This window comes from Marmota monax, unplaced genomic scaffold, assembly GCF_021218885.2.
Source record: "Marmota monax isolate L192 unplaced genomic scaffold, Marmota_monax_Labrador192_F-V1.1 WCK01_AAM20220418_F8-fsc00454, whole genome shotgun sequence".
Lineage (NCBI taxonomy): Eukaryota > Metazoa > Chordata > Mammalia > Rodentia > Sciuridae > Marmota > Marmota monax.
Window position 1 is genome coordinate 254,868 of NW_026694720.1, and position 71,296 is coordinate 326,163.

At 51.0% G+C, this 71,296-nt stretch overlaps 1 long non-coding RNA gene across 1 annotated transcript; it reads left to right on the forward strand.

Moving 5' to 3' along the window:
* The first annotated feature begins 4,120 nt into the window (after positions 1-4,120).
* LOC124078882 (uncharacterized) lies at positions 4,121-58,052 on the forward strand. Its single transcript, XR_006847089.2, has 5 exons — positions 4,121-4,221; positions 12,250-12,381; positions 51,666-54,917; positions 56,178-56,298; positions 57,854-58,052. It is a non-coding gene; the product is annotated as an uncharacterized LOC124078882 (long non-coding RNA).
* The last annotated feature ends 13,244 nt before the right edge of the window (positions 58,053-71,296 follow it).

The following is a 71,296-nucleotide window of genomic DNA, read 5'->3' on the forward strand; positions in this document are numbered from 1 at the left end:
AAGACCCCAACCATTGCTCTGGGTGGCTATTTTCATTGCTGTGACCAAAAGACCTGAGGAGAACAGTGCAGAGGAGGAAGAGAGCTCATTTTGGGTCATAGCCGCAGAGGGTCAGTCCATGCTGGGCAGACTTCATAGCAATGGGCCCAAGATGCAGCCCGGGGAAGAGCATCCTGGGGGAAAGGCATGGTGGAGGAAAGCAGCTCAGGACCCGCAGCCAGGAAGCACGAGGAGCTCTGCTCATCAGGGATGAAATATGAACCCCTAAGACGTGCCCCCAGTGACCCACTCCTCCAGCCACCCGCTACCTGCCTGCTGTTACTGCCCAGGTAATCCCTACCCGGGGATTAATGCACTGATCAGGTCGGGGCCCTCATAGCCCAATCATTTCACCTCTAAACGCCCTTGCAGCGTCCCACACATGAGCTTTCAGGGAACACCTCACGTCTAAACCAGAACTTTCTGTTCTGTGGTCCCTAATGTGAGCTCTGGGACCCCGACAAATGGGTTCCACTCTGTGTGGGGCATTCGCCTACCTCTTCTTCCCTCGCCTGTGGTGGGCTTGGAGCTCTCCTTTGTCCCTGCCTCTGCCCATGCCGAGTCCCCTCCTCAGCCTCTGTGTTCCTCCTTCCTGCTCCAGTTGCATTCTGTCCCTTGCGAGCGTCACATGCTGTGCACCTCCCTTCCCCTCTGACCATGAAGCACTGGATGATGGCTATGATTCCTGGTCTCATTGTGACCTTAAGGACTCCATGAGTGACGTCTCATTTGTCTGAAGGTCGATGCCATTTTGTCACTTCCTGGTTAAATTCAATTGTGAAAACTGGACTGAGGCGTCCTGGTGTCCTGGCCTTTCAAGGACGGCCACCCCTTCATTCTTCCACTGACTTGGAAAAGATTCCTCAGTTGCTGAGTCTCTTCCTGCTTTGTGCTCAGAGCTGGGTGTGAATTTGTTTGCCAGGGCTGCTCTGGCAGAGGCCCACAGATAGCAGACTGGGTGGCTTAGGGGACAGACCTTGGCGGACTCAGAGCTCCGGGAGCCTGAGGCTGAGATCTAGGAGCTGCTGACTTGGTTCCTTCTGAGGGCTCTGGGGAGGGAAGGACCCGCTCCAGGTTTCCCCTTGAGTTGTAGGAGGTCGTCTTCCCACCGTGAGGATGTCAGCGTCTCCGAGGGGCATGCGCACTCCGGAAGGCACCATCCAGGAAGTCCCCAGTGCTGTCAGCACCAAGGTCAGCAGAGAACTGATTACACTGACCCTCCCCTGCCCTCGAGCTCCTTCATCCCTGCTTGAGACGAATGGTGTCGTCCTCCCACCCACATACCAACTTGCATGCTTATTGAGAAATGCTTCTTCAGGGATTTCACTGTTGTGTAAACATCACAGAGTGAGCTTAAGCCTAGATGGTTCAGCCTCCTTCACACCTAGGTCACTGTGGCATAGCGGCTGTTGCACAAGCAGGCTGTCATTGACCAGAATGTCATTGACCTTCTGATCCCTGGTACCTTATTTGGTGTCATGATCTTCTTAGATATAATCAAAGTAAGATGCGGTCATTAGGGCTAATCCAATATGATTGGTGTACAGATTTTGGATTTGCCAGTCTCTGTGATCACATGAGTATATTTCTTCAAATAAATCTTTCTCTGTGCGTACATATCCCGCTTTTTCTGCAAAACCCCTATACACCCAGGAAGACTTAGTCCTTCCCTTGAGTCCCACACCCCTCTGCACGATGGCACTGGGGGCTGGTGGAAACCATCCGTGGGCTTGTCATAGGTCCTCAAGGGTGGGGTCATGCTGTGTCTGTCTTCAAGCCGCAGCGCCTGAGATGGTGTTTGGAATCTCGTGGACACATACTAAATCCTTGCCCAGCGGATAGTTGACCTTCAGCAGCAGGAGTGGGTTCTGCTCCAGGAACACCCATGCTGCCATCACTGTCCTCCTCTGTGACCCAGGACAGAAGAGGAGGCTCCAACGTCACTGTCAGGGCCAAGACCTGAGATGGTGCAGGAAGAGGGACACGGGGAGGAGCACCGAGCTGGTGGGTGGGGAGCCCTTCCAGCAGGTGGAACCGAGGGGTTCCACGTGTTCATCTTCATGAGGCCAGGCCCAGGGTGGGACAGCCACTCCTGTACTTACGGACCATTCCTGCTATGCTGTGTCCTAGCAGAGAACCAAACAGACCCCGTTCCTGGCTTAAGGCTGGTAGAGCGGTGTATGTTGATAAATAAGCATACCAACCCATAGGTACTGGTGAATTGCAGAAGACGAAGGAGAGGAGCTGTAAGAATGAATGCAGGGAGGGTTGATTTAGAGCCATCGGTTGCTCTGAGGAGGTGGCAGTTAAGAAAAGACCGTGTGTTAGCTTTTCATGACTGTGACAAAATGCTTGACTAAAACCAACTTAAAAAAGGAAAGATTTATTTTGGTTCAGGCCTCAGAGGTTTCAGTCCTGCCAGCTGGCTCCATTGCCTTGGGCCTCAGGTGCAGCAGAACATCATGCCAGGGGCCTGTGGTGGGCGAGGCTGCTCATTTCATGGTGGCCAGGAAGCAGAGAGGGAGAGAAAGGGGTGGGGACAAGACATAGTCCCCCAGGGCACACTGTGAAGGACTGGCTCCCTTCAACTAGGCCCCACCTCCTTCAGCTCCCGCCACTTCCTCCAGCCCCTGCCACCCCAGAAGTCCATTCATCTGTGGATCCATCCATAGATTCACCCACTGAGGAAGGGGAACCCTCAGGATCCAGTCGCTTCCCCAGGTCCCCACCTCTGTGTATTGCTGCACCCCGGACCAAGCCTTCAACACAGGAACCTTTGGGGCACCTTCCAGACCAAACCACAGCTGATGGAAGGGACCATGATGGAGAGGGCATTGCCAGAGAGCTAGCAGGTCATCCCTGAGCCTAAGACTCCACCCAGAGCTTCCAGGCTAAGGCACCCCCGGTCCTTGGGTCTCTACCTCCCCACAACATCCAAGACCCTGGACATGTCCTCAGCCTGCCCAGAGACTCCTGACCAAGGGGAGATGCCTGTTGGAGGGATCCTTGCAAACTGAGTTTGACCACAGTGTGATGCTTTTCATCACAGTGAGTGGACTCTCGGGCCAACAAGAGGCAACACGGGCCCATCTTTTCCTGGATGTTCTATTCCTCATTCCTCCAGTCTTGTTTCCAGATCTCTGGCTGCTGGAGTCAAACTCCAGTCTTTGGAGGGGTCTTGGTCTCCTCTGTGTCTTTTTCTTCTGTTAGAGGTGAGGAAGGGTGGGAGCCACTTGGATAGGAGAAGGGGTGTGTGTGGAGGGGACTCCTGTGTCCCAGGCCTTCTGTGTCAGCCCCTGGCAGCTCCACTTCCCCTTAGATCTTCAGAGAAGAGAGGCGGTGGCCCAAGAGGAGATTCACTCCCAGCCTCCCCAGGGCTTAACCCAGCCTCCCCACAGCACCCGCTGAAGTTTCTGGCAGATCTTGAAACAAAAGGACTAAATGAAGAGTCAGGAAGGAGGAGGGGGCCAGTAGAGCCCCGAGGAAAAGAACTTCAAGAAGAGGGGTGCACGCACATTATTAATGGTTCTCTCTGGGCCTCGTGGCCTCTGGCTTGTTTTGTTTGGATGCTGCGAGATGAGCTGCAAACTCCTTTGCCACAGAGAGGAAAGCCTCCCCAGGGAGGTGCAGGCGCTGCTCCTGGACCTCCCCTGGCGAACCTGGGGCACATCACCTTGGCGAAGACAGGATACAAGAGAACCAGGTGGCTTTCCCTGCTGCTTCCTCCCCCCCCCCCCACCTCTACCATGACCTCCCTCCAGGAGAAGAAAGCTGGGCACTTGTGACAGCAGCTCAGACCCATTCAGAGTCCTGCAGCAGAGGAGAGAGACTTCGGTGTCACCCCCTTCTGCCCACATGGAAGGGACTTCTCAGAGCTGCGAGGTGCCAAAAGGCGAGGAGGGGAAGGGCCTCGGGGTGCTGGTGGGTGTGATAGGCCGCTGAGTTGGCTAACTGGTGTTTACCTGGAGGGGAAATGCTGCTGAACCGGTTCTTTTTGCCCTTGGTGCAGTCTGCCAACCACCCAAACAGGGAGTCTTGCAAAAAGGAATGTTTACTCATGAGGCACCAATTTCCTGGAGATGGGAGGCAACCTCAAATCCGCCTCCCTGGGGACAAACAGGGACTTAGAGAGGCTGCCTTCACTGCCAGCCATGACTCTTCACTGGGGCCTGCGGCTGCCAGGTGGGTAAGGAACAGGGAGAGAAGCCTGGCCTCTCCTCGGGGGTCTGTCTCCTCTTCTACCTCAAACCTAGGGTCAGGCTCCTTCTGAGCTTGACACGTAGGCTTGCTAATGCGAAATTCATCAACCCTGGATTTACCTAACCTGTCTTGTCCTCTTTTAAGATGAGGACACCGAGGTAGAGTAATTAAGATTTGCAGGGACATTGACCTGTCAGCTTTTACAATATCCTGCCCCAGAGTCCTGGAGGGGTACCTAGAAGTCTAGTCATTGCCCTGCACCTTCTAGGGACTGCACAGCTGAGTTATGGGCCTTCTAAGGTCATGGTCTGATGGACAGACATCCTGAGCAGCCAAGGAAGATCGCCCCTGCAGTGGTGGGGACCTCTCTGGTCCCTAGAACTGCAGAACCAGAACTGAGATGATGATCAACCAGACACAGTTTGACCAAGAAACTGCTTTATTGTGTAGACCTCCTGATACGGCCCCAGTTCTTCCTCTAGTTGAACCCAAAGCTCAATACCCTGAAGACAGGATGGAGACTCTTGATCTCGCTGGCTTCCCAGTTTGGCCATCTTGATTAAAGTTCCTCTCCTGCTTTTCGCCCTTTCTTTTTTCCCTTTTGGTTTCTGGGGTGAGTGTCCAGAGCTGGTTTGTTGGGACCCCCAGAGTTGGGGATCTGGCCTTGAACCCAGTGAGAGGGATAGAGTTTAGAGGTCTTTGGGGTTAAGGAGGCTGGGTGGTCTAAGGCATGAGGAAAGTGATTGGAGTAATGAATAGGGGAGTCTCTGGTGGTCCGACATGTGTAGTCAAATGGCCTTAGCTGTTCCCAGGACACATGTTCAGCCAATGACATCTTTAGCATTATTTGTGTGGAGCTTTTGACTATCCCCATGGACGTGTCAGTGGCTTCAGCTGGTTTGAGCTGGACAAGGCTTCCTCCAAACTGCCGAGAAACAGCGTTCACAATTGTGACCGTAGTGACCGGAGCTGTTGTCGGCCGTAAGCTAGTGAGGGGTTTGCTCATCATTTAGCTAAACAACATCTCAACTCAGCAATAAGAGAATTAACCAGAACAAGGGAAGATGAGATCCTGTTCAAGTTTTCTCTTGTTGTCAGAAACAAGTGTCTCAGGTTGTCTGTGAGAGGAGAGATCTCTGGAAAAGGGTTCTAAGGAGACGGGTGGGGGGCTTGGCTCAGGACCAGAGGGGTCCTCACTTGATGGAAAGGAACTTCAGCCCATGTCAGGAGAGGCACAGGTAGAGACTTAGTTGGAAAAGCAAGGCACACACCTTCAGGGGAGAGCATGCCCTCTGAAGAGTGAGACATGCTTTTGGGATTCTCTTAAAGAAACTTGGTGAAGGGTGGTCATGGGAAGGTGTGTGAGGTGACATCAGTCTGTCATTCTCAGGATCCTTAGGCTGATGAGGTCCCCATTATCTGATCCAGTAGATCACCTTGGAAAGTCCTCTGATTTCTAGATTCCTTAAAATACCATATCTCTCTTCACTTCATCTATTTATTGGTGGATTAACTAATCGTGCACAAAGCAATTTTTACAATTGGGTAATTTAAAGTGACTTTAAGATTTACAGATTTCCCAGAAATTTGGGATAACAGGCCTGGGAGAGAGACCGACTTGGGGAGTGACAGGCCTGGAAATATACACAGAACTTCAGAGTAACATTGTAAAATTCCTTGTCCTTCCTTTATGTCTCCTTTCTACCTATTTTAAAAAATTTCTTCCATCCTACCTCAGCATCTTTAGGACAAGAGATAGCTTTGCATTTGGAGCAAGGTGTCAGGGAGTTAGGTTCTTAGCCTCTCACAGGATCTGGGACACAGAAATACTGTCTCCTTAGATGGTTCCCAGGCTCTTGAGGAGGCACCTTTGCATTGTAGGAGGTTGACACCTTAGAGGGATGGAGAAAGAATCTATAATTTCAAATTTTCTAAAGCAAATGCTCTGAGGAAAGGTAGGCCAGGGCCTGCAGTCTGAATCTGGCTGGAGCAGATGGCGTCTGTTGGCGCTGGTTCTCAGCTTTGCATTGCTAGGACCAGAAGACCCTATGAGAACAACACAGGGGAGGAAAAGGTCATCAGGGGCACACAGTTTCAGAGATCTCAGTGCATAAATAGTTGAGCCCATAGCTGTGGACCCAAAGTGAGGTAGAACATCATGGTGGAGGTTGAGGCAGAGGAGAGCAGTTCAGGATAGGGCAATCAGGAAGCAGAGAGCTCCGCTCACCACCGACAAAATATAAACCCCCAAGGGACATCCCCAGTGACCCACCTCCTCCAGCCACCCCACCTGCCTGCGGTTACCACCCAGTTAATCCATATTACAACTCCATAATATCACCAACTCACTCTGAATCCTCTTGCATTGCCTCACATGAACTTTCTGGGGACACCTCGCATCTACACCATGACACATGGGTCTTTCTCAGGCAGGTGCTGAAGGGACTGGGTCATCCCAGGAAGATGCCGTGAGTTGCTAGGATCCCTGTTACTGTTTATTCAGTCCTCTGTGCAGGTTTGTGGGTGGTTGTGGTGTTAAACCAAAAATCTCTCGAGAGCAGGGAGCGCTCTCCTAAATAAGTCTGACTGTGCTTGGACTGGCATGGGCTGAAAATCTTTTCTGTCAGGAAAGCCAAGGGCCCCACATGTTCTGAATTGAGGGCCCCCTCTCCAGGAATTCCTCCAGTGACAAAGCCTCAGTTGAGGGTCCCTAGAGAAGAGAAGCCAGGTCAAGGAGAGATTGGTCAAGGCGAGGCTGTCCCTGTCCATCATGCTCCACCTACAGTTGTGCTCCTGTATCTAGAATGCAAACACGGGCCATGCCATTTATCCTGAACTAGAGAGAAGAAGCAAACCAGATGAGTCTCTCATCTGGAGTCAGAGTAGGGAGAGCTACTGACCAGAGGCCAGACCAGAACATCCTGGAAACATGGTCACATGTCCATATGGATGAGTTCATCTCACTTTGTCCTTATTGGTGACGTGATTGCTGAGGAAGCCTGAGCACAGGTAGATGTGTGCATGTTTCCCAGGGGTAACTCGCAGACGTCCATGCATGCGTGTTAAATACCTTTATTAGAGGGTATGTTAGCAGTGCACAGAACAGCTTTCATAAGAGGGTGAGTTTCTGGAAGAAGAGGCGCTAAGAGCTGTGGAAGGCTGGTCTTCAGCCATAGCCTGGTGAGGCAGGGCATGGCCTGGCGGAGGGCCTCTTGCTGGCTTGCTGTCCTCGTGTCAAGTTCTCACGTGGTGGAGGGAGAAGAGGGGCCAGCTCTCGGTACCTCTTCTCATGAGGGCCTCCCTCTCATGACCTCATCGAGACCTAATTACCTCCCAAAGGGCCCCGTCTCCGAACACCATTGGACTGGGGTCAGAGTTTCAATCTATGAATGTGGAGGACACAATTCAGTCCATAGGATTCTTCCTCAAAATTCATGTCCTTGCATGCAAAATACATGTATTCCACGCCAACAGTCCCCAAAGTCTCCACTCAAGCCAGCATCAACTCCAAAGTAAAGTCCAAAGTCTTCTAGGTCATCTCAATCAAATGCGGGTGGAGATGGGCTTGGTTCACCTTGAGGTGGGATTCCTCCACTTAGGAGCCTGGGAAGCTAGACAGTTACCTGCCTCCAACGCCCTGTGGGGCAGGCAGAGGAGAGGCACTCCAGTTCCTATGGGGAAGAAATGGGGCAGGAGCCGGAGGGGGTTGGATCCAGCGTGTCCAAAGCCCTAGCATGAATTCTGCTAAATGTTATTAAAGTTGGATGATAATTTCCTTTGGTTTGATTGTTCCCCAGGGCACTGGGTGGTGTGGCAGGTCTGGAGTCCCCACAGGGATCCTGTCCCATAGCTCTGTCCAGCACCCCATCCGAGGCTCTTCGGGGTCGTCTTGCTCTCTGAAGCTCTGGCAGAAGCTTTCTGGCTGTTGGAACCCAGGCTGTGGCCCTGGTGGCCTCTGATTTGCCTTTCGGTTGCTTTTCTCCCCCTTAGAGGATGGCCCACCCATGTCTGTAACTGAGCAGGTCCCTAGCATTCCCCTGTCTGTCCTGACGAGCCAGGTAGCTGGTCTGCAGCTTGCCTTCAGTACAAATGGGCAGGGCTTCTTCCTCCACACCCCATAAGCTCTTTGTGGGGCGACGGGCTGGCCGCCCTGGTGTTGTCAGCTTTGTGATTTGTGTAGGCTGAGAATTTTTCAAATCTTCAACTTCTGGTTTCTCTGTGCTTCACAACCCCCCTTTCAGCTCATCTCTCTCCTTTCACAGTTTACTCTAAGCCTCAGGAGGAAGCAAGCCAGTCCTCAGCACTTGGTTTAGAAATCTTCCAGCTAGATACCCAATGGCATCCCTCTCCCTCTCCCTCTCCCCCCCTCCCCCTCCCTTTCCCACAGGCCCTCCCCGCATAGAACACTGCGATAAATTTCAGTCAAGTTCTTTGCCACCTTAAAATGAGGACTGCTCTTCCCCTGTTTCCAATAACATGCTTTTAATTTTTGTCTGAGGATCGCCCTTAGCATTGATATGTCTAGTCTGCACTTTTAAGCCTTCACCTGTGACCCAGTTTCACAGTTGTGTTCACATTTTTAGGTATTTATCACAGCGGCCTTCCACTTCTCTGTTGCCAAAATCAATTTCTGTCTGCTCAGATGCTCATGACAAAATATTAAAGCTTCAACTATGGAAATTTATATGCTCCCTGTTCTGGAAGCTGGAATTCCCAAATCAAGACGTCAACATGGTTGTTTTCAACCATGGCTGGTGAGGCCCTTTTGGGGGGTGGTAGAAAACCACCCTCTCACCGTCTCCACATGACCAGCCAGGTCTCCCATGTCTCGGGAAGGCTGCACCCTCATGACAGCAGCTAAATCTAACCTTCTCCCCCCAACCCTGCCTCCAACACCATCAGGTCATGAGAGGTTGGATCTTCAACATATGAATTTTGGGGGTGCTCTGTTCAGTCCATAGCACCTGGGTAAGGCTGCTTGGGCCCCGAGCTTATGGAACCCTCTGGAAATCCCTCTGAAATGTGATTGCTTCTTGAATAATGAGATGGAAATCAACATTTATTGACATTCTTTTATATGCAAAAATCATCTTTGGGTTCTTTGCCTGTGTCACCCTGTTGACTGACTGAAGTTCTATATAATGGTACTTGATAATGACAAATGCTAGTGTCTCTCACAGACAGACATACAGCAAGCTCCACTCACCCTCCTAGCTGAAGGCCCATGGCTGCCTCATGGGATGAGGTCTGGGGAGGTCCCTAGAAGGTTCTCGAGGTACACCACAGACACGAATTTCAGGACATGTCCAAAGGCACAGGTCAAGATTCATTTAGGAAGCCAGACTTAGTCAGGAAGGCGAATAGGGAGTGTGTGTGCTCAGGGAGGGTCACAGTCTCTCACCAGTGAGACCCACCTCGGGGTCTTCCTCTTCTCCATGGTGAGCACAACAGGCACCAGGGCGGTGTCCACGGATGGGCTGGGTCCCTTTGACTGCGGAGCACAGAGCAGGGCACGGTGGCCTGGCTCCTTTTGACATCCCCAGGTTGACGCTGTCTAGTTAATGTGTACCACCTGGCCTGTCCCCGTCCCGGGGTCTTTCACAATCTCCGCCTCTGCTTTCCATCACTCTAAACGTACATTGGTGAATATTGCACAGTTGCATTCCTTTCCCTCCCTGCCCGCTGCGGCCTGCCGTCCTGTGTCCCCGTCCTGCCTCAGCCTGGCCTCCTGCCCGTGCCTGCTGGTCTGCAGCTCCTCACAGCTGCTCCTCCTCAGGCTCGAGCCAGAGCTGCTTTCCTGCTCTGAGGACCATCAGGAAATCTCCCCAAACCAGAAGGCTCTCTGGTGGTCCCCAGGCCTCTTTCAGGGAGGGGAGAAGCCCCCTGTTAGCCTTGGGTGCTTCAGAGGCTGGAGGGCGGCCCGCTGCCGAGGCCTGGGCTCTTCATGGGTGCTCTGTGAACACCTGCTTCCCACCACTCGGGGAAGAGGGTAGGGTCGTGGCCCCTCTGTGCTAACTGGAGTCTGTCCTCGGGATCTTATCACCACGCACACCCTGGGTGACCTCTCAGACGTGGTGGCATGGCATTTTGGAAGGAGTAACTGTCCTTCCCCTAAGTCACCTTTCCCTGGGCTCCTTGCTCCTTTCCTGTCTGTTCTGCAACATCTGGAGACACAGGACCTGCCTTCCCCTCCAGCTTTGGGCAGGACAATGATCCACGTAGGAGGGACAGAGAAGGGAGTCTGATTTGGGGGGTTGTTTTAGGGAAATAGAGTGTCTGGGACCCCAAAGGGAAGGACAGCTGGGCAGGAAGAGGCTCTACTGGCAGATGTCTGGGTGCTGGTGGGCTCTGGGGATGGGGAGAGGACAGTTGGTGCTGGGGAGGCCCGTGTTCCGCTTATTTCCCAGAGCAAAGGCTGTGGCACCCTCACCCTGCAGAGGTCCCCTTCCCATCGCTCTGGCTTGTGGTAGGAGATTGTCCCAGCTCTGGGCTGTCACCCCACCGTGGGAGAACCCCTCGTGCAGGAGTGAGGTGAGACACACCTGGGAGGTGTCCGGTTGAACAGTAGAGCGAGGTGGAGTTGGCTTTCCTTATGGGTGACTTGGTGTGACCTGGGGTGACCCTCTGGGAAGGAGACTCTGTGGAAATGGTGGCGAGGAACTGGGAGGACCTGACAGCTTTTCTGGCCACAGCCCAGCTCCTGGCAGGGGGAGAACGGGCCCTGGGAGTCTCATGGGGTCTTCATAATCACTCCCGAGAACTCACTGATCTCCCCCCGGGCTCCCTCCAGGACCAGGACGCTTTCTCTTTACTCGGGTGCTTTTTGTGTCCGCCTCAGAGGCACCTCTGGGCTCAGAGATCCGCAGCAGTTGCCTATCATGAGCAGATGCCGCTTGTTCTGTTTTGTTCGTTTGCTGCTGTTTGTGGCTCTGGGGGAGTGAGCCAAGGTGCTTCCCACAGAACGCCATCCCCAGCCCTTAAAATTAAAAAAAAAAATATATATATATGTATATATATATTTATTTAGACAGGGTCTCTCTAAGTTGCTTACGGCCTTGCTAAGTTGCCGAGGCTGGCTTTGAACTTGTAATCTTCCTGCCTCAGCCTCGGGATCTCTGGGATGACAGGCGTGAGCCACGGTGCCCAGCTTCACTTGGGCTGTAAAGAGCACCGGGCTGCTGGGATCCTCAACTCCACAAATGATAGCTGTCACACACTATTTTAAATACACTGATTTCCTCCTCAGGAAAATGTGGGGTTTGGGGTTCACCTGACTGAGACCTGGGGTTTGAGTGGAGAAGGAGGGGGCATATAACTTACGAAATGTTGAAAACCACTGAAGAATTTTCAGTGACTCTCTCTCACTGCCTGAGAACACTGCAGGGCTCTGGGGCTGGGATCAGATCCCATCTCTGTCACTCCACGGCTGGCTCCTGGCAGGGGCACAACTCAAGATGCTTAAGTGACGGGACTGAGTCCCCAACTCCAGGCTGGAGCCATGTTTTGGGCAAACCCAGAGAATAGCCTGAAAGCCATCTCCAAGGGGCTGGCAGCCCAAGGCTTGGGTAGACGTGACTGGCAGGCCATGCCTGAGCACCCAGCACCCTGGCCTTGTGCTGGGGGACCCGTGGGTGGCTCCTCCCTTCTGAACCTCAGAGCCCATTCCTTCCCTCGCTAGTAACTCTTCTCCAAATGCCTGCCTTGGCATATCAGGCTGAGGTCCAGTCTGCCCCTGTCTGGGTCCATCCCAGGGCTTCCTGACTCCCATATCTTGGGGGCCTATTTTGAGTTTGGGGTCCTATTGTTGTGTGTGAAAGTGGCTCAGGAGGATTTTCCCCCAGGAGAGCAGGCAGCAGGTATCAGCAAACTGACAGGGAGCAGAGAAAGGCACAGGTACGTGGAGGAGCAGGTAAGTGTAACTACGGAGAGGCCATTTCATAAAAATACTGCCTTCCTTATTTTTTTTTTAAAGTCACCTATTCTAAAGGTATTAACCTGGGTTTTTTTTAGGCACTGGATATTGAGCCCTAAGCGTGCACTTTGCCACTGCGTCACATATACAGCTTTACCCCGGACGTTCTTGACAGCTTCTTTGCCGGCTTCATGGTCCAATTGAAGAGATCAACTAGGCCAGGGCCAAAGGTATGTTCTTAGCTGGTGTCTGGTGCTATGGCTGGAATGTGGTTTGTGCCCTCCAGAATTTATGTTGAAATAATTTGATTTCTAGCTGACAGTGTTGCGGGGGGACCTTTAAGAAATGTGTTTGGGCCCTCAGTGCCGCTCTTGGAGGACTGGGCTAGTTCTGGAGGGGCCAGGTACGTTCTCGCCCTCGTGGGACTGGATTAGAGACTGCAGGGTGGGTGGGTTATAAAGTGAGCTGTCCCTCCTGTTCTGCCTCTTCTAACCTCTCCGCCATGATTTGACACAGCACATGGCCCTCACCAGAAGCAGCACAGATGCTTTATCCCCCGGCCTCCAGAACTGTGAGCTAAGTCAATCAATGTCTTCCCCTCTGTGTACCCAGTCTCAGGGGGTCAGTGGGTCTTTGTCCTTCTGGCGTTTGCAGCTGTTCCCGGCTGGGAAGCTGCACACTTAACAAGAGCCAATTATGCTTCCCCAAACCTGTTCCTGCAAATATATTTCCTGTGGTAATTACAGAATTAGGTAAATACTTCAGCACTGATGGAAAGTGAGCCCGAAAGTAATGGAGTTGCCATTTCTATGAAAATTAAGTCAAATGCTTGGGAGAGACTTAATAAAGGCAAATTGCTTAACAACTGCTGTCAAATTGAGTGCAGGCAAAGCAACGGTGAAATTTGGGGAATGATTATATAAATCTGGAAGGATTCTGGGCTCGGTTGCTTTTCAGTGTCTTTAAGTCCTTACTGCACTTGGAGTAAATAAAACAGATTTACTCCAAGTAGTAAGCAAGTGCCAAGGGACGGTCAAGTATTTATTCATATTTAAGCTAAAATATGGTGTGGCCAGCCGTGTCTTTATCATCTTTCTTTTTTTATTGTTTTTTTAGTTGTAGTTGGACACAATATCTTTATTCATTTGTTTTTATGTGGTGCTGAGGATTGAACCCAGGGCCTCACAGGTGCGAGGCAAGTGCTCTGCCACTGAACTACAGCCCCAGCCCCCTTTATCATCCTTTTATGGCCTGACACCGTCACCCTCTTTACCCTAATGTGGGCCATTGAATCTCAATCTTGTGGACTGAGGGGCTACTGTAGCTGGTGTTGCTCGATCATCTCAGGCATTTATTACTTTGGCCCCAAGTCCAGCCCTATAGTCTGAGCTCCGCCAGCCCGAGTTCTACTTGTTAACTACGCAGTGCATTTTGAGGCCAGCCATACTAGTCAGGGCTGGATGGACAGACAGACCAATAGGTTGTGTGCGTGTGGGTGGGTGGGGATGGATGTTGTCTATCATCTCTCTATCTAGTTATCTATCTAGATTTGCATGTTAATTTCATCTGAAAACTGCCTACACAGCTACATGTAGACTAGTGCTTATTCAACAGCTGTCTGCATGGCCTCTCGAAGTTGGCCCATAATGGTGACCGACATATGGCCGCTCAGCCTTGCCCACTCCTCTTCCCTTCCTTGCCGGCTCCTTCTCCTGCACACCACCCCCCGCCCGTGCCCTTGCTCTTGTGGCTTCCTTCTGCACGGACCTCCTGCCCCGTGCTCCCTGCTGGCCAGCAGCATCCCGCCCACTCTTCCCAGCCACCTGGGCCTTGTTTCCTTCATAAAACTTACCTGGCCCCAGAATGCTGGCTGGCCTTCTCAGATGACCTTATCTGTGTTTTACTAAAGAGACAGGTGATTTCCTAAGGAAAACTCGTGATTTAGATAATAGAATTGGGGATCCGAGGAAATCTTGCTATTCACCACGCTAATTTTACAAATGAGAAAACAGGGGTGTGAAGACTGGCTCGAGGTGACACAGTGACACAGATGCCCCCAGCTTACGGGCAGCAAACAGAGGCTGAGAATGCAGCTAATGCCCCCGACCTGCAGAACACAGCAGGTTGCCTGATCGCCTTAAATAGGACGGAAACGCACATGGTAGGGCAAAGCCATATGGTAAGACCTCCTTTGTGCCAGAGTGTTGAAGATGTCATGTAATTTGTTGAAGACTGCGCTGAAAGTGAGAAACCAATCAGTCATCAGGTACATTTCACACCATCATGAAGTAAAAAAAATCACAAGCTGAGCCACCTTTGGTCACAAGGGTCTGTCTGCGCAGGGTTCTTTTCTCTGCACAGTGCACAGAACAGGTGAGCACCCCTAGTTTTTTTTTGAAGATCAGATTTACTTTATTAAAAGGCCAAGGCTCTCTTTATCAAATATGTCCAGATTATCAAGAAATATATATGTGTGTGTGTATATATATAATATATATGTATTATATATATGTATATAAATTGGATAATAAATATATTAATTGGAGAGGATTTGGAAAAAACAGGACAGAATAAGAAGAAAATACATCAACATTTGTCTTGCAATTCAGAGGTAAGGATTTCCAGCATTTAGAATCATTTCCTTTAGATTGGGTTTAAGGAAGAAGGTGTGCAAGAGATCAGTACCAGGCGTAGAAAAGGTGCCTGGAGGAGGAGTGTTTCCTGACTGAGTGGAAATGAAGCATCCCACATGGGGTCTCAGACTCCCATCCCACCACCTCTCCACCTGAGAAATGCGAGGCTGGTGGGCAGAGCCTGGGCTTGAGCCCAGGGCCACAGAAAGGAAGTGCACATGGCAGGTCACGTGCCCAACACTGCAGAGACCAGCAGAGCAGGCAGAAACGTGGACAGAGCATCACAATGAGGTTGGAGGCAGCATGTAATTACACGCAACATTACGTGACATGGGTTTTATGGCTGCGATGGTGTATCATTTCTGTTATCAAATCAAAGCCACACAACAATGACCAGGGAAACGTTCTTTAAAGGTGATTGTTCATAAAGGGGGAATAATTGGAATTTCACAAACCGGTAATTACAAAAGCAGGAAAGGTTACTATGCTGGGTTTTATAACTGTAATCAAAAAACTACAGGGGGACTTTTAAAATGGGCCTCTAATTAACTCCATTAAAGGTGACTATCTGAGAGGAGAGAGAGATCAGCCAGAAAGCACACCTCGTGAGAAGCCAAAGGGACCTGAAGGCGGGTGTTGGCAAGTCGGGGCACTCTGGCACCCCAGTGCTTCTTTTCTCTGTCCTGCACTTATAGTGTGTGATTTGAGGACAGCATTCCATTGTTACTGTAATGATCATCTGCTCTGGCCTCTTATGACTATCGTGGTATTTTGCATCATTGGGCTACTCTGACGTAGCCACAAGACCCTGGCAGTCATTCCACTGTCTTATTTTTACTTCAGCCTGTCGGACCCATTTTTCCTGAACTTGATGGCTTCTACCATAGGGAATGGCTGCCTGTTGTCAGAGGGAGGCAGTCAGTTGATTGAAGGGAGAGGGGCCCTGGACCTGTGCTTGGGGTCTCCCCAGATGGCAGGGAACTTCAAATGCCCACCAGCTTCTGGGGACGGTAGAGAATAATTGGTCTTGTGGTGATCCCTGGGGCATCAGGTGTACGTTTTGGTGTCAGCGAGGGAGGCCTGGAGTGGCTCCTCATGTGGAGGACAGCAATGGCTTGTTCTTGGAGAAGTGCAGCAAGATGGCGGCCGTTGAACCATGTTGCCTGGGCCTTATGGTGGGAAAGTCACTCCCCTATTCTGGGTCTCAGTTTCCTCAACTGTAAAATGGCAGCATTGGATGAGATGACATCTCTGGCTCTTTCCTACTCTAAAATCTTGAGAAATATCCTCTGGTGTGGACGTGTCTTGGAAAGGGTGTGTGTGTGATTTGAGGACAGCATTCAGAGACAGAGACCACCACGGGGTCTGAGCCCCTCTCCTCGCGCTCCACACCAGGAGTGGGTGCCATTCACTTTCTGTCCCCGTTGTCCACGTGAGTCGATCCTCTTGCCCTGTCTTCTGGTCCTCCATGCTGCTTTCCCTTCAGGCTGCACCCTCCACTCCAGGTGTGGCTTCTGGCCTCTCTGCAGACAAGGCCTCATCCATCCGCTCCTGATTTGTTTCCCTCTTCCCCAAAGTGCAGAGGAGAACACTTTCCCAACCTCCCACCTTGCTGATAGATCCAGGTGCCTGAGTCCTGGCTGAATAGGATTGGGAAAGAAGGAAAGTGTTCCCTTTTTTAGTTCTAACTTATAAAAGTCAATGTCACCTTCCTGCTTTCTCTGCCCCTGCTGTGGGGAACTTGAAGCCACTTACTGCTGGGCAGGATCTGGCACTTCACCACACAGAGGCAGAAATATTAGTGAAAAACCCAAGAGGTCCTCTAAAAAAAATCCAGGGTAAGTCTTGGTTTGCTCTCCAAGCTCTGGGCGCTGCCCTTGAACCTGCACACAGGAGGGGATCCTGTGGAATGGCTTGAGCAGGAAAGAACCTACGTATAAATGATCCAGGACAACAGCGTGGCACTCCCCCAATAAGCCAAACACGGAATTCCCGTAAGATCCAGCAATTTCAATCCAAAGAAATGAAAACATTTCTCAAAAATGGATGTCCATTGGGACACTCTTCACAATATCCAAAAGGAGGGACAACCCAAATACTTATCAACAAATAAACAGATGAGCAAAACACCTGTGGCCATACAACAGAACACGATTCATCCAAAGAAAGGGATGAAGTCTTAATACCTGCTGCATCCTGAAGAACCAAGAAGACATACTAAGTTAAAGGAGCTGGACACCAGAGGCTTCACATGTGTAATTTCCTTACTATGAAATATGAAAACAGAAACGCAAGCACACTGATGTCTGCAGGGGTTGGAGGAGGGAACGTGGGGAGCAGTGGGGGCAGGGTTTCTATGTGGGCTGAGGGGCTAGATAGTGCGGGTGGGCACATGGGCCCTCAGATGTGCTTTTGCCATCGACCTGGACACTTTCCGTTGTCGGAGATGGTAAAAGTTATGTGTGTTTTACTGCAATAAAAATGAAGTAAAAATTAATCCACAAACATTTTGAGTCCAGGAGGAGAGAAAAATACCCAATAAAACTATAGACAAGGTAAGAAGGTTTCAAGGTCCAGGTGAAGAGAAGAGTAGCTCATTATGGGAGAATGAGGAAGATGGAGGCCAGGACCTGGGTGTGCAAGGGGCTGCCACGAGGTGGTCACCCTAGTAGGGAGAGCAGCTGGTTGTGCTCAGATGCTGGGGGGACAGGGAGAGAGTTTCTGAGATCACAGGAGTGCTCTGAGGTCACAGCTGAGGTCAAGGTTTCTGAATCCCCCAAGAACAGAAAGTGAGTGAGACGTGTTCTCTTTGCTGTCTCTGTTTTGATAAAGCCTTATAAGGATTCTCCAAAGGACCCAGGACTGTACCTGTGCCTTGCTATGGAACCTGGTCCGTCCCTCCATCTCCCAGTCCTTCCTCCTCCTCTTCCACCCCACCGTCTGGGTGGGTGCCCTCTCTCTGTCGAGGAACATGCCCAGCCAGTGCCAGCTTTGCTAAACTCAGGGGACCTGGGAGACGACTCCCAGGTCCCCTGAAGCCATGTTGTCTCAGCCAGAGTCGGAGGAGGAGCACAGCTTCTTCAGCTGGTGGAGAGGGGAAAGGCCCTTCCAGGGGCAACTGGAAAGGGTACCGGGGAGTTCCCTGGGCAGCACCTCCTCCAGAGGACCCAGGTGGAAGCCTGGTACCCACCTTCCCTGGCCTCATCCTTGAACACAGGATTGGCTGGACTCCGTGGCTTCTGTTCTGGGGATGAGAGTGATGATGCTTCCCATTGTGGTCCTCTGAATTTCAGCCCCGCTCGCCCCAGGCCACCACACACACGACACCACGGAGGACCAGCACCCTGGTTTCCGGCCACCTTCTCCTCTCCACTGGGCTTTCTCAGTCTCTCAGACCTGAAGAAGCTCACTCAGGATCTTTACCAAACAAAAGCGTTTGATAGCCTCTGATGGGGCCGCTGGACCTTCAAACAGGAAGGCCTGTTGGCACTCAGTGGCTTGGGGAAGAGGGTACATCCAGAGGACAGCTCATCTCTTTGATGTTTTAAACCCAAAACTTTTTCTTCCTTTCTTATTGGACAATAGCACTTGATTGGCTGTCCCCAGGGGGGTCTGATACAGCAGAGGCCTGCGACCTGCTTCATGCAGGGATGAGGCAGGCTCCCGAGGGCAGCCGAGGGGCTGCTCCCTGCTACTCCTGTGACTGAAGCAGAGATAAAAGCGCAGTTTACCTTGCAGCAGGAATCCCGCCATCCCAAGGAGTTTCAAGTTTATCCTGTAAAAAAAAATAGGAAACCATTGAAGACTTTAAATGACCCAAGTGATGTGACCAGAATTGGACAAGGGAAGTGATTCCAGTGGTCACCTAGAGCAATGGTCAGTGGTCAGTAAACACTTTCTGTAGATGACCTCAGCTTTCCAGGCATAGAGATCGACATACGCACAACTGCTCTCTGCTGCATGGCACGAAACCAGTGCTGGACAGTGTGGAGCGTGTTCCCTGGGGAGTCAGGAATGCAGGCGGTGGCTGGGCTTGACCTGAAGGCCCTCCTTCGAAAGCCCTGGTAGGAAGCATTCGAGAAGGCTCAGGGACAGGTGGAAAGCCACGCAGAGACAGGGGAAGACACTGTCCTGTTTTGTCATGGTGGTTTGCACTGTTATGCAGATGGCTCGCTCTCCCCCAGGTGGACTGTGCGCTGTCCTGTTATAGGACCAGTGCAGCTGACTCCCTGTGGACATCCTGGGCTCCCAAACACTCAGGATGCCAACAGAGGGCCCCTACACCCTGCATGGACAGAGAGGGCTCCATGTCACCCTTACATGGGATTATTGGAAATATGGCCTCAACTTCCAGTTGCAGATTTGGGGGATCTAAACGTATCCATGGGCATGGAAGAAGTCACCCAGGAGAGGACGTATTACAGATCTTGAATACATGAACGTGGAGACTGAATCTGAAGGTAATCGGTTTACCCCCCACAGATTGATCTCTGCAAGGCCATGTCAAATAAGTGTTGAAGCACATCCAGCCAGCGTCTGCATTATACAAGTTAGAGAGGGTCTCCTGCCCCTGGTCAACAAAGGGTGCGAGGAAGAGGGAGAAGAGTGAGCCTTCACCAGGTCACCCACGATGCTTTCCCGGATCCTCCCTCCCTCCAGCGGGTACCAATAGGTCTCCAACTGCACCATAAAAACTTCAGTGTGTTGCTCAAAGGGCTTCTAGGAATTTGGTCACGTGATTACCAGGAGAGTAGGGTGGTTCTTTATAGCGCTCTGTTTTCTGGCGTCCTCTCGATTACCTTTGATTACCCTGCAGTGTCATGATGGGGAACAGCAAGGTGCCGTGGGTCGGCAAGACCTTTCAGATGTGGCATTCTGTGCTGGCTTCCTGTTGATGTTCTTTCCTTTTTGGAGGGTGGGGTGATGTGTTTTCACTATCCCATGAGGCCCTGACATCTCTCTTGATTCAGCTCCTCGGAGGGAGCAAGTGAACTTCCAGCAAACCTGGATCTTATTTAGGGTTCGCCTCGGGCCTTTGGCTTTTCTTCCTGCAAACCAAGGGCTGTAGCTTGGAGGGGCTGCTGGGCTCAGAGGCTCCAGGGGGGCACTGGGGCAGCGATGGCTGCACCCAGGGGCTACTTCCTTCTGACTTCCTGTGTGCTGCTCCCGCAACTCCCAGCCCAGTGGTGAGGGAGAAGACCCCGTCCAGGGGCTCCCGGGCTGTGGGCTCAGGAGACCAGCCGGGTGGGAGGTGCTGCATGGCCAACAGCTTAGGCAGCCCCTCCTGCTGCTCCGGGCCTGGGGTGTGGTTGTCTCCTTTTAGCCCCTTGGGTACTCCCACCAAATGTCCTTACCTGTCCAGACCTGAGCTGGGAAGTCTAGGTTACCCAAACAGTGGCCTGCTGCCACCATAGCCTTAGTTCTTGTCTCCTCTAGGCCCCACGTGTCACTGACATCTGTGGGGCTTGCTGAGTCCCCGACCTCGGGTCCCTGTTCACATACCTGCTGTGGGGCTTGGGGGCCTCACTACCTAGAGCTTCTACCATGTCAAAGGTGCTCCCTGGAGACTTGAGGCGCAGATGACCTGGCCAACAGGATGATTTTCGCAAAATCACATCAAGACCTCACGGGGGCTCCCCAGGGTCTGCAGGACTCAGGACCCTCAGCTTGTCACAGGAAGCCTTCTGCTCTGTCCCAAATTCTTTGCAGTTTCTTGGTACTGAGGGCTCTGAAGTCCTTCCCGTGCTCTGTGACTTGGTCTCCTTCCCTCAAGACCAGGGCTCCCCCCTCTTCCCTTTACCATGCCCTGCACCTTCTCCCAAGGCCCGTGCCCCGACTGTCTCTAAACCACGGGTCCCAAGCCATGTGACGGCCACATGTTTACCAGCCATTTTCACTGGACTGTGACGGCCTCGTGGGAGGAATTGGAGACTTGCCGTCACTCCTCCTGTGTCCTGGCACAGCAGCGGCTGGAGTCTGTGCACAGAACAGCTGCAGGCCTCCAGGACCCATGGACGGAAAGGCATCCCAGAGCTGGGCGCAGGGGCGTGAACAGGGCACTGGGGGCAATTTCCTGTGCCTTCCAGAGCTAAAAGAAACCTCAGCTCCAATGCCCCAGCCCTGAAGAACCCGAGGTTCAGAGAGAAAGTCACCCACTTGAGGTCACGTTGAGAACTGGTGGCACAGTGGGACAATCAGAACACCCAGGTTCCCTGATTTCCAGTGCAAGTTTTTTTTTTTTTTTTAAGAAAAACTCATTAAGCTGGAACTAACAGGCATTTTGATGTTTTCCCGTAAATAATTTAGGGGGAGGGGGAATAAAACAAAACAGAATTTTTCTGCTAAATATTGACGCGGGAGCTGCTACTTAGAGAAGATTGCTTGTGATGGTTTCAATTAGATTCTCTTTATCTGCCTTTAGAAGTCGGGTTTTTAAAAAGCACGGATTGTCGTGTGTTATTAGCACTGACAGCTCCAGTGTGCACGTTGTGCTTATGAAGGCGTCAGGGGGGAAGACCCATCTATCAATATCATCCTCGCGCCTTGAGCTGGGCTGGTCCAGGGCGGGCCGTGGGCATGGCTGTGGGCAGCTGGCAAAGCCTGCCCCTGTGCTCTCAAGTGGGGGTCAGGCCATTGTGCTTCCTGGGCCTGTGCGCCTTTCAATGCATGGTGCAATGGGGTCGGAGTGGGCAAAGGTCACTGCGATTGGAGGTGGCTTGTCCCCTAGAAGTTCACGGACCAGAAGCCTGGTTTTCAGCATGGTGGTGTTGGGGTGGTGGAACCTCATGGAAGGTAACTAGGTCACGTAGGCTCCATCCTCAGGAAGTGATTAATCCCCTAGCTAGTGAGTTGTTGAAAAGCAAGTCCGCCCCACAAGCTCGGCCCCTCCTTCATACAGTCAGTTGCCTTTCCAGCCTCTTGGCCATGTTCTGAGGCAGCCAGTGAGGCTCTCTGTAAACATAGGTACCATGCTGTTTGTACTTTCCAGTTTCCAGAATCATGATCCAAATAAAGCTTTTTTTCTTTATAAGTTACTCGACATCAGGTATTCTGTTGTAGAACAGACTAAGACAGAGTTGGATTTTAGCTGGATGGGTCCAGCAGAATCTTCTTGAAAGTAATTCCAGGCATTAGGAAATCTTGGACTCCCTGGGCTGCAAACCCAACACACCAAGTGCTTACTATGCGGTGGGCCCCAGGCCTTACCACAGTCGGCTCCCCTGCCATGCCATGTCCACTCTGCTTTCCCCAAGTTGGGTTTCGAAATTGAATGTAGGAGTTAACTTTATTCCTGTCCAATCTCATTACGGTATTATTTATTCATATATCCACCTGCAGCCAATGTGGGAGGGATGGGGCTGTGGTGAGGCTGACCACAGCGTGCACAGGAGCAAAGCACCCAAGAGGCCAGCCAGCGGGTAGAATAAGGTGCTAGGGAAAGGAAGGGGTGGGAGAGCAAGAGGTGGCCCGGGAGCAGCTGCTGCAAGGCGACAGGGTCTGCCATTTCTCACGGGAACTTCCTTGCTCGCTCCTGTTTCTTGAAGAAGCGGCATTACTGGATGACTCTATAGTGCTTGTATACAATAAAACTTCAATTAACCATTGCTCGGGGGAATGGGGGTGTTGTGGTTAATTGAACTATCTGATTAACTGAAAGTTAATTAGCCAGAAACCCTTTGTAATTCGGAGGCTTGCTGTGAATAGTCCAACACACCCAATTTCCCACCAAGGTTAAGAAGGGAAGGAGCTGGCAGAGGGAAGCCAATGAGCCTTAGGGACCATCTACACTGGTGCGCAGCACTTTACATAAACACCGCCATCTGATTTAATCTCGGTACTATAATGTCAAGCCAGCAGCGCCACCCCATTTTGTAGGTAAGGCACTTGGGGAGCATCTCAGACAATACGGAACACTGATTTGCAGATAGAGAGTACTGAAGAGCCTCAGAGGCATCTCTGGGGAAACCAAGGGTGCAAGCTGGTCGGGCAGTCATCACCCTGTCTCTGCCCCTGATAACATGTGTGATCTTGACCCAGCTAAGGGCAGCACATCAAGGTCATGAAATGTGTGGCATCTGAATAAATCAAGCTGAGTTCTAAGCTGGGGATCTTCAGTGAGCAATGTTCCCTGTTTATATCTCATCTTCTTTATCTGCAAAACATGCCACCACTTACCTCGAGAAGGTGCTATCTCACAGAGGTGCTGGGGTCAAGGGTGGCCCTGCATGAACTGTGGCTTTATTACATCATCATCACTGCCAGGTCCCTTTAGGGGGGCCAAGACACACGGTGAGAAAGATGTAGCAAAGAGACCTCCATCTTCAGATGGCTCCTGACATTCCCTTTAGATTATATCTTACTTTCCCTTCCTTCCTTCCTTCCCCCCCTCCATCTCCCTCTTTCTCTCTCTTTCTTGTTCTTCTGCATGTGTAATGTGGAAAACCTGTTCCAGCAGGTGCAAGCTTGCTAATTTTGTCATCCTCTGGTTTTCTTGAAACTGCACCTCCAACTGCACAGGAGAGACACAAGGAGACCCGTGGGCATTGTTACCTACTAAATCAAGACTTGGTTTGGCTAAGTCACCAGCCTCTGCTGCCGTCGTATTTTTAGTGAATGAAAAGAACAGTTCTTTTTGCTCAGAATGCTAGATTTATATTGCTTTCACTTAGCAAGTGAATAATTGATAAGTTGGGGCATATTAACATTGAACAAAAGAGCCCTGTGGTACAAGGGTCCTGGGAAGGCTGCCTAAATCAATATACACTCATGAATTTTGAGTGCAAGAGGTTGAACAGGGAAAGAACACAGATTTAGACCCCCATGAATATTTAAAACACACTCTGCACATGAGAGGCTTGCTATTGCCCAAATGTTAACTGAAGGGGCTTCAGAGAAATGGCTTCTAAACAAATTTGAAAGCAAGAGATTTTCCCCTCCAAAGATTTCATGAGAAAAATCAATCATCTCTGTTTCTGCTGTCAGAAGCCATCTATTAAAAATCTAATTAGAGTTTTTTTTTTAACCAATTAAACACACCAATGCAACACTTGTCTAACTCAATGTTTGTAATTGCTGGAAAAGCAAACTCTTTGCCCTCTATGACCAACCCAGATAGGGCGAGATATTCCAGCCACTCCTACCAGCTCCGTCCTTCCTGTGCAGAAGCCAGCCTTAGAATTTGATTAATCTAAACATTTTGTAAGGTGTCAAAAGAGGTTTCTTGCCTGATGCCTCATGGTCACCCGAACTGCCAACCTGACTGAGGCCAAAATAACACAATCATTCACAATTTGCTTTGGAAATGCATCCTGCTAGGCCCCCAATTTGAGCTATCAAAGCTGGAAATTTTAAACCAAGTGGGAAAATGCTTTCAATTTTAATGATTCATTGAGCCTGGTTGTCCTGTTGGAAAGTCATACGTAGCATCTGATACAGCACCCTGCCACAGCCATTGAAGGGGTTCAATATCTGAGACCGCGTGTGCACTGGGATCCTAATCACCTTGTCAGAGGACTCATCTTTTAGAAGACACTAAATGGCGTCTCCCAGTTGAAAGGGGCATGCATGGATGATCCTTGAAGCCATTGCTCCAGCCTGAGTCCTGCTTGCTTGCACACTGCTGGTGCAGGTGCACTCACGACCTTGTGGAAGCAGTCTGTTCTGTGCCAGGGGCTCTGACTCTCGGAAGGAGGCTTCTCACATTGGGCTATAACCATCTCCCTGCCTCTGAGGCCCAGGAAGAGCTCCCGGGCCTCACAGATGCTGCTCCGAGCGGCGTCTGGCACCTGACTCGATTGCCAGGACTGCTCTTCTCCCATGAAGCCCTTCCCCTGGAGAATAATTCAGAACATGTGCTCATTACTGGGTCTCGGAGGCTAAAAGAAATATTTGGCCCCTCCACAGTCCAGATGGCACTAGTTCTTTCTCCTGGAACTCTCAGGCTGCCTATCTTAATTAATGAATTAATGAAATCTTCAGTGGGGACCTAAGGAGCATTTATTTTTGAAAACTCCCCTTCTGCACATGCTTCCCTGTTTCCCCTCCAAACACCTAAATTAATAAGCAAGGGAAGGTTGAAGTTACAGCCTTTAGACTTTCAGAGATTCTTAAAGGGAAGTCACATTTTAAGATCAACAGCACCTGTCCTATAATCCCAAAAGGCCTCTTAACTAGGTCCCGGAACATTAGTCACAGAGTACGAGTTGTCCTCTAGTGAGGACATTACTCTGGCCTGGCTTCCACAGTGCTTTTGAGTGATCCTCTATTATTCTTATCTGGGGATAGAGAAGCTGCTGTTGTAGGAAGAAAGCCTGTTTATTCCAACAGAACTCATCCCAAATGGCTTTACCAGTTTCCAGCGATGGCAACGTGGGCAACTGGTTCAAGACTTATGAATGCGGTTTCCTCTACTGTACAATGGGATAAAAAGTCCTAGCTCATATAAATATATAAATAAATGTTATAAATATAGAATGACAATGTCATCAAGGGCCTTAGTGGTGTTTTGGTTCACTGTTGTGAGCTAACAAAGCACCCCAAACACAAGAAGCTAAAATAACAAAATATTAACGATTGCTCACAGGGTGTGTAGGCTGAGCATTCTGCTAGTCTGGGCCAGGCTGGGCTGCCATTGGCTGGGGCTTGCTCATGGGCTTGTATTGAGCTGAAGGGCTGGCTCAGGATTGGCTGATAGGATGGCCTTATTTGCATGTCTGGCAGTTGGCTGGCAGCTGGAGTTATCAGACCACGTGTCTCTCAGCCACCAGCAGGCTAGCTTGGGCTTCTGCACAGAGCAGGGACCCAAAGCAACAGCAGAAGCACATGTGGCTTTTAAGACTGGAATCACACCACTTCTGCTGCCTCCTACTGGGAAAAACAGGTCGACTTATTCAAGCAGTGGAAGAACAGGTACCATCTCCTGACAGGAGATGGTGCAAAGCCACCTTTCAAAGCAGCACTTCGCAATGCAGTACCTGGCACAAGTGACTCTAGAAATGACACCTGTTAAAGATGATGCTGTAGACTGCAAATTGCAAAGACTGATTTTGCCTGCAGCCCATTAATGGAAGCACTTACAAATCACCATTCATTATATTGTTCACGTTAGCAATGCCTCATAGCTAAACCTTCACTAGAATCCACAGAGGGGTATCTGTTCCATGGCAGAAGCGGACCCATTTCCAGGTGGTCTTAAGGGCAGAATGGAGGAGGGTCCCAGTCAGATCTGCATCAGCCCTCACAAGGGAACCACTGCAGGAGGTCCTGGGTTTCCTGACATGGCAGCTGCTAGCCGAGAGGAGCCTGCTCTAACACTGTGGTCTCCTTTGCCCCAGCACGGGCAGGTGGGGTGCACACTGCTGAGCTGCACCCTGCTCCTGGCCTGGCGCCAGGTTACTACCCTTCATCTGTACCTTGGCCCTCTGGTTTCTCCATTTTACTGATGTTGAAGTTGAAACTCTGGAAGTTTCATCCAGAGCTGGAGTTGAACCCAGGTAAATGTGGCTGACAGGTTTGGGCTGATCCTTACCCCTCCGTCCAACACCCTGAGGGCAGCATCAGGGAGAACAGGGTAAAGGAGGAGGAGGATTCATCCTTAGATCGGCTACACGTTAGGCACAGTCTAAGCCTTTCACTTGGTTGTCAGCCTCCAATCCTGACCTTCCTACTACTTTAAGCTCCATTTTACAGAAGAGGAAACATGGGTTCAGAGAGGCTTCCAGGAAGTGGTAAAGCTGAGATTAAAGCTGTCTCTCTCTGATTCTTCACTAACACTGTCTTAGAAGATTCCCAAGCTCTGTTGCTGGATAATTTACAAAGAGTAGAGCCTTATTTGGCTCACAGTTCTGGAGGCTGGGAAGTCCAATATCAAGGCGCCAGCCTCTGGCGAGAGCCTTCATACTGAACTGGTGTCTGGCAGAAGGCATCGAATGGTGAGACGACAATGTGCTGGCTCTGGTCTCCTCCTGTCCTTGAATGGCCACTGCCACTATTGTAGAGGTGCCCTACTCATGACTTCATTAATTCTAATCATCTTTCAAAGACCCCACCTTTGAATGCCCATGAATTTGGGAATAAATTTACCAAGACATTAATTTTCAGGGGACACATTCTAACCACCACAACAACGTTGCCACAAAACCAAATTTACAGCAACAACAGGACAATGTGAGCCAATCCTCTCTTGGGAAAGAGCCCTGCAATGGCCTGACTACCCCCGGTGGGCAGAAGGCCCGCTGAGGTGAGGGAATTGGCCCATAAACACTGTGCTCTGTCTGTGGGGCTCCTGGGCCACCAGGGCTGATTCCAGTTGCCTGGGGTCAGGAGAGGTCAGCTGGATGGAACAAGCCACCCTGTGTTTCCAATCTAGGAGGACTCGGAATAGCAGCACCGAGGACCAATTAAACCAGCCTGCAAAATTGCTCTTGGCTTTGCCGGCCCTGCTCAACACTGCTGCCTTATGGAACTTGTCAGCTCTCAGAAGCAGAGGCTGGGTGGGGGCAGGCACGCCAGGGGGCACCACAGGAGCTGTCAGAGGAAGAATGGATTAATTCTGGGGATTCAGTCACGTGCTCTGGGTTTGGTGACAGCAACAAAGGGGGACTGTTGCCTCAAGTCCAAGCTTAATCACACCCGCTGGGCTCCTTGCCACCAGCCCGGCTGCCTCCTGCCTCGTTCCCAGGTGTGGCCACGCCTGGCTCCGTCCAGCTGCTTCCTGCCTCTGCCTCCCGTGGGTCCCTGCCGCTCTGGGCACCTCCTTCCCCAGCTGGGGTCCTCCTACCACTATTCCCTCTAGTGGTGACGGACACTGCCCTGGGCATCTGAACCAAAGTGCCCTCCCAGTGTGGCTGTCTTCACCCCTGACCCGGAGGCTGCTGCCCAGGGGCTGGGCTGCCCCAGGCTGACCCTGGGCCTCTGGCTGGGATTCTTCTAACCTAGCTCTGGAAGCTGAGGGGAGGCCCCCTGAGTGTGTCCCCTGTCCCCCGGGAAGGGAGCGCTGCAGGATCGTGCCCTCCTCTTCTGCACAGGGGTTCCTCATATGCCTCCCTGCAGGGGAACAGCCAGGATCCTTCCTGCCTTCTCCAGCAACCTGTACCTGTCAGAAGAAGAATGTCCCTGGCCTGTGCACCCCTGGATGCAGGAGCAGTGTCAAGGCTGCTGGCAAGCCCAGTCACCCCCCCTGCTGGCCAAACCTCAGAGAATGGGGTGGAAGGGAGCCCTTCCCATCCCTGCCCGCTCTCCTCGCCCTGCCCTGGGTGTGCACTCCCCGGAGCTCTGGTTAGAGCTGTGCAAATAGTGACATTGCAGGAGAATGTGGAAGGAGGAGGTCATGGGGCCCCAGCTGTGAGCAGCTAGCAGGACAACAGTCAGGGATGACTTGAGAAAGGGAGGTTGGGACATCAGGGTTGGTGCATGGGCTTTGCAAAGGATGAAGGCGGGGCCTGGGTGGGCAAAGGGCAGAGGGCGTGTGCCTGCCTGGATGGAGGAGATGCCCCTGTGGGGGTGGGTCTGTGTGCATGGCGGAGCCTGAACAGGGCACGTGTGCGCGTTTGTATGTATGTGTGAGCTTGGGCACGTGTGAGTGTGAGCACGGGTGAGTGTGTGAGTGCAGGCTTGTGTGTGTGGCAGGGTCTGTAATGAGAAGCCAGGTTGCTAGGCAGCCAGTTGCCAGAGCTTTGAGTGCCACTGTGAGCTGCCTTGAGTGGCAGCCGCAAGCCACCAACAAGCTAAGTGAGCAGCTGCCCCTCCGCATCCCTCTGCAGCCTGGCTGTGCTACCAGGGCCCAGAGCGCAGGGCTGGCCATTGAGATCATCTGTGGCCGACTCTTGTGTCCCCACCTGACACCCGCAGGCCAGTGGGAGCCCTGGTAACCTCTGAGTTGCCTCTTGGACCCTTGGGCTCCTCTCCACATGGGTCCTGGCCAGCGGTCCCTCTGCCTTGACCTACACTGCCCTCGCCCTCTCCCCATCCCGCTCTCTGCTGTCTGGCTTTCTTCGGCGGCTGCCCTGCAACCACCCTGAACGGCTGCAGGGAGCAGCCTCCCTCTGTGCTCTTCCGAGCCTTGCTCCCCCATCTCCTGTGCTAGGGACGCTGTCTCCTAGCCCCCTTCCCTGCACCCTCCTGGAATACCCAGGTTCATTCTATGAGATTGTCCCCTGCATTTTCTTTCCTCACCTTGTAAAATCCTATTTCAGCTCAAAAGTCAGTTCTTCTCCAGCCTCCCCCGCCCTGGCAGCTAAGCAGCTCTCCCCAAATCTGGCCTCTGTGGCCAAGGGCAGGTCGACATGGGCTGCGTCTCCCGGCAGGACTGTTGGCTCTGGAAAGCAGGGCCCACCTGCTGATGCCCCCACAGTGTCCATGGTGGAGGGAAGGGAGACCCTCCAGTCCAGCAGGGGCCCCTCCTGCGCATGTGTCTTCCTGGTGATTGACGGGCACGCAGAGGGCATCCCTTGCTCTTGGCTGGGCTTCCACTTGGTCGCCATGTTCATGTTGCGATGGTGGATTTAGCTCACTTGGGCTGTTCCTGGTCCTGTGGGGCTGCGTGGGACTTGGAAACAGCTCTCTGACTTCTTGCTAACCACAGGCAGTTTCTCCAGGGCGCCTTCGCCCCTGTCTCCAGTCTGCCTCTGAAGCAGTTCAAGACCACGTTGTCCTCTTGTGGGTGGTTTCAGACACAGCAACCCTCTTCTGGTCTCAGGGTGCAGGAAGCCATGCATCTGGATGGTCCCTGGGGACAGGAGCTCTGGGCATGGCGACCCCAGGCAGGTTGGGCTAGTGGGTGTGGCCCAGGGGCAGAGACAGTGGCAGCACCCATGCTGTGAGAACTCGGCAGGCTGTTGGTCCCTGGGTGCCCGTTTCCTTGTGCCTAATGGCGTGAACTTGGCATTGGAGGGCCGCAGGGGTGATGTAGGCAGCGTGCACAGAGAAGCCACGCTAGCTCTTGTGTGAGTGTTGCCTTAGACTTTCCCTGTTTCATTGCAGGGTGGCATTTCAGAGCTGGATGGGGCCAGCGAGAAGATCTGTTCAAACCCTTAAGTCTTGGGGACTGACATTCACAGGGGAAGGGCCTTCCAGGGCCCAGGACAGGCTGGAAGACCTGGGGGTGGTTCTGGTGTGGGCTGGGGTCTGTGCTGGAGTTCTCCCTTTTCACACAGTGCTGACCCTCTGGACAATGGTGTGCAGAGACCACGGTGGTGGCATCTGCTCTGCCACGGGGAGGTGGGCACTTGTCACCCTGACTGTCAGTGCTGGGCTGCCTTGCTGCTGCAGCCTGTCCCCGTGAGATGCCCTCCGTGCACGGATTTCAGGTGAGTCTGAGCCCCGCGGGCTCCCTCCTTTCTTCCACTTGTTGTTCTCCTTGATGAGCTTCATCACACTACTTGCTGAGTTCAGGAACTTTAGGAAGACTATTAGAAGACCAGGAAATGGGTGCTCGGGCAAGTTCAAGGACTTGCTCAATGTCACGTAGCTATGGGATTCACGTGTCCTGCCCTTGGGATCAGCCTCTGCCCTCTTACCTCCCAGCCTTGTGTCTGTCTGAGTTGGCACTTGTCACCACTCAGCCAGACCAACCCTTGCAGGTTGTGGATTCATCTCTTCTGGACGGACTCTTGCTGCCATCCCTCTCACCTCCCTCTTCCCTCTCACCTCCCTCTTCCCTCACCTCCTCTTGACATGGCTGGCTCCTATTCCTTCAGGCATCAGCTGGACTCTGTGTCTCCGCCTGGAAGCTTTCACCCCTGCATTCCCGAGGCCCTTCAGGAAGGTGTCTCTCATGACCTGGTTCTGTTGGAGTGACAGCCAGTGGTCCTGGGTCTGGCTCCATGGTGAGGTTGTGTTCAAGGAGAACCAGAACGGGAAGCAACCAGGAAGAGTCCACTGGCTACATAGATGGGGCAGAAGGCGGGTGTAGGGGCCGGGTGCACCCATCCCAGCACCTTGGTGTTGCTGGGAGGCTGGCAGGGAGGAGGGAGGTTGTTCCACGGAGGCCTGGAGTTTTGTGGAAGAGTTCTGCAGCCTTAGAGCTCCAGCGAGCTCACCGCGTCTGCTGGCCATGTTCAGACACCCTGAAGGAATGTCTGTAAAGGCTTTGTGCACTGTAAAGTGTGGCTTTATTTAATTTCAACAAAGTTGTAGTTGCAATTAGATCTGTCCAGATAATTAGCTCCAATTGACTAGTTTGCAACTAGTAATTAATTACTAATGTCTCCTGCATGAGCCTGGGAAAGGACGCCTGCTCCTCTGAGAGTGGGGCTTTATTTTGAAGGTGGAAACACGTCCACCTTCCAGAACATGCCTTCCTGTGACCAGGGAGGTCTGTGGATCTCACTCAAGGCTGCTCGGGAAGTCTCTCTGTCTTCCTAGCTCTCAATTTTCTCTTCTGGGAATGGGGAGCAGTGTGCTCAAAGGACCAAATATCAAGCCTCAACATGTCAATTCTCCCTACATCAGTCCTCAAAGGTATTGGCACTTTTTCCACTTCAGAAACCTACACCTAATTGCAGTTTTGCTTCACACTTGATAAATATATATACATTTTCATCAAAAGCTTTGACTCTCAACCCTGGAAGCAGGTTACTATCAGGTACCCCTGTTTTAGTCAGCTTTTTTGCTGCTGTGACTAAAGGATCTGGCCAGAACTATTTGAGGGGAGGAAAAGTTTATTTGAGGGCTCACGGTTTAAGAGGTCTTTGTCTATAGACAGCCAGCTCCATACCTTGGGGCTCGAGGTGAGGCTGGACATCATGGCAGAAGAGTGTGGCAGAGGGAACCAGGTGACATGAGGATCAGAAAGCAGAGAGACTCCACTCACCAGATACCAAATACACACCTCAAAGCCATGCCCCCATCCCACTTCCTCCAGCCACACTCTACCCACCTTCAGTCACCACCCAGTTAATCCCATCAGGGATTAATTCACTGATTGGGTTAAGACTCTCACAACCCAATCATTTCTCCTCTGAACCTTCTTGCATTGTCTCACATGTGAGCTTTTGGGGGACACCTCACATCCAAACCATAACAACCCCCATCTGAAACCATGAACAGTTAGAGAAATACTAATCATCACTGCAATGGAGTGGGTAGACAGCTGGTCCTTTCCATTCCACAGTCACCTGGGCCTCCCTATGAAAAGACTGACCCTTGATTCATGCCCCACCCAGTGTCTTCAAACCAGTTCCAATGGGATCATGTACCTAAATAAGGTAGGATAAGCACATAGATTCTGAAAGATAATGTAAAGGATCTTTATGGTGTTGGGTGGGGAAAATTATGTAGGACAAAAAAGTGGGGGGGGGGCTTCCTCTGAATAGGAATAGGAATATAAACTGGAGCTCACTGAAATGAAGACGTTGTATTCATCAAGAGGCAGGAATTGAGAGAGTAAAAAGGCCAACCACAGAAGGGGGAGAGAAATTAGCGAAGCATGCACCACAAAGGACTCCTCTAGCAAACATATAAAGGACCACAAATCCATACCACGACACTGGCCCCCTGATTTAAAAACTGGGCAAAAGAGGCACCTCGCAGAAGAGTCTATCCAAACACCACAAGTGTCCAACAGGATGAGCCATCAGAATAATGCCAATCAGTACCCTGTCTCCCAACATGGATAAAATGGATGACAATGTGGAGCCTTGTGCCATCAGAATTGCTGAAGGGAAAGTCCTTGGTTCAAGTCCTTGGGAAAGGTGTTTCCACTTTCTACAGAAGAAGAACCAACAGATAAGCTTTGGGATCTACTCTCCCAGTCCTGGATATGTCTAACCAAGAACATGCATCTGCCTGAGCTCCAAATGACACGCGCAGGGACGTCCGCAGTGGCATTATTCATGAAGCCAGAAGGTGCTTCTTAGGATACTGGGTGAACTGTGGGATGCAGAATGGACAGTACTGCTGTTCACAGAGCCTGGGATACATTTCACAGACCCCTACGGAGCAAAAGAAGAAGACAAGCATATACCCCATGATTCCATTCGTACGAAGTTCCGTTACTTGTTGCTTCATGCTGATAGCAGAAGTCAGAATTGTGATGACTCTAGGGATGGGAACTTAAGAACTGGGTAAATGAGGGAGACTTTTGGAGTGGGGCTGGTCCCCTGTGTATGCACATTTTCTAAAACTTTATACATCGAAGACGTGTGTCATTTTTTTGTATTATGCTTTTCTTAAAAATAAAAGTTTACTGAAAGCAAATATAGGCCACAATCCTCACCTCAGACTAGCTGAATGAAAATGTAGGTGGGGGCCTGGGGCTTGAGGAATGGCACTTCTTGGGCTTTTCTGGTGGCTCTTATACACAGCCAGTTGGGGATCAGGGCCCAACACCAAAAGCCAACATCCTCTGTGGAGTGTTTAGCTACTGCTTTGCTCTATATGCCTCTGGTTTGGGAGCTTCAGTCAGTGGTTGGTCCCTGGAGGGAGCATTCCCGGTTTGAGCACTGTGACCTGACCTTGGCACATCCAGGCTTTGATCGGGCAGGCCTTTCTCAGGTCTGGGGTTATTGCTGGGGCCCTTGTACCTGCTTCACCATCTCCACCACCACTGGATGGTTCCTAGTCATCCTTAGTGTCTTGCCTAAGGTCACGGACAAGAGCTAGGATTTGAACCCAAGCTGCTGACCGTTTTGAACCAGAGGATAATAGATCCACAGCTTTATGCAAATGAGAGTCAAAATATTTGAGTAGATAGGAGGGAAAACAATGGGTAAGGAGGGGGTTGAACTCGTCTTTCTTACTTGTATCCAATGCAAGATCTTGCTCTTTCGATTTTGATTAGACATTTGGAATGTATATTACGATCATTACGGCTTTCTTTTTTTCCCTTCTCACCTCAACCAGGGTCTCTGTATCATAACAGTAATTCGCTGGAGGATGCGTCTTGTCTCGTCCGACGCTCTCTACCACTGTTCTTGATCTGCAGCCTGTAGGAGAGCTCCAGACTGGGGATCTTCCTCAGAAAGGTGTTAGGAGTTGAGATTAGTTAGGCAAGTGGCAGAGTGAATGCATAAGTAGTGACTTTGCATAATGAGGCGTGTGAAATCCCACCGGAGGTTGTTAAAACAGCAGACAGACTGCGGTAAACAAGGAGGAAGGTAGGCTTTGAAAACAGATGGCTTTGAAAACCTGGCAAAGCCCTGTTTCAGACTTTTAAAAATTGGTTTCGTTAGTGCAAGCTATTTTTTAAAAATTCTGCATGCATATTTTAAAGTTCTGTTTTAATGATAAAGTTCCTTGGGTAATTGAACATCAGTTTATATCCTGCCGTAAACATGCTAACAGCCAGATGTGATGGACAGCTTGCACAGAGACCCGGACTGTTCTTGTACATTTGGATTCAAATACATTATTTGCATTTTAGCTGGGGGTAGTTTTTCTGACTCACAAACGGGGTGGGTATATGGCCATGGCCTGTCCCTCCCTGCCAAGGAGGTCACCTGCTGCAAACTCCTTGCCAATATCTGAGCTGCCCTGAAGGCTCTCTCCTACCTCTCCCACATCTGTCCTTATTTTCTCCAGGAAACGGGCCTGACCTCTACTCACCGTCCCCACCGGATCTCTGTTACTCCTGGCCTTTTTCCTCATGTCACCCACAACCTGTCTGACCACTTCTGACCATGGCATTAGACCACGGCCATGTTTCTGGGGTCACCTGACCATAGTGCAGGCTGAACCCTTTGGCCAGTTTCCCCTCTTTTGATCTATCTTAAATTAGTCACCCATCAGAGTCCCATTTCTAGGTGACTCGGCAGGGGAAGGGCCTCACCCAGTCGGAGTTCATACAATCATCTAAGCTCTGAATTCAAGGTGGCCTCTCTGGCCTTTGTGAATTAGCTTCTAGATGACGTAGACACTCTTTGGGGGGGCTCATATAGGCAATCTCTTCCCACCAACTCCACCTAGCTGATTCCCTATATTTAAATGCCTTCTTCTTAATAACAACTATCCTGTGATTATAGCAAAGACCTCATATAGTACTTAACTATATTCCACGCACACTCCGAGAACCTCTGCTAACTCATCTAATCTTCACTACAACTCTGTAAGGCAGACACAGATTTTAGAGATGGGAAATTGAGGCACAGTGTGGCTAAGTATTTGCCCAAGTTCATACAGTTATTAAGTGGCAGTGCGTGAATTTGAACCCAGCCACCATCTTGGTTTTAGCCCCTGTGATTTACTGTCTCTTGTGCTTGGGGAACATACCATCCATATCCCACTGGTCTTTAATGGCTACTGGGTTAGTTTCTACCATGCCCTGAACTGCTGCTATCAATGGAATAGGATGCCTGTTTATTACCAGTTTTATCTGTGCCAATTTCGCTTATTGTGATACATGATTTAATTATTATGTAAAGAGTTGCAGTATGAGTATAAAAAGAAAGGAAATTTGTATATAAATCTCATTTAATATCTGTGAAAGTTTCAATATCATTAAGTTGCTAAAAATATTGTTTTCCAATTAGGACAGCCATAACAACTTTGGAGGATCTCGGGGTAGTGGGGATGTCTTCTCTGGATGCCTCTGAAGCACTTTAAAGAGACTCTAGGTGGAAATCAGAAGATTGGCCATGAGGAGGCTGACCACGTGGGCTTTTGCTGTGGCCTTGCTAAACTATGAGTGCCGATTTTATACACTGAAGAGCCCCAATCTTCATTAAGAAGTATATATACATTAGTTTAATGCAAAAAATAAAAAAAAATGAGAAGTAGCAAAATATTCTTCTTCAAACAAAACCTTTGACTATTCATGAAGACTCCGCTGTTGGAGGGCTGGTGCCCACCTCTCATAGTGAGGCATGGATTCACCACAGTCCCTGGAGGCACTGAACTTCGAAGAAGATATGTTCAGGGACTGTGCTTTCTTTCTGATGGGACTGGTCAGGCAGTTCCCTGCTGGTGTGAGGCAAGGAATGAGAGTCTTAAACTTGTTGCACACCAGAGAACATGAGAGGCTTGCATGGAACACAGCCTCAGGAACAAAGGACCCTGTCCTGGATCCAACATGTCATCCACGCTTCCACTAACCTGAGTTCCAGGAACACCACCACGGCAAATGCTGCTTTGGCCCAGTGTATACCCTGTCTGTGGCTCAGGTCTAAGGAGTAAGACTTTGGTGTTCATTGACCTGTGGTTTGAACAGGGTGTTATAATGTTCGTGTGTCCCCAGGTTGTACATGTTTAACCCCAAGTGTCCAGTGTGATGGTGTTTAGAGGTAGAGCCCTTGGACCATGACTACACCATGAGCATAAATTTCTGTGGTTTGTAAGCCACCCAGTCTGTGATACTCGGCACAGCAGGCAAATGGCCTAAGTCATAGGGTCACTGTGGTCACTATCTTAATTCTCTGGTTCTAATCACTATTGAGTCATTCGATCAAGTGATTGCTTTGGTTAAAAGTGAGGTTTGTCACATTTATTCATTTTGCTGCTCATCGAGGTTCTTTAAGTTGTGCAAAACAGTTTTTTGCTCAGAGCCGTGACCAGATCCAGATCTTTCTACCCCCAAACCTTCTGCTCCTGCTTTTTCTCCCCACTGAGTTGTATGGCCATGAAAAATCCCATTTGTGGTATGTGTCTCTGTCTGGCATCACAGTTGATCCATCTCTGGGTGGATAGGAGGGAGCTCTGGCTGAGCACCTTCACCTGGCACATGGTCAGACCAACTAGGAGACTTGGCCAGTGCCAGACAATGGAGGCCAGAATGGAGGAGGATTGGGTCTCCATCTTCCCCAGCAGGAAGTCCTCACCCAGACCTGCTTTCTGGGCACCGTGGAAGGCCTCCACTCTGAGTCGTTTTGCTTCCTGAGTTTGTGGCCTGGGATCCCATTCTATGTCTTTATCTTTCAACATTTAAAGCCTTGATTTTCCAGCCAGGTCAATGTCAGATGCTCTTGATACAGGAAGATTGTCCATGGAACTCAGAATCCAAATCCAGAGCCCAGCAGAGAAATCTGCCCTGGTGCCTCTCTGACTCTTATTATCTTGAACAGATCTTTAGATCCCAAGCACAAAACCCCATCAGGCCTTCCCATTCAGCAGGACTGTGGTACGTGACTCTGTCTGGCATCGTAATTTATCCTTGGAAGGAGACTCAGATCAGCTTGCTTTCAATAAATAGATTTTAGACCAAAATGCTGTGTAATTATGTTTCCTAATAGTATTAACTCACTGCCCATGGGCAAAACGCAAAAATCCCTCTGTTGTACCAAAGCAAACTTGTTAAGCTGAACTTCTGGGCAAACAGAATGTGTGGGGTGGATGTCAATTTTGGAAAACAGAGGAGCCCTCCAAAGGGTGATTTGGGGGAGGAGAAAGAATATTTCTGTGATATCTTATAGCTCTGATGTCCTGGACTTCTATTGGCACACTCTTTCCATATATTTGTATGTCTGAGATACTTGTCCTGGCGTGTGATTGGGTCAATATTTGTTCTGTTGGGTGGGTGACGTTCTGAAAAGTCTCTGGCCTGTACAGTAAATTTCACTTGTGATATTGGCCTGGCAAACATCACTCGAGAGAATTCATCTTCCAGAAAAACGTGGATTAACTTTAAGATTCCGTTCAAATGTTTTGTGAAGACCTATGTTGGGCTTAACCATGGTGTGAGATCCTAGGTGGGGCTCATGTTGAGGTTTCGGGCTGGTCTTGGGCCTGTGTGGGTAGGATCACACTGCTCCTCTTGTCCCCTGAAACTAGGAGAGGGTCCCTAAGCTCAGTAACCCAGTGAGCACCCTCTGCTGAACCTTAATGTTCCTCAGAATACTCTTCTGTAATTGTCTGTAAGCTCACAGAGTTCATTTCTCCAGATCTCACCAGGCCAGACTCTTCCTTGGAGACCCATAAGCACTTATGAACTTAGGTTAGAGGAACCCCCCTTCTGGAAAAAATAAAACAAAACAAAACAGGAGGCAAAGATTTGTTTGGATGCTTTATTTCTCAGAGTTAGGTTGTTCGTCTAGATGCCACATCTCTGGATGGCCTGTCCTGTCGCTTTGTTTTAACTGACCTCCCAACACATGAAGGCTCACTTAAGACAGGAATTATCCTCCTCTTGTTTTCAGACTTAGTTCTGAACGCTTCATGCCTTCACTGCCGGCCGTTGTACCGTCTCTTCTCTATCCTCTGACTTCCATTTGGAAGTTCACTCCCTGGTTTTGGTCTTTCTCTTCCCCTTAGGTCTGGGACTTAGCACCCACTTAGCAGCTTTGACCTTGTCCCTTCCTCTCCCATGATTCCTTGCTCCCCTCCAGCCAGCATGCTTCAGTTTTCCAAGGTGAACACTTTTGGGTCTCAATCTCGTGCCTCAACCTTCCACCTCTTCTTCCTCCTTGGACCTGCCCTTTGGGTAGCTCTCCTTCTGGGCTAACCCAGGCCTCTGGGCCTGACCTGGGTGTTAAAAACTCATTTTGGAAATGCTCCTTGTTGATAATCTCTGAGTCAAAGGAGACTCGACCCTGGAGAGAGGCCTGCGGCGATATCCACCAAGAGCGCTGGGATTCAATGGCTGTGTGCGTTGGCGATGTCCCCAACAGTACTTGGAGCCTCTGGATGAACCTCTGCGTGCTTGGAAGGGCTGCTGCTTGCATTGGCTTTTTCTGGTTGACTCGATCTTCAGTCTGAGAGAAATCATTCGGGACCCCATCAGTGGTCAGAGTGATACATACAAGGATCAGCACCAGAGAAGCTGGGTGTGGCTCAGGATGGTGATCATGGGCAGACTTTTATCTTATAGGAAGAATGAATATTGAAGTACTATATAATTTCATGAAGTACGATATAATTTCACAAACTGGCCACACTCACATAATTGACATCCAGGTCAAGAGGAAGAAGAGCACCAGGTCCCTGAAGCCCCTTTCTCCCTCTTCTAGTCATTGCCCTTATATCCAGAATAACCACTCTCCTAATTTCTAGTGGCACTGATTGCTTCTGCCTGTATTGGGACTTTATATGGACAGGACTGTGTAGTATATACCTTTGTATTTATTTTCTTTCACTTGACATTATGTTTGTAAAACCCATCCATGTTGTTGAGAATAACAGTAAATAATCCATTTTTTAACCACTTAAACCCAATTCTCTCCTTGGTGATCCACACCCAGTGGATATATGCACTTTCATCTGGAAGCTACCATTTTCTTGGTTGCACAGATTCTGGTTGTAGGAAAATTAGGAAAGATATTTGGGTATTTTCAAATGGTCACACAGTGGTTAAAGTGTACCGGAGGATCAACCAACTGGAGGTTTTCCCCTTAGGAGTGGAAAGGGACAGGACTCCCCAGTCTCAGATTCCATGAAGGTCCACTTAGAAGGAAGCAATCAGAATCACCCACTGGATGGTTTGAACTTGGGGCCTCTTTCCTGACAGAGGCCCCAGAATGACACTATTGCCATCCCCATGGACAGATGGGAACACTGAGGACCTGGGAGAGAAGTGGCTTGTCCACAGGATACACGTAGCACTCAGTCTAACTCTTCACTCCCAGACATGACACCTCCCAGCATCCCCCAAACAGATTGCTGATAAGACCCAAGGATACTGAGCAGGAAGACTCAACATCCCACAGAGCAGTCAGCTGGTGATGACCTAGGCCCAGGTAGGCACTGGACCCATGGCCAGGTTGAACAGGTGGGCTCTGGACCCATGGCCGAGTTGAGCAGGTGAGCATGGGGCCCATGGTTGGGTTGAGCAAGTGGACACGGGGCCTAGGGCCAGGTTGAGCAGTGGGCACAGGGCCTATGGCCAGGTTGTGCAGGTGGGCACAGGGCCTAAGGCCAGATTGACCAGGTGGGCACAGGGCCTATGGCCAGGTTGTGCAGGTGGGCATGGGGCCCATGGCCAGGTTGAGCAGGTGAGCTCGGGACCCATGGCCATATTGGACAGGTGGGCTCTGGACCCATGGCCAAGTTGAGCAGGTGGGCATGGGGCCTTGTGGCCAGATTGAACAGGTGGGCTCTGGACCATGGCCAGGTTGAGCAGGTGGGCATAGGGCCTTTGGCCAGGTTGAGCAGGTGAGCTCTGGACCCATGGCCAGGTTGAACAGGTGGGCTTTGGACCTGTGGCCATGTTGAGCAGGTGGGCTCTGGACCTGTGGCCATGTTGAATAGGTGGGCTCTGGACCCAGGGCCAGGTTGAGCCAGCTGCTGTTGTGCTGCAAAGCCTCACAGTTCCTCACCTCTGAGTGTCCAGGTGACCATACGCTGGTGAAATGCTCACTGTCTAGGACTTGGAACTGTTACACTTCTGGCAATGCGTTGGAATCCTCTAGAAACATGCAAATATGGGAAGAGCAGAGACCTTCTGGTCACCTGTCCTCAGAGGCAGGAGACAGAGCAAAGCCGCAGGAGGACCATTGTTGGCAACTGGGAGCCAGACAACCCCAGAATGCAGAAGCCCTGCAGTATCATCTTCCCCTGGGGCTCCTGGGAGGAGGATGGTGGCAGCTACACCATCCCTAAGACCTAATGATTTTCATTGTGATAATTCTCCAGTCACCTCTTCTCAGCTTTCATTCCAACATGGTCTCTCCTGCCCAACCCCACACCAGCCTGCGGCTGGGCTCTCTGCTTCCAGTCCCCTCCCTCAGATGTACCTGCCCCAGTTGCCCTGGTAAATGTCAGGGTCCTTGTAGCCCCTGTGATCCATCCTTCCTGGACATGTCTGTTGGCAGGCATGCAATGTCCTCTGCAATCCAATCCCTGGTCACCGGGTGACACCTGTCTTTGCCCAAACCCTCCTGATGTTCTGCTGAACTCCATCCTGCTCCCCGAGGTGTGTGAGTTCTGCCTGGGGCTCCCAGCTACCTGCTTCTTGGCTGAGTTGCTGACAACTCTTTAAAGGTTCAGCTCAGCTGTCACTCTTCCGGGAGGCATTTCCCAACTTTCCGTTGGGTTGGGAGAGGGCCCTCTCTGCGTCCTGCAGTACCTGAGCTTCCTTCTGTCCAGTTCTCTGTGTGCTGTCAGTTAACCCATGGATTCCTTTCTCCCTCTAGATTGTATGATGCTGAAGTCTCAGGCTCCTAGCAGAGACCCCCAGGGAAAGCCATCGGTCATCACAAAGGACAGAGGGGAAGACCCAGGCCCCCAGAAGGAAGTGGCTTGTTTGGATTGTACAGTTAGTACTCAATTTTAACTCTCTCCTGGCCTGAGCAGAGGGGTTGGGAGTCTCCTAGTGGCCAGGGAACAGAAAACTCAGACCAACTGCCCCACTGCCCCAGAGACTGCTCTGGGCAGAGTCTAGATTCCTAGCAATCTCTCTCACCAGGCTTCAAGATGGCTATCCGGAGGCACGCAAGAGCCCTGTGCCTCATCCTGGGATTTTTTCCTGTCTCTAGGGTTAATGGATCTATTTCCTGTAAATGGAGCTGGGTGTCCAATACACATTGGGGAGAGAAAGAGCCCGTGGGGAGGGAGGGGGAGGATGTGCCATTTGGGTTGGTTAAACAGCCGACAGCTGCACTGACTTAATTGGGTTTTATTCTATTTGATCTTGGATAAAGAGGATTTTTGAGAGTCCATTTTCTCCTTCTTAAGTGTTCTTGCTAAAAAAAAAAAAAAAAAAAAAAATTGCCAAAGCCTGCTGGGTTGCTTCTGGATCTTGCTGGCCAGGCTTGCACACAAGGGGGCAGTAGCGCACCACCAACCTGCTCAGGAGCACCCATGGGAGCCTATGTTCAGATCTGGAGCATTCACCGGGAATTTTAACTCTAGTTAGATATTTTCCATCTCATATATATTGGCGAGAAATATCACTTAAGACAAAGTTGGAAATAAATTAACCGGGGAACCACATAAAGAGGTTTATATTTGCTTTTCTGCCATCATCTGTGAATTTTTATACTTTGAATATTTTCAGTCTGGATCACAAACCCCCAATCTGAATTTGATGGTGCCATAAGGTGATTCCCCTCCACTTGAGGGTGTTCCTGGGAATCCCAGGTCACGACGGGAAAGCTGTACGTGTCCGCTAATGGCTTCTGAATGCCTTGGAAGTGCTAGGCACCGTACCATGGGTGGCTGCATCTGTTCCTCAGGTTAACATTCCAGAAAGTTCACACCATGATCTTTACATACCAGGAGAGGAAGCAGGCTCAGAGGGATAAAGCACATTGCCCAAGGTCATGCGCTCAAGGACATAAAGGAATTTTCCTGTGCACTCTGACAGATGCTACCTGTCTCGTCACTGACCGTCCATCCTCGGCACCCAGGGCAGTGCCAGGCTGTGTGGTTAGTAAACATGTGAGGATTGAGGCCTGGCTGAGCGCTTGCCAACCCCAGGAGCACCGCACTCTGTGCACCACTGTCTGCTTTCAGAAGGGAGCTGGCCGTCCTTCAAGGGCTTTTGCTGAGGCAGCCCCTGGATTCCAGAGGAAAGCCCCTCCCTGCAGGGAATTCTGCAGAAGCAGGAGATCCTGGAGCGAGACCAACACATCCTGCAGGATGACGGCTTGCTGAACACATCTGCTACAGGGCAAAGGAAAGAATATGTCCCAGGCTTCAGGTTTCACCCTGAGTAAGTCGTGGGAAACTGGAAGACGGGGTGCTATTAGGTTACCTATGGTTCCAGCCCCTCTAGACCACAGAAGCACACTGTGGGATGGGCAGGGTGAGGAGAGAACCCCAAGGGACATTCCTGTGTGAGGCAAGGTCCAGGATGATGGGGTGGGGGTCTCTAAAGAGCCAATGAGCTCCACAAGAATGGGGGTCCCACCGTGGCCTCTGGCTGGCCCACCCTGTTCCATCCTGCCTGCCTCTGTCCCCACTGAGGTTGGAAACCTTGCTGGAGGAGACAGTGTTGCTGGGTGGTCTTCCGAGTGGCAGGTCTGAGGGCTGGGGGCATCTGTCAGTGGGGAGAAAGCCCCCAGCGCTGGGGATACTGGGAAGAGTCCCGGAAGGCAGGCTGGGAGCAGGGTCAAGGACTGCAAGGCTGGGGTCCTCGAAGGGTGTGTGAACTCAACATGTCTGTCATTCCCCCTGCTGGGCTGTACCACAGAAAAAGGCTCCAGAGAGGGGCCAGTGGGCTTGTCTTGGGGGAGCTGGGCAGACTCTGTCCTGACCACAGGCAGGCTTGGGAAGGACGGGGCTTCCTGGGACAGACAGTGCTGGCAGGAGGGGCAGGGCCAGCCCAGGGAAGAGAGGGAACAGTTCCTCTGGGTACCTTCAGCAGGGAGGCACAGGGCTCAGAGTCCCAGCCTGGGTAAGAGACTGGGCTCCTCACCTCCCTCATGGGTGGGCAGACTCGTGTCTCCAGGGGCCACAGTGTCTGTCCCCGGTTCTCAGATGAAGCCGAGCTCTTGTAACGCGGCAGGTTTCTGGCCATCCCCGTGGATTCCTGGCACATTGACAGGAAACAGACCCTCACTCAGGTTTTCTCAGAAGTGAGGTGTGTGGCAGTGTTGGGAAGCTCTGTGGGGCCAGCTCTGGGGCAGAGTGGGAAACGGCCACACCCTGGATCTTTCTGGTTTCTTCTGTTACCGGTGGGGTTGATTCAGGGTCTCTGCTCCCAAACATCTGCTGCACCCAGCATCGGGTTCCAGGGCTCATCTCTGCATCATGCCATTTTCCACTTGGCCTGCAGTGTCTGTGGGTCTAGCTCACAGCATTCCCATGAGCAGGGATATCACTGCCTCGGGTCATCTTTGTGTATCAAGCCCTCTTCCAGACACCTGAATGGGTGGCCCTGTGCAGGTGGCTCCTCTGGCCTCACACAGCGTGGAGAGGACGTGGACCTCACTCTGCCTCTGCTCCTCCCACGCATCAGGCTTCTTCTCTCTCTCCAGGCCCCATCGACTCCTAGTTCCCGCCCACAACACACTTGTGCTGCCCACGATTCCTACCCCTGGCGCACAGCGTGGTTGCCCAGGCCTTCTGTGAAAGACGATGGAAAGCATCTCCCAGCCAGGCTGAGAATGTGCTTTTGAAGTGACTGAGAAATTTGCCATCTGTCAATCCTGGACATGACATCACTGTGAAGATCTTATATGGAAGTGCACCCAACAGAGAAAAGTCAAGGTTCAGAGAAACCAGCCACTAGACTCAGGGAAGGGCTTCGGCAACTGGTTGCAGATTCACACAATGCCCTTCTTCCTAAGCCCATTCTACACACACGGTTAGTTGCCTGATGTGCAAACCTTAGACTCAATCTCAACTCACTCCCGACAGCCACCAAGTTGCACTAATTCCAAGAGGATGCATAACTTATGAGTCAACTTGACTGGGCTATGGTGTGCCCAGATATTTAATTAAGTGTTATTCTGGCTGAGTCTGTGAGGGTGTTTTTCAGTGAGGTTAACTTCTGACTCAGTAGACTGCAAGAAGCAGATGGCTCTCCTTGATATGGGTGGCCCTCGTCCAATGGGCTAAAGGCCTGAAGATATCAAAAAGACTGACCCTCTGCCTGATGACTTGGGCTGGGACAAGTCTCTTTCTGCCTTGGGACTCAGAATGAAGCATCAGTTTTCGGGTCTGTAGGCTGCCAGCTCCCTACCGGCACTTCCACCCCAGCTCTGTCCATCTCCAGTTTGCTGCCTATAGGGGTTGGCACTGCTCAGCCTCTAGGACCACAGGAGCCATTCCTGATAATAAGTCTCTATATGTCGACATCCTTATCTGTCTACCACTGGTCTGTTTCTCTGGAGAACTTTGATGGTGTCCAGTTTTCAAATGCTTCTTGACAACCTCTTCTTCCTCATCCCCATGTCGTAGGCCTCCTGTGAGCAAAAGTGCTTTCCCTCCAGTGGGATGAGGAGCTCATCATCCCACCTGCTGTCCAGCACATGTTAATGTGTTTGGCCTCAATTTATTCCCTGTGCTGCACATTCCTGGAGAGCCAGGATTCTATTTCTCCAGTGCCTACAGCATTCCTAACATTTTGCACACATCACAATTTGAACAATGAATACACTGTGTGTGCTTGGGTATAACTAGATTTTCAAAATATCGGTCAGCAAGACAACCACAGATCCTTTAATCCCAAAGGTTGATCCAGATTATTTGACCTAATTCTTTAATACCCCATCATCAGATAATTCCGTGTGAGCCGACCACCGTAATGTCAGCAAGTACAGGGCTGAATCTCATCTCCACCGCAGTGTGGAGGGCTTGGTGTCCTTTAATGAATGTACATAGAGAGGGATGTCAGAAGATTAGCATTCTTGTAATGAGAAAGAGAGAAACATTCATCAAAATTGCCCACATGCTATCGGTGGAGCATCTTCCAGCTAAGACCTGCAGTAAATGGCAGTGAGAGATGGCAGATTTCACAGGTTGGTCATGGGGAGGCTTGTTAATTTCACAGTTTATAAAAGATTAATGGTAAAGGAAATAAGCCACAGCTACAGCTATCTAATTGCAGAAAATGCTTTGCGTAAAATACAACCCAGAAGAAAATAGAAAGGAGAATGTGACATTTTCTTTGGAAATAGGCCTTGACCTTTACATTGACTTTAGAAGTGATGGGAATTCCTAACCAGGGGGACTTTAGCTCCAAGTCAGCAGACCAACGGCTCTCCAAATTATGGGGGTCCCAGGGAGATCCTGCCCTTGAGAGAGTTCTGAACTGAGAAGATATGAAGTTGACCCCATTCCCTGAAATTGAGGGATGAATTTGGTCACCCTGCTGGTTGTTTATAGATCTGAGCCCTGGGGACTGGCTCCAAGGTGGATACTGAGCCTTTTACTTTCCCATTAAAATCAATGGATGACTCCCTCAGTGATGCAGAGAATTCCGGTGCCTCCTGGAGATATCAGCTGAACTCTGTCACCTCCCCTCCCATCCAAAGGACATGTTAGAGTGCTAATCCTTGGTGCTACTCAATGTGACCTGACTTGGGGACAGGGTCTTCATAGGAATAATCAAGTGAAAACGAGGTCCTCAGGGTGGGTTGCTGCAATTGAGTGCCACCGGTGACCTTGTAAAGACAGGAAGCCCTGGTTCAGGGACACCCCTGCAGGAAGGGCCCCCACTTCCTGGTTCCCAGTACGGTGGGAACTGCTGCTCCGCTGACCCACCGACAGACTTGGCGTGGACATCCCTCTGCTGGGACTCGCAGCCCTTCTCAAGTCAAAGGTAAAGGACAAGCCCAATTTCCACTCCCCTGACTATTTTCTTCCGGGTTGTACTTTAGACAAAGCGCTTTCTGCAACTAGATCCACGCAGGTAGGGGCTGGAGCCACGCATCTCCAAGGTGAGGTGCCAGGTCGTCAGCAGCCCCCTAGAAGTGAGGAGAGAGGCACCGAAGGACTCCCCTCCACAGCCCTCAGTGGCCAGGCCTGCTGACCCCATGACTGCGGCCTTTCAGCCCCAGGTCTCTGAGCCAGGACATTGCTATTGTTCAAGCCGCCAGTCTGAGGGATTTTGCTGAGTCCTTGCAGATTAACACACTGCATGCTCTGCCTCTTGATCTGGCTTCTCCGGAGGGTTTTACAGCCTAGAAACAAAGACGGAATGATTCAGTCTTCGACACTGTTTCTGAGTATAAACCATAAAAGTTAAGAACCTAAGAACTCGTGGTCCCCCTGTGCTACGCTGAGGTAGCGTGACTGGGGTGTAAGGAAGACACAAGGAGAATGGATCTAGGCTCAGATCCAAAAGATGTGGGTTGAAATCCTGACACCTCCATCAGCTGTGTGATCTCAGGCAAACCACTTGATTCTGTAATGCCAGATTCGTGGGACCCCAGTAGACCTCCAGGAGCTGAATCCGATGCAATCACACAAGAGTCTTTATTGCAAGCTCGAGCCTGGACTCACAACCGTTTCTGATGCAGCGGTCCTAGGGAATGAGTCCCAGTCCTTTGTTCAGTGAGATTTTATAGGTTTTGGGGGGATACTCTATGTGTCACAACATCACACAGCAAATCATTCCATACCGCGGGAACATTGATTAGCACATTCACTGGCGGGAACAAGTTGGGTAGGGGTGATTGGTTAGTCCAAGAGGGGGATTCCTTTGAACTTATTGGTTTAGGCCATGAGGGGTGTACGTGCTAAACTACATGGTTTCCCATCATGTTATCAACCACCATAAACTACTAGGGGGTCATCTGGCATCCCAGGTATTTTCCCTGTCTTATGCTGATTGGAGGTTGCTAGGGGGTTGCTATGGGTCCTCACCGAGCCTAACTGAGTCAGGGACACCTGGTGCCACAGATCTCTCCTGTTATTTGCAGACAAACAACTCAGCAGGGTGGGTATGTGCCTAGGAGTGCTCTGTGGGTTTTTCCCAGGACAAGGGTCATGCCCCCTTCCTTAGGACAGGCCTTGAGGTAGAAGCTGGTTTCTCAAAAATGGAGTCACATCAGTTTCTCAGTTCCATGGGCCTCGGTTTCTCCATCCATAGGGCTGGGGTACAAGAACACCTTACAAAGGAATTGCCACGAGGAATGAAGGGCTGGGCTAACCACATGGCTCAGAACTGGGCCTCTTTCTGACCTTTTAGCAGACTCCAACTTCTCTCTTCAAATAGATCCTGGATCCCTCCAGGGAAGGGGAACACTCGCTCTCCTTTGAATTCAGTTTGGACTGGTGCATATGTGGGGTGCTGAATATACTCCCATATGAACCCCTTCTTCACTTCTACAGGATGGATTAGGGTCCCCCTTTCTCTGATTCTTATGTTGAGGTCCTAACTCCCAGTGCTCAGATTGCAGATGTAATCAGGTATTTTAAGATGAGGTCATACTGGAGTGGGGGCCCCCTAAACGACATTACTTGTGTCCTAATAAATGAGGAGATCTGGAGACAGATATGCACACAGCAAGAACAGCAACTGGAGTCAGCGACTGGCGTTGCGCTGCCATGGCCAGTGACTGGGAATGCAGGACAGGTCCTTGCTGGTGCCTTGAGAAGGTGCCTGACCCGACCAACGCCTTTGAGGAGGCCGGCCAAGCTTTCCACATTGAGCAGAGTGACCCCCAAGTCTGCACCTGGGGAAAGGCAGACACAGAGCCCTGGAGCTCCTTCACGGTGACAGGGTCCTGAAGGGTGGAACTGACTGGCCAAAAGGCAGGAGGTGACAATGCGGGGTCGGTTTCCTTGGCCGCTGTCTTGGTGTGTTTGGGCGACTGTGACAAACTACCACAGACGGGGTGCTTTATTAACCAAAGAGACTTACTTCTCAGTTTGGAAGCCTGGGACGTCCAAGGGGAGGACCGGCAGATTCTGTGAGTGCAGGGTGCTTCCTGCTTCACAGACAGCCATCTTTTTGCTTCTCTTCACACGGTGAGGAAGTTCTGTTCTCGGGGAGCTAATCCCGTTCATGATGGCTCCACCCTCATGGTCTGATCACGTTCCGAGAGCCCCACCTCTTCCTACCTCACACTGGGGTTAGGGTCTCAATATATGGATTTTTTTGGCAGGGGGGGCGGAGGCACACACATTCCCAACATGCTAGTGAACCCAATATGCATTTTACAATATAAGATAAATGTTTTACAAATTATGGTGTATATTCTATATCTTAAAATACACCACTGACTCATTAGTAAGGAGAAGCGTGCTTACTAAAATTGAGTGTATCCTTTGTGTCTCTGGAGTGGTCTGAAATCACATGCAGAAAAATCCACAGTGCTCATGCCGTATGAGCTTGTGGACTTTATAAAATCTGCAACAAAGAATCTCTATGGTGATGGCTACAGGCTGACACCATCAGCCAGGGAACCCAACTCCCTTGAAGAGGGAAGAGCAGAACATAACAAGGGGGGCAGGAGCCCGGACTCTGGTGCCCTCTGGCTGTGTCTGATCCTAGCTCTGCAGCCACTTGGCTGTGAGACCTCCGGAAACTCTCCGCCTGTTGCCTGGTCTCCTCGTCTGTAAAATGAGAATAATGATCCTGTCCACAGCCTAAGACTGCTGTGAAGTTCCGTGACAATCTCGTCGAGGTCCTAGGAGAGGCCCCTACACGGAGTCATTGCTCTGTAGGTGTCGGCTGTCACTGGTGCAGGGGCCTCCACTCCCCGCCCCCAGAGCAGGGGCGTCCTCCTCTCACCTTCTCCACCTGTTAAGGGAGGGGGCTGGTGGATCTGATGGCTGAGACCCAGCTATCTTTGGGGCCATGTCTTTACCAATGGAGGGAATTTATGCAAAGAGTGGACGCTGTCTGTCCTACATGTCTGGAGCCGTCCCCAGCCTTCCTTGGAGTCAGCGATGGCCAACATGCAGACCAACATGGAGAGCCGAGTCACATGTTAAAGATGGCAGAACTCTGACACAAAAGGCATTTGGGTCTCTGAGTAACTGTGGGGAAGGCAGCCTGGAGCCCACAATCTGAGAAAGAGATTTTATTAGCTTCTAAAATAACAAGAACTTGCTGAACCAATCCAGTGCTGTTTTGGCCCACAATCAGGAAAGACCTTTAATCCTTCCCTTTTCCATCCGTAAGAGGAGTCATAGATCCTTTCCTGCTCCTATACGCAGGGTCAGGCCCTGAGGTGTCCTCTGAAGGGAGAGGAATATTTAATTCAGTGCCTGTGTGTTGCTGGCACCTGTGTTGAAGGGGGAAGCTGCCAACTTCTGTGCTATTCTCCCATTCAGTTTTGGTCACAGCTGTGGAGGGACATTCTTGGTCCAATAGCAGCTTCTCTCAAGAGCCCACGGTGCTCTTCCATTTCCCATCCCCTGTGTATCCTTGACATTCCTGACATTGGTGGGAGACCATTCATCAAGCAGGTATGCTGTGTTAGTCAGCTTTCCATTACTGTAACAAAATAACTGAGGTCATTAACTTACAAAGAGGAAAGGTGTATTTTGGTTTACTTTTAGTTTGGGAGATTTCAGTCCATGATCCAATGGACCCATTGCTTTTGGGTCTGTGGTGAGGCAGCTCATCATGGCAGGAGGACACGGCAGAGCAAACTTGTTCACCCCATGGTGGTGAAGTGAAAAATAGAAATAGAGACTTGGTCCCATGATCTCTGTTGAGAATATGCTCCCAGTGACCTAAAACCTGCCATTAGGCCCCTACTTCCTAAAGACCACAACTGAGAGCACCCCCAATTCCTAAAGTCCCTACTACCTCCCAAGAGCACCACCTGGGGAAAAAGCCACGAGCACGTAGGCCTTTGGGGACCATTTGACATTCAACCGTGCACATGGCTGTCCTGGAGGTGGATGCTCCCCTCCACCAGGGGCGGTGGGAGTGAGTGGATGCACACTTGCTGATGGGCTGGGGTGGAAATTCGAAGAGCCCAGATGCACAGAGCAGGGAACTCGATTATGTGCCCAGTGTGGGTTTCTCCTGCTCCCTCCCATCACCTGCTTCTCTCTGCTGCTTCTGGAGATCTGCCCACGAACAGGCTGCCCACACCCCAGACTTGCATTTGGAGAGAATTCAAGTGAAGACAGGCGGGGACAGCACGTCCTCACTCTGGCCTCCTATCTAAACCTTGTCTCAAGTTCAAATGGACCTCGTCCTTTGGCAATCCTTGAGGACTTCAATAAAGTGGGTTGCTTGCTTCTGTTTGCAGTTCCTCGTGTTTCTTCCCCATCGCTTAGACTCTGGTGGAGATGGATGGCAAGTTTGTATGCCTCATAATCTCTAACAGATCTTACACCCAAGAAAACCCAACGATCACAGCCAAGAGCACCCCGTAAAGAGTTCTAACTCAGTGGTATTTACTTCATTTGAAGGATTTTTGCTATACACTATAAGTGAACCCAAAGAGGTATTCAAATGCATTAAGACACCTCATTGGACTTGAGAATATGACATCTTGACATGCTAATAGGCCAGAGTACCTCATCTCCCTCAGGTCTTTGCAAGATGGCGGCACGGTGTCCCACTGTGCCAGAGAGGTGCTTGTCAATCTAGGTGCTCAGGGTCCATATGGTGTATGTGGGAGTTTGTTCCTTCATTAAAAAATCCTCTTTTGTAATTAATTGGAATAAGAAGTGAACCTTTACCCCATTATTGTCTGTCATGTGCCTCTTGCCAATTAGCATGGTTGCACTTCACAGCTTAATTTAGTATCAGTTGTGAAACTTGAAGAAAGATTGCACCATCTTTGAATATTAATGCGATTTTGTTTCCCCAGGGCATTAAGCTTTCTGACACGCTGGACTCTCTCCACTTGGTAGAGAGTTTTTGGATTCTCAACTCAAATAAAGCTTCACTTACTTGTACCATCTTCCAATTTTATGGTGAAAAAGAGTCTCCATTCTTAACATTGGCCTACTTCTCGTTGAGGAGTAGAGGGACTGCCAAAAATCCTGAGATAAAAATTCTGGGCTGGCTTAACAGCCCTTGGAGTCTTTCCCAGACAGTGCTTCCTGAGATTTCCTGTAAGGTGGACTGATGCATTTTAGAAACTCCTCAGAGTAGAAAGGCCTTAGTGAGATGAAGGCTTTGGCACCGGGTCTGGTACCTGGGAGGGGATCAATGAATTTCTCTTTGGATGTAACGGGTATACCCATCGTCATCGGGCAAGGAACTTTTGTGCAAATCTCTGAGAACTGATTGTGTGACCCCAGAACTTGCGAGGGCTGGGTTATGGGACCTCCCACCTCTTTGCACCCTGGGAAATCTGTTGACATGGTCCAGTGTTCCTTCATGGGTAGGATGTGGAGGCTCCAAGTGTGCTTGGCAAAGAACCGGAAGTTTCCCAGGAGGCCTGACCATTCACTGACACAAGTTTGCTCTCCTTCAACAAGACACCCCACATTTCCCAAAATAGGAGGGGCCAACCCATCGAAAAGGGCCCTGCGTGATATCCAAGGGGACTTGGTTCTCTCTCCTTGATCACTGGGCTGCTTCTTGCCCATTGGAACCTTCTTGAATGTGCATTCTGGAGATGGTTCCTGTTTGTCTGAGCCCACCCTTTTCAACTCTCCCTCATGCGCCGTTTGAGCTGAGCGTGGGTGGTAACCATTCCATATTCTTCCAGGCAATGTCTTCTGCCAGCATCAGTAGGAATCTCTGGACCTGGCAGCCGGAGTCTCACCGTTGCCTGTTTCTCTCTACCACCTCCTTCTAAACATCCCTCGTCCACACCAAGTCCACTCACTGGGGGACGTCCACTGCGTTGGAAAGCCCCGCAGGCCACACCAGATGCATCCATAAGCTAAGTCTCCATTTGTTACTGTGACCGAATCCCCAGCCTCCCTTCCTACTGACTTCTCAGTCTCTCCCCTGATCCCCTGATCCCCCTCCCACAAGGGCTTATTCACTTGTTTGTTCATCAAACATTTATGGACCACTGGGTTTTGTAGAGTCTGAGATGAATCAGGCAAACATCATGCCCTCAGGGGGTTCATAGACCAGGGAATAAGAAAGGTGCATGAACTGAAAATCATCATCTGTGTGATAAGAGCTATAAAAGTGGGAACCCCAGGAGTTATGGGAGGGAAGAGGGGCTCTGGCCAGGGGTTCAGGGAAGGTCCCCACAGCAAGTGTGATTTTAAGGGCAGAGTATTCAGGGATAACTAGCAGCAATGGTGGGGTGGGGGGAGTGAGTTCCTAGAGCATTTTGTGCCTGTGAGATATAAGGCTGGGAGATAAGGATGATTCAGATTTGGAGAGTTTGAACTTCATGAAAAGTGTCTGCACAGCAGAAAGAACTTGGACAGAACTTTAGCCATTCAAAAGCCCTAGAAAACTCCTTCGCCAAGGGGAAATTTTCTCCTCTGGTATTTGGTCTCTGTTTAGGAGGCCTGATTGGAGGATGTCTTTGTACATTTTGTGTTGCTGTAACAAAATACCTGAGGATATTTGGTTGGCCCATGATTCTCTCAGCTGGAAAATCCCAACATCCTGGTGCCAGTCTTGGTGAGGGCTCCCTGGCTGTGTCACAGCATGGTGGAGAGGCAGAAAGAGAACTGGCCCCACATACCGAGACAGGAAGCACCAGAGCTGGCAGGGGCCAGGCTCATCATTTTTATAAACATCCTACTCTTGTGGGAAATAATCCACTTCTGCAGGACCCAACCCATCCCATGAGACTAGCATTAATCCACTCATGAAGGTGGAGCCCACGTGACCTAATGATCTCCCACTGGTTCCCTGCCACCACACTGGGGACCAAGCTTCTCACACACGAACATGTTGAGGGACAAGGCAGATCCAAACCTTAGCCAATGGGCTAAGCCTGGATATGGGTCAGAAGGTCTCGTGATGATGAGAATGTAAACCTAAGCAGGGGCAGGAAGCCCAACCCAGAAGGTGCTGGCTGAGGATTGATTGGTTGGTCAGATCAGGGGGGACGTAGGGAGCAGCTGAACATGGGGGTGAAGACAACAGCAGACTCTTCGTTGGCTCTAAATTGATGCTGGTGGTTGAGCCTTAGAGAGCTCTGTACCTCAGGTTCCTCCGCACGTTCCCTTTCTGCCTTCGAGGGCAGTTCTCCTCCTCTTCCTCCCACCCCACCGTCAATAAAGCTCGCACCGAGCCCCTTTCCCAGGTGAGCCCGCCGTCTCCTTGGGCCAGGCTCGGGACTCCTGGGAGCCACCAATGTTACCGTGTCCTTTCTCTAAGGCTCTGGGGCTCACCTCCTGCACAAATATTGATTCTTGGCCTGATTAATACTGCTATTTATATTAACAATGCATTTGTTCACCAAAAAAATAATTAGCACAAGAAAGCTGAATATTATTAGGGGCCTCATTAATTTCACCAAGTTTATTTAAGTGACAGCAGGATGTCAAGTCAATAATGAGTACTAATTAATAAACACATCTGAACACCTTGAAGCACACTCGAGTAGGGGCACAGAAACCTAAGTGGGGCGGGGGCTGGTTTCTGAGGAGCACAGGGGATACCTCCTCTTTTGAATGGAGGGTCCCAAGTGTGATGACCTAAGGTCTGATGTGCAAGGCAGGTGGCCTTGCTGAGTTATGCAAAGGGCTGACGGTGGCCAGTCTGGGGTCTGAAGAGCTAGCATAAGGCCATTAGTGGCCTGAGACTCTGCCTCATGACTCCTCTCACTGAGGAAGCATCGAGGACCTGGGTGGCTTTTGGAACCAGACCCTGTTTTGACACCAACCTCACCTTCTGGAGAGGCTGTGGATTGGGCATGAGGGGCTCTATTGGAAGAGCTCGGTGACCTGCTACGTCCGGGAACCTAGAAGTGCCCCCTCTGCTCCCTTTGTGGCCACCTCTGGATAGAGACCAAGTGCGTGGATTCAGTGTGGCACGACCGCGGCCTTCCTGAGTCTTGGCCACCGTGACTGCCCTGGCATAGCCCTGGCTCTTTCTTCCTGCATAGTCCCCGACAAATTATAAATAGGCAAACTGTAGGCGTGGCGTACTGCGCTTTAGAACATGGCTCTGACTCAGGGATGAGCCTGCCTCTTACATGGTAGCTCAAGATGAAGCCATTTCCGCCCTGGCCCACACCCACACTGTCTTTCTGACCCGAATGGCAGGATCCATCTGTTCCTGCTGCCGCCCAGAACCTGCTCTGCCAGTCAGTCTGCGTTCCTGGGCCTGTCTGCCCCTCTCCTGGGTCTCAGACCACCCGGGGCCAGTCCCCACACACTGGGACCAGGCTGCTGCAGAACACCCAGGGCCCCTTTGCTTCCTTGGCTCAGCAGGGACAGGCCTTGAGCCCTCCGAGGCGTCTTCCCTGTATGTGCCTCTCACGTTAAAGCTGCTGTTCAGAAGCCCTGGGAACCTGTAATCGCCTCTCAGAGGTGGTTTTATTCCTTTAACCTCCTCCCTGCTCCCTACTTAGAGCTAACACGATTGGCATGTTTAGGCAGAATCCGCTGGCTTCAAACAAAGCAAGCTGTTCTGAGTACACAGCCCGGAGCCACCGCAGAGGACACCAGAGCTCCAGCTATAAAGGAGCAGGGCTCTGGGGCATCCCGCCTCTGAGAGCCAGGGGCAGCGGGAGTGCTGGGTCTGGGGCAGCTCCAGCCAGTGGCCCCAGGAAGTGCGAACCTGGCTTTCTAGTGCCGCCTCCGCCTTCTGTTTGGTTGTTGGGGAAATTGATCTTTCAGATATTTTAGCTGCATGGGTGGAAATCCGCACGTGCAGTGTTTTGCTAAGACCCAAAGCCTTCAGGGACTGTTTTGGGAGCAAGTCAGAGGCAGCCTCCACCCTCCCCAAGGGGCTTCATCTCTGGGCCAGACCTGGGCTGGTGAGGTCTCCTGGACTCCTTGCAGTCACTCTGGGAATTGAGAGCACCCCCATTGTCAGGGTGAGTAAACTGAGACTCTGGCGAGTCTTGGTGGGCGTGTCTGGGACGAGTCAGTGGCAGGGGACACTTGTGAGACCCTGATGGTACGCAGGCAGGGTGGTGGCTGCCACGTAGCTTCTGTGCTGGCCTTTCCTGGTTCTGTTTGAGAATTAGCAGAACAACATGCTCACTCAGGGGTCCCTGGTGACAAATTACGAGCCTTGGCATAGAGTGGGGGCCAGTCAGTGCTGCTGATTGAATCAAAGAACAATGACCACAGGGGTCCCAAGGTCCAGATGTGTCTTTCTAACAGTAGCCCAGAGGCGACTACTGCCTAAGGACAGCAAGGGCAGACTGGCAGCCCACAAGTGAGCGTGGGTTGCTGCCCCCCCACCCCCACATTGCTGAGCACCTCTGCCCGCAGGCCTGTGCTGGGCTCTGGATGCCTGTGGCCTCCGTCTCCCTCACAGCGGGCATGCAGGGAGGGCAGGTTATCAGTGTTTTCAACAAGAGGAACCTGAGACCCTGACAGGTCTTGCTGAAATTTATATAGGGAGTGAAAAATGAAGCCATATGTCTTCCCCCAATCCCAAAAGCCAACAAGCCGACTGTAGGCTGAAAAAATCCCAAGTGGAAAGAAAATGAATGTCACACACCTAACCTACCAGGCCCTGGAGCTCAGCAGCACAGAACGCGGTGGAGTGTGTGTGGTTTCCCTGTGACCATGGGGTGGACGGGGGCTACAGCTGCCTGTCATCTCTATAGTATCATTCCCTATACAAATACCCTGGGGAAGCAGCCAGGTTCAAAATTCAGAGTCCTGATGCCACTGAATGGGGCTGGCTTGCAAACCATCTGGAAGTGGAAAAATACTGTGAAACCATTGTGAGTTGTAGACTGCTTGTGCCACAGGGAAGGGACAAGTGATGGGACAGAAAGGACCAGAGGACAGGAAGGCAGATTCGGGACCTTGTGGGTGGGGCGGAGTGTTTCTAGCCCGGAGGCCTGGATCAAAGCTGGGTGCTGGATCAGACAGGGGGCTGGCAGCTCCTGACGATTTATGAAAAGAGAAGGAATCATGGATTTCTACTGGGAAATACTGGGCTGAGAAGCGAGGTCAGGCTGGAAATAAGTCAGGATGAGTTGAGGGCTCGTGTGGCAGCCAAGCTGGGGAGTGTGGTTGGGTTGGTTGGAAGTTAGCAAGATGGCAGGATCCATCCAGCTCAGGAATGAGTGTGGGGGGATCTGCTCTCTGTCTGTGATGTCCTTCTCTTTCCACAGGGCTCAGTCCAAAGGTCTGGACGAAAGGCAGACAGCACACTGCTTGGACCCCTCTCTCCCTAGTTTCTCTGGCTGTCCCAGGCACCTGGGCTTCAGGCTTCTGCAAAGACAAATCACACAAGTAGGCACTTGTGTTGTGACATCTCCCACAACCTCATACTGGCACCAGACACTCCCCCGTCTGAGGGTCTTTTGAGCATGGGAAGATCTTCATTTACACTCAGGATGAGCTAAGGGACACATGGAGTTTTGCACCTGGGTAGAAAGAAAGCCAGTGGCATATTCAGGGCAGGATAGTGGGAGGACCCACCTTGGATGACAGTGATAAGGGAATTCATTTTTAAATTCATAGAGAATTAAAAAAAAACAACAATAAAATTTACAGGAAGTTGGCCAACTTTTTATTATCACCTTGCACCGGCAATGGTAAATCAGTTGTAAAACTTCTGTTGGTCTAATTTCCAGGTCATTGTTCCAGTAACTTCTGAGCTTTAATAATGTGATATGTCAATATGTAATCTTCATATTATTATAATTATCATTATCTAATGCTAAACATTGCTTTCTATGAGGAAGTCACATTAGAGAACTCCCGGCTTTGGAGTTTGTTGTGGTTAAGATATGACCTGTTCCCCCAAAAGCTCATGTGGCAAGGCAGGAAAGTTCAGAGGTGAAACTGTACAAGAGCCACAACCTAATCAGTGGAGTAATCCATTTGCTGGATTAATAATCTGAATGGATTACTTAGAGTACTGTAGGTGGGGTGTGGCTGGAGGAAACAGGTGAGGTCGCATGTCCTTGGATTATGTCTTGTCCCGGCTTCTCTCCCCCTCTCTCTGCTTCCTGGCTGCCATGAGCTGAGTAGCTTTCTTCACCATGATGTTGGGCCTCACCTCAGGCCCAGAGCAATGGAGTCAGCCAGCCACGGACTGAGCCTCTGAAACTTGAGACAAAATGAACTTTTCCTCCTCTGAGTTGTTTTTGCTGGGTATTTTGGTCAGTGATGAAAGGCTGACTCACTCTGAGGTGGTCTCAACATAGGTAAACTCAGCCATCTAATGTTTCTGGGCGTTAAGTCCCCAGGCAAGGAGAGAGGGAGGCCTCAGGGGAACCCAGCGCAGCCCCTGCCTTGCTCCCCGGACTTCCAGCCTCCAGAACCGTGAGAAAATAATCACGTGGTGTTTGCTCCTCCCAGTCGTGGATGTTTTGTTACGGCAGCCCGAGCTGACTGTTGCAAGGTTCCAGGAGCCATTGGAGGCAGCTGCCAGCTCTGTCAGCTCTGAGCCTGTGGGCAGCTGGCAGGGCTGGGTCCCTGCTGGAATATCAGCTCCAGGAGCACACGCTGGGCCGTCTTTTACCTGATGCCGCTCTACCGGCTCCTCGCGGGCTATGGGGCTTCTTCAGCAGACCCTCGTCCCGCTTAGGGGCTGGGGAGGTCAGTGAGGGTGAGGAGAGAGAACAGGGCGAGGTCAGGGCATGGGAGGAAACCTGAGGGCATTGCAGGGGAGTGTTTAAGAGCCTGGACGGGCCAGAGCCCGGCTCTCACAGTGAATCCCGGGCCTCCTGTGGGTGCCCAAGAGCCCTTCGGGGTCCCACAGGGGCCTCCCCTTTCCACCTGCAAATCTGCGTGAGGCTGGGTTTTCTAAAGACAATTTAACCAAAATAATGTTTTGCAGATTGAGTCAAGAAACAGAGAATATGGAACCCGGCTGCCCTTCACCAAGCCAGACACCAGAGACTCTCAAAACCCAAGCAAGGCTGCTCCTCTCACCCAGTTTCTGTTTGGAAAACATGGCTGGTCTGTAGGGAATGCATTATTGATGTGATCATGCCATGGCTCATTGCTATTGAGTTAATAAATACCCTTCAAATGTCTGTCTTGATCTATAGTGTGGTATACATCCAAGTTATCACCCACAAAAACAGGAGCGTCTTGGGGTCTTCGATAATTTTTAAAGGTGTAAAGAGACCAAAGAAGTCTGAGGACTGTTCAGATGAAATACAGATGATATGTTGCTAGGGGACCAAGGGAGGTTCTGAAACGTGAGTCGGGTTCACGCAGCCGGCTGCGTGGACGCCACAGTGATCCTGCACTGCTTTAGGTGGGTAGGAAGGGGTCACCCAGAGTTTCCACACAAGGAAAAGATTTGAAGGGAGCTGAGTTTCAGGAAAAAGTGGTGGGGACACAAGCAGAGAGAGAGGCCAGCTCCTTACTACAGGCAGGATGGGAAGAGACCAGGGCCCACCAGGACGTGTCCATTTGGTGGCTCCAGGGCAGCAGAGCTCAATGCCAGGAAGTCTGTGGGGGTCTGAGAGGGCAGGCCCCTGTCACCAGCTCGTGGCTCTAAGCTCGAGATTTGAGGATTCCTGAAGGGAATCCTGGGAAGAAGTTCCCATGAAGAGTTGCTGCCTGATGTCCCCTAGTTTAGGGACAGAAGTCCAGCTCTCAGGAAAGGGAAGCTGTAGGCCTGGAAGGAACAGAGTCATTGAGAACAGGAAAGAGAAGGAATGAAGGTGTGTTTTGTGTCTGTTAGCACTGACCTGTTGGATTGCCGAGAGAGTACCGTCCAGTCGCACGCAAGAGTTTAGAGTGATTGCTTTTGGCCCGAAGTCAGTTATTGAGTGGCCAAGAGAAGATTTAAGTCCCGACTCTTGGTTATTGAAGTCGAGAGGTCTTGCCCTGGGACGCCTTTCTCTCTGCTCTCAGGGAGATGAGCTGAACAGGAACCCAGGACAAAACCAGGCAGATCTTGTGGCAAATCCAGTGGCGACCTACTTACTGTAGGTCGGCCCCAAGGTGACAGGATGGTGCTCCAATCTGTCTCTGCTCGGGAGGTGGCAGGGGAACCTAACCAGCCGGGTAAGGAGGGCTGACTGGCTGTCCCAGGGCACCCCTGGTGTTCTGGACTGAGCGCAGTTCCCCAGGATTCTGGCCTGCCCTGCAGCCGAGGCCGTCCTCCCTCACTCTTCCTCTAGGCCGCCAGGCCCTGTTCTCATTCTTCAGGCTCTGCTGTGGGAGACTTGATGGCACCAGGTTCTCAAGGTCCGTTTAGGTCAGGCCCAGGGTTCTGTACATGCATCCTGATAATCAGCTTGTGCAGAGGCAGGGAGGTTGCTGTCTCATGGCTTGATCAGGAATGAGGTGCCACCCTGGACATCCACCACCGTGAGCAGAGGTGCACGTCCGGCTGCCTGCTGGACGTTGTGTCCGGGTGTCTCATGGCTCAGATTGCACACGTCTAAAGGGAAGCCCTGACCACCCCATTCTGTTCACCTCTACTGCCCTCTGTGAACACCCAAGTCCGATGGCTATCTGCCCAGCCCTCCCCATCTCCATGCACCTACTGCTTGAAGCCAACTTATCCTTCCCTCATGGCCATACCCCTCAGCAGTGGGTCCTGCAGGATCTGTCTCCATGGGCAGCTCCTCATGCCTCTGTCTCCCCCATGGCTGCCATCGCACTCATCTAGATTCCGTCATGTCTCAGTTACTTCACAACAATGGCACCCCCACTGGTTTTCCTGTCTCTGATCCTGTCCCTCTCAGACCTGTTTTGTCACACGGATGAGCCTCTTAGAATAGGAATTAGATTGCGCCAGTGCTTTGCTTCAAACCATTCTAAGGCACTTGTAGCATCGTGTCAAACAGCTTGCCCACCACATTCCTTCCACACACACGTGCAGAGCTCCCTGACTTCCAGGGATTTGACTTAATGGCTTTTCAACTCTTCAATGTTGCAAAAGCAACACACAAATAGAAACCGCACTTGGAGCCTTGGATTTGATCTTTCACGGGGCTGACCACGTGGCACGAGGCTCTCTGGCAGTGTGAGCCATGGCTCCAGTTGGCTGCGGTGGAGATCAGACTTCCAAAGCTCCAGGGCTGCTGTGTGGCTCTGCCTCGGGGCTCAGTAGGTTGGTGTCTCCGGGGCGTGCCCAGCTTGCAGTGGGTTCACCAGGCTTCGTGCCAACGTGAGCTGAAGAGCACCTGCATCTGAATCTGTGGTTCTCTTTGCCTAGAACCTTCTCACCTTCATTTTTTTAAAATGGCGACTTCTTCTTCACATCTTAGGACTCAGTTCCAATATTCCTTCCTCAAGGTGGTCTTCTGACCAACATTCTCAAAATGCCCATGCCCCCCTCAGTTATTCCCTATCATCCCACCAAAGCCATTTCTTTCTAGTTTTTCATTACCTGGAATTATCTATTTATTTTGCAGGGTCTATTTTCCACCCCAACTGGAGTGTACGTTCTTTGACTGGAAGGACTTTTCACGTGTCTGATGCCCTCCATGGTCTCCGACACACAGCCAACAGTGCCATGAATACTTGTGGAAATAATGAATCCGTAGAAGAATGAATCAGAGGTAACTAGCTTGCCGTGAGTTGTCGGGAGTGGTGAATTGAGTGGCAGTCTCTGATTGTCCAGTGTCAGGACCACACCTGGGCTGGGAACTCCTTGTGCAAAGGCAGGAGGTGAGACTGCCCAGTTGCTACGGTGATGCCCTGTTCAAAGGAGGTTTTGTCCTTGCCCCAGGACTGTCAGTCTTGACCCTGAGTTCAGACACCAGCTGCCAGGGGTAGAGAATTATGAACACAGAAAGATAATTATAACTGGGCTTTGTCCTTCAGCCTGCTTGATTTGAAGAAACCTTTCACAGAAAACCCTTTTGATGCTAAAGCCTATACAGTGATGTGCTGATCTGACTCTGGGTGGTTCATCCCTCATCAGGGGATGAAGAACCACCGGGCCCCAGCTTTTTCTCTCTTTCTGTGTCTGTTTGTCTCTTCTTCATCCCCCGTCGCCCCCTGCTGGTTTCTGCAGGTTGCAGCAGGGCAGAGGAGGGCACTGCAGGGGTCTAGAGGGACTTGGGAAGCTGAGCATCCAGGCTGTTCTGCAGGAGCTGGGAGCCTCAGGCTGCCCACCAGTCCTTCTGGGCAAGTTTCACTGGGTCTGAAACCTGGAGAGGGCAGGCCCAGCTCAGAGCTCAGAGCACAGGCAGGCAGGGGCAGCAGTTTGATCTGCACCATTTTTCCGGTAGCTTCTCTGCTTCGTGTCAGTCCTGGTGGACAGCTTGGTGGCCAACCGGCCCCTTCTTCCTTCATTCTCAATCTGTCTCCCCCCCCACACCCGAGGCACCTCCAGCTGTTAGTTCGTGAGAAGCTCAGAGGGAAGTACCTTCTGGAGGATTCTCTGGGGTCAGACACCAGGCTCTGCTTCCTGCTCCAGGTTCTGACAGAACTTTCCTCCAATGTGACGTCAGACACCCCTCACCAGTTTTAGGAACCAAAACACCTTCAAGGGGCATCTGTCGGACCAAAGGGATTGCAAGAGCACCTGGAAAGTTGTTTTCCAGATCATCTGAGTCTAGAAACCCCTGACAATGACCTTGGGGAGACCCAGGATCTGGCCTCCAAGGGCAAAGCTTGCCTGACCCCCCTGGGGTGAGCACCCTTCCACCGTGCGTGGCAAGTGTGAAGTCGGGGCTCCCAGGAAGGCAGAGCAGGGCAGGTGGAGGGCCTGGCCTCTCCTCTCGGTGGCTTTTCTCTGGCTCTGTTCTTAGCTGTCCTTCAGAATCTGCCCAGAGCCCACTTAATGAGCAGCAGACGGCCTCCCCAGCCTGAGCTCAAGTTTCCTTTCGCCTCTGGCAATTTCACCTGCTGGGTTCCCCTGGCTGGAGCCCAGGTAGAAACTAGTGTAAGTCAGAAAAGTTTAATTGGGCCCCAAATGTGATTAACCAAGACCCGCTTAAATATGCTGTGCTGGTGTTTGGCATGCCACAAATTCTAGCATTACCCAGGGGGTCCTAAAAACCATTCAGCTTTTAATGTTCCTTGCCTGGTTTACTCGAGTTGGAATTTAAATCAAAGGGTAACATCTATATTGGGGATAACTTCATAGTTTATCTTAATATAATGGTTAATAAATGTCATGTTTTAAAGGGACATTTTAAAAACAATGGTTTTAACAGTGTTATATACTTTTAAGGGGATCTGGGAAGCAGTTGACTAAATCTGATACAATGTAATTTTAGACATTATAAAAATAGAGCTGCAAGAATGGGAAAGATAAGACTCAAGGGCCCTGAACCAGAGCCCATTCAAATACTGGGAGGTTTGCAGAAATCAAAACAGAGCCTCCAGGTCCTCTCACTGAGCTCCTCACACAACCCATTGACAACAGGGCCCATCACCTTTAAACTGGAGAGAAGTGGAAGACAGGCTCAGTAGCCTTCAATAAACCAAAATATCTAGTGTAGCTTTTGGGACAAGACCCTTTTCTGACTTGGTTACATGACACGGAGGGAGACTCCAGCAGCCAGAACAAGGGAAACAGCATGTGGAGGTGTCTTAGTCAGTTTTCTATTCCTATAACAAAATGCCTGTGGCTGGGTAATTTATACCAATCAAAGTTTATTTGGTTTATGATTTGGAGGCTGGGAAGCCCAAAAACATGGCTCTGAGCCTGGCGAGGGCCTTTGTATGGCATTATGGTGGGGGGGCATCTCATGGAGAGACAGGGCACGGGTGCCAGGTTGGGTCTCTCTTTTCCTACAGAGGGTGTCATGCAGGCTCCACCCTCATGACCTCATCTGATCCTAAGTACCTTCCAAAGACCCCACCTCCAAAGGCAATAAACATATGCATTTGGAGATGAATGTCTAGTATGTGAGTCTTGGAGGACAGGTTCAGGCCACAGCATTGGCCGCAATCCCTGATCCTGCCTGTGCCTCTGACGTGACCCCACAGGGCTTGCTGTTCTTCATCTGTGAAAGGAGGGGTTGTGCTGAGACAGCCTCTTGTGATTTCTGGCTTTGAGATTTCACTTCCTTGACCTCCCATGGCGCCTTGTCCTTGCGGGGCCTGCGGTGCTCAGTCTGGGCAGGAAAGCCGCTGAGTCAGGTGAAGAGACTCCACCTGCTCTTGAAGAGTCCCCGTCCCGGTCTGTAGGAAGAACCCTGGAGTTTAGTGAGACTCTCCCATCCTTGATTTCTCCTGCTAGTAATTTCCCATCCATTGGCTGTCACCCCCGAGGTCTTGCAGTGTTTGGAGTTGACAAAGGTCTCTGATCCCTACTCAGTGCCCCATTGCAGGGGACTTGGGTGAAGTCTTCCTGGGCATTTTAACCATTGTGAATCATCTCTGTGGTTAACAGTTTAGGTGTCTGTGACTTGGATCGCATCAGATTCAGCTCTGGACCCCTGACTGTCTCACTGGGGCCCCAGGCACGCACCGAGGCCTTTGTGTTCACCCTCGACTGGTGGATTGGCCATCCGTGGCTGAGGCCAGCTCCCGGCAGCGTCCATTTCTCTGGACAGCCGTCTGCTGAAGCAAGGGAAGGCGTCGTTCCTAAATCTGAGCGCAGAGGCTAGGTTGCAAACGCCAGGCAGGCAGAGGCAGGGCTGGAGCCTCAGGTCTGTCTGTGTGGAAGGGCCCGTGGTTAAGATCCTGGGGTCTTCCGCTGGCTGAAGACCCTTCCTTGCCGTCGCCGTGAACTCACTAAGGAGGGCTGGACACTTCAGTGGCTTCTTTGGAAAAACCTAGATCTCCCTAAATTGGCTCCTCTAAAACCTCTCTCTACCCTTCACTTGGGTTTCTTCCTTTCTTATCACCTCAGTCTTCCCTTCAGTCCTCTTGAATCCTGATGTCACCCTTCAAACCTCTACTTCCCCCCTTTTGCCCCCCAAGACCTTTCTCTCCAAGCCCTGCAGCCCCTAGAACTTTTGCCCCACCCCCTCCCCGCCACTGAGGCCTCTTAAAGGACTCAGGAACCCCCAAATCCCACCCCAAAACAACTAAAATCAGGCAAATGAAAATCTCAAAAGCTTCCTCCAGCCCAGTGCTGTGGCGCATGCCTGTGATCCCAGCTACTCGGGAGGCTGAGGTAGGAGGATCGCAAGGTCAGGGCCAGCCTCTGCTGGCCTATCTCAAATAAAAAGCCCTATCTCAAAATAAAAAGTAAAAAGGGCTGGGGATGTGGCTCAGTGGTAAAGCACCCCTGAGGTTCAAGCCCTGGTGCAAAAAACAAAACAAAAACAAAAAAACCCCAAATCCCCCAAACCCAAAAATCCTCCTCAGCAAATGTTGATAAAACCCTCTATCCTCCCTGGCCCAGGTGAACTATGCACCAGTCAGGAACACGATTTGGACAACATAGGAAGGGGACCAGGGAGGAACCCTGTCACTCATGTAACCAGTGAGTTTTGTGTTACTGTGTTTACCCAACTCCTGGCTGAAGTCCTGTGGGCTGTGCAGGTGGGAACTGTGTGTCCTCCGTCGCTGTCTGTCCTGCACTCACACGTGTCCTGCTCTGCACCACGCCCACGGCGTCCTTCTGTCTTGATTCCCTGTGTGGCCCCTCGCGGACCCAGGTTCTGTGTGAGCTCCGTCCTGAGGAACAGGGAGTTAGGGCCCAGCCTGTCTCTTTTGGTGGGGGGCACAGTTTGACCCCTAACACCCCGACTCTTGGTACCCCCTCTGGGTCATTGTGCCCACTTCCTCTGGCTGGTCACAGGATGAGGTCCGTCTCAGCCTCGCTCATCTCTGCCTCTCACGTTGAAGGTCGTGTTGACCCCCGCTGGCTCCTGACTGCGCTCCCCAGTGCAGCCCTGGAGTCCCTGGGCGGGGCTAGCTTCTCCTCCAGGGCCTGGAGGGAGTCACGAAGGTAAGATTCTCAGCTTGTTCCCACGAACAGTATTTTGCGAATCCTGCAGAAGCAGCCACCTCGTGGTCATCGATGCATGTAATTGCTCCTCCCTGCGGTGAGGGTACAAGCCACATCGTCCCCTCTGGAGCTCGAGGCTGTGTAGGTGGCGCAGTGTAGGGTGACGTACACTCTATGGCACTAGGGAGGACATGGACATCCCACAACACCCAGCTGGTAAGGGTCATGTAGGTCCGGCATTAAAGAGGAACACTTTCTCAGTCGCAGGGTGCTGAGGATGGACACAGGAAGCCCCGATAGCTGTGGAAATACTGGACCGTCTTTCCAGGGACACTCCTCAGATCTCTGGTGCCCAAGAATGTGCTGAAACTCTCTCTAGAGATCCGCTGCCGCTGGAGTTGGTCACGACGCTAATGGCTTCTGTTTCTAAGAGCTGGGACAGTGGGGGTGGGGTTGTGGCCAATGAGAGGGACTTGGGGGCCTTTCCAAAGCCAGCCTCTGTTTCCATAAGAGAACAAAACTCTGGCCAGAAAGCACGTGCCATTGGTTGGCTGGACACCAGGTGCTGGGTGTGTGGGTTGTGTCCCAGCCTCTTTGCTAAATGTCATCTCAGAGGGGGTGGCACAGGTGTTCAGTCTTCCTTCCTGCAAATGCGACAGGAGACGCCAACTCTTCATCATGCTAGAGGCACACAGAGGCCCAGGAGCAGAATATGAGTCCAGAATTCGGGAGCTGGGCACGCAAAAGGACCAAGAAAGAGGAGAGACAAGATGTGGGCGAGGTGAAGATGGGCACAGATTTTGGAAGGGACGTGGCTGCTGCTTTGCCCCTGGGTGCTCACTGCACGTGGAGGGAATGGGCAAGATACCCCGCAGCTGTCTGCTTCCGACCGGAAGAGCCGTCATCGGGACCCAGATGAGCTGGAGCATCTATTGCTATAGCACACGAGGCGGCCACATTTGCTCATCAGGGAAAGGATGGAAAGAGGTGGCCTTTCCTGCAAGTCAGAGGTGTCAATGAAGAACTCTAGGGAAGCTGTGTTTCCATGTGCTGCTGCAATACACCTGCACAGGGGCCATCCTCCTGCGGAGCATGCTCAGTGGCACTACCCCTAAAGCTGAGTGCCGACGCGAACCTCCTTAGCCTCCTGACTGGAGCTCACCTGCGCTGACTTCTCACCTGATCCTACCCTCTGCTCCAGCTGCAGACCCCACTGGACGTTCATGGTCAAGACCTTGATGGATCCCTTTGGCTCTGGGGGGTTCATTTTCAAATTTGGCATCTGTGTTAGCTTTCCATCGCTATCATGAATACCTGAAAGAAATCAGCTGTTAAAGATCCGGGGTTTGTTTTGGCTCAGTCTCCAAGGTGTTGGGCCATGGTGACTTAGGCTTCTGTGGACAGCACGTGGTGGCAGGAAGCTCTTGGCAGAGGAGGGCTGCTTGCTTCATGGTGGCTGAGAAGCAGAGAGAGGGGAAAGGGCTGAGGTCCCAACATCCATAAGCACACACCCGTGGACCTAACTTTCTCCAACGAAGTCCCACCTCTTAAAAAGTCACACCACCTCCCAGCAGGGCCATAGGCTGGGGACCAAGCCTGTAATGCATGCGACTTTGGCAGACATTTCAGATCCAGACTATGCAGCATCCACTGGGCTTTTATTTCCAATCCTTGGTCTGTAGCTTTAAGAACACTCAGGACTATACTGCTGGCGGCCCCAAGACCCCCCTTCCTGTGTAACCCCACCCTGCCCCACCCAGCTGCCCTGTCTGCCCTTGGAAAGAGTCAACACTGACTGCAGCAGAGAGGAGGGTTGGGAGGAACTTGGGCCCTTCATTCCATTGTTGAACCTCTGGTCAGACTTGCAGATTTATTTCTGAGCACAGTAATAAATTTCCTCATTTTATGAAGGCAGTTTAAATCAGGCCTGTCTGTTATGTATGCGCTGCCCAAGTCCTCGGGTCTGAATCCCAGGAGGAGTGTGGTGCTAACTGAGTCCTAAGTCTGACTCCCAGGGAGGAGTGGTGGTTGGTCAGCTCCCACAGCCCCACCTGCTCGTCCCACATGGGACTGGCTTGGAAAGGTGTTGAGGAAGAAGGGAGGAGAAGGGGAGAGCAAGTTCAGGGAACAGCCTATGGTTTCTCACTCTAGGGAGGTGACAGCAGGTCACAATGCTATCACCCAGGACAAGCTGCCTAGGAGACATGCATCCCAGGATATGGTTTAGATATTAGGTGCCCCACAGAAGCTCACAAGTGCAAGAAGTTTTGGAGGTGAAATGATTGGGTGTGAGAGTCTCAGCCCAGTCACTGAATTATCCCCAGATAGGGATTAACGGGGTGGTGACTGTAGGCGGGTGGGGAGTGGCTGGAGGAGCTGAGTCACTGGGGGTGTGCCCTTGGGGTACACAGTTTGGCAGTTTTTCTCTGCCTCCTGGCAATGTCCCGAGCACTTTCCCCCAATACACCCTTCCGCCATGTTCTGCCTCACCTTGAGCCCAAGGAAGGGAGCCAACTGTTCACGGACTGAGATCTCTGAAACCATGAGCCCAAATAAACTTTTCCTCCTATAATTGCTCTTGGCAGGCCTTTTGGTGACAGTGGCAAAAGGCCGACTGAAAGACCCCACCAGGATGAGGGGATAAAGGAAGAGCAAGCAAGGGAGACCTGGGAATTGCCTGGGAAGCTGTTGGGCTTCTCCTTCTGCTCTCTGGGAGATGCCAGTTGGATCTATGCCTCCACTGGGGTCTTAATAAGAGAGACAATCAAGGCTGAACAAGAGCGGACTTGTTGTTTTTAAAAGGGAATAAAACTGGCATCTCCATCACCCGTCCTGTTGGATGGTGTACCGTTCACCAGACCTGCTCTTTGCAGAAGCTGTTAGCCTGAGGCATTGTTCCATGGGACACTATACGGCAGGGTGTTTTGTGCATACAGGCCACACCAAGATATAAGTTAAGCGAATGAGTAAGTGAAACTCTGAATAGAAAGGTATCTGTTCATTTCCTGTAGTTGCTATTGTGAAAGAAAATGATCCTGACGCTTATTTAGAATGGCTAGGAAGACATCCAAAGATGACGGCCACCAGGATCAGGTCAACTCTGAATTCAACGAGGCTGAGTGGATGTCACCTTCAAGGAGCAGGGTGACGCATCAGTGCATGGACATTATCAAGAGGAGGCATCCAGGATTGGGAATTCTTGCTAAACACAGGCTAAGGTCTTAACCACCAAAGGTGGAGGATAAGAAACTTGATCAAATATCAAGAGTGGTCAGACAGGAAGGGTCGGGGGAGCCTCACTAATGTGACTTAGCAGAATTCTTCACTCTGCTAACAGGGCAGGACAGACATGGATGGCCAAGGTGAGGGCCAGTTAAGAAAAGAGCTAGTCAGTCCTTCTTGCTCAAGAAGGAAGAAAGCTTTTTCTTTCTTCTGAAGAATTCAAATCCTTGTCTTCTTTGGCTGTCTCTCACTCCTTCAGGACCAGCTGAACCATCTGCTGGGACTTGTGGGTAGAGGACATTTGCTGATTTGCTGGGTGATGAAAACCATCAGGTCTTTAATGATGGGGCCTTTTCAGTTGGGCTTTCCAGGTCAAGGTCACTTCCTAGAGCAGGCTGTGGAAGACGCCCACCCAGCATAGGTCCAGGTGAGTGGGTGGCCCACATGGGATCTGCTGGGTTGGTCCCTCCTTTGACTTCAAGTTACCCATGTTCCCCTTGCAGAGTTTCTTTAGATCTCAGTGGAAAAGTCAACTGCAGGACAAGCTTCCTAGGAAGGACTGCAGGCCACATTTCAGTTGTGGGCAGTGGCAAATCAGGAGAGGAGGAGAAAAGTCGAGAACGTTAATTCAGAGAGCTGTGGCCAGATACTGAAGGTAATTCGAAGGACAGAAAATTGATTTGGTAAAAATTATCCAAATGTGCCTGAGGGAAGCACCCCCTTGGAGAGGCGAGAAGACTCAGTCCTCCTAGATAATCAAGGACGTGATGAAGTCCAAGAACAGGAAATGATTCTGAGAAGTCACAGAAACTTTGTTTCTTAAGCAGATTAATCAAAGGTGGAAAAAAAACAAACTTAAAATCTTTTATCAAGAGTAGATCAGGGGCCCAAGAGAACTTTGTCATTTTAACGGAAAGAAAATAAAAATCCAGTTTTGTATCAGTATTGACAGTACAACTCATTAAAAAGAACAACAAATCCGTCTGCTTTTAGAGAGCTTTGAGAAGTAGGATTCACTTTTCAAGGTTTTCGGCAAACCTTCTTACATCTTTCTATATGCTCCAAAATGGCAAATTTTCATAAAGGTTTTGGGATTTGGTAATTACGGTTGAAAAGTCCATCATAAAACTTTTATCCCGCCTACATCAACCTGCTACACGTGGTGACTTAGAAGACGGCTGTTTTACTTAACCAACATTCAGCTGATTGTAGTTATTAAAGATTCACCCAAATTATTGAACTCAAAAAGAGTTGGGGTTGGTTTCTACGTATCTGTATCTGAGAGTTTTAGGCATAAGCACTTGTTTGGCTCTAATCCGTTAGCTGGTGTCCTTGTGAAAATGGACAGATAGCATCAAGACCCCAAGAGAGGACGACCCCGGGGCCAAAGTGAGGCAGATACAAGTCAAGGAAGGTCCACCACGGATGGCAAATATCAGAAGCCAGAAGAGGCAAGGAGGTGTTGTCCCCTGGGACCATTGGGGAGCACTGTCCTCACAAAACCTCAGTTCTGGGCTGCCGGCCTCCAGGGCTGTGGGACGAGACATTTTTATTGCTCTAAGTCCCCTGGTTCATGGACTTCTCTTACAGCCACCTTGGAAATGAACGCAGGCCAGCCAGGGAGGAGAGAGGGTGACTGCGTGGACCAAGGGGCCCAAGTGGCTGGCTGAGGAGAGCAAGGGCGGCCAGGGCAGGAAAGTGGGGTGACCCATCTCAGAGAGGCCCAGCGAAGGAGCAGGACAAGATGCGAGGAATTTCTGCACATGGGGAAAGACGCTGGAGAGGGAGAGTGGGATGTGGAAACCAGGGCAGCGCCAGGGCCTCATGGAGGAACAACACCGACAGAGGACAAGTGTGAGCCTGGCTTCAGCTCCCTGCCCCTCCCCACAGCCCCCTCCTGGGCGGGGACACTCACTCACCAGGAGCGCTGAGGACCAGACTGCTTTAGCATTTGTAGACAACAAAGATATCCAGGATATGCTAATTAGAAATAAAAAGGTATCAGGACAATTTTTATAGAAGCAATCAATCAAACATTTTTGAAGAGCCTGAAAGAAAACCACACCAAATAATCACCGGGATTTAATCTGGAACAGTGAATTAAAGAGTGATTTTAAAGTTTCTTTTTCTTTAATTTTCTTTTTCTCCCCTCAATAAGCATGCTTTGGTTATACAGATGTGAGGAGTAGGTGTTATAAACAAGAAGTGGGTCTACTCAAGGTCGCCTCTGAGAAAGAAGTGTTTGGTTCTTTGGAATTTGACCCAGGCATGGGCAGGGAGAGCCCCTCTGCCCACCCACTTTACTGACGAAGAAATTCGTGGAGGTGAAGAAATCAAGACCCCCTAAGGAAGAGCCAGGCCACACGTGGGACTCCAGTGATGTTCCAGGAATGGGGGCAGCCCTCCTGGGCTCTGAAGATGGCCACATGCTGCTTCCTGATGCGGCGGGACAGGTAAAAATCAAGTTGACTCATGGGATGCCACCGTCTAGACACCGCAGCCCCTCTGTCCTGATTTCTGTCCCACGCGGGGGATCTTTATTTTGAAGCAAGAATTCTCCATTTCCCAGTCATCATTTCCATTTGGTCCAAAACCCATCTCTCAGAGATTTTGAAGAATTATCCTTCCGGACAAATCCAGTATCACAGGTTGAGTGCTACCTGCTTCCTTCTATGACCAGCTGGTCATTGCCACTTGGGGGACAAAGGTCTGACCAGGTTCTTTCAACCCAGCCAGCTCTGCCCCACCAGAGAGATGGAGCCCAGGAGAAGCTTGAAGGATACTGGGTGAAGAAGCAGATTCAAGTGCTTCACAAAGGCACTTGGTGACTGTAACAATAAGGAGGAGACCAGGAAGGACTGGAGAGTACTGGCCCACGCCAGGCAAGGCTGCCCCCAGCTCCACCCCCAGCCCCCATGGGAGGCTGGGTACCTGGCCTGTTTCATCTTATCAAAGAGAGCTCCAAAGAGGGGAATGCACACAGGGCAGAGTGCTTACATCAATCTTTGGGTTGGTTAATGTGCAATTAGGGTCGCCTCATGATCTATGGGTGCTTGATGCAGTTCCAACTGGCCGCCTCATCTTCCAAACATGATTGCTTGATTATAACTCTGTGAACATGAGCTTCCCTTTAGATCACTATAATCAAATGCAGGAGAAACTCTGAATTATGTTCTCTTCTTTCAGCTGCTTATTAAAAATGTTCACTCTACTTTTTTCACTCCCAGAGGTAGA